The following is a 72,089-nucleotide window of genomic DNA, read 5'->3' as shown; positions in this document are numbered from 1 at the left end:
TTCCAATCCTACTTAACCCCCCCTCCTCCTCATCTTCCTCCCCCTGCCTCCCCCCTTCCTCCTGAGTATACTACCTAACCCCTCTGAACTTCAGTCAGAGTTACTGAAGACCCGCAGTACACTGGGGAGTCAGCTACACTGCTGAGAGAGAGACAGAGATAGACAGAGACTTAGCTGCCTGCTATTCTACCACTCTCTCCGGTAATAAGAAAAGTTTCTGTTCTTCTCTGTGTTACGGCACAGAGATAAAACCAGGGATCACTCGCACTCACAAGCAAGTCTGTGCACACTCACACTTACATAGGTGCACACACCATCGCACAAATGCGCACGGCAGAGATACACAAATCTAAGAAGACATGAAATGAAGACATGACAAACTTCCGCTCTCACACACAAACGTGTCAACCTCATCTGACTCTTCCCCTCAACACTCGTACGGACAAAGAGAACCGAGAGACGGGAGGAGAGAAAAAGAAACAAGTTTCATCTGTAAATGGTTCGAAAACCTGATTCGAATTAGAGGGCGATTTCCACAAAGGTCAATGTATTCAGCTGATATCCTAAGAGGGAGGAAATTTAATACCCCTTTTTGGTTGAATTAATTAATTATAATATTAGGCTAGCTCCAGGGGCCCTTTTCTTCAGTGATTAAGTGAGCACATATCTTTAAAAGACTGGGTTGGTCTCTGGGGCCCTGGGCTTCTGAACCTTGGGGTGAAACAGAGAGAGATGTATTATACATGAGAGGACGGAGGAACACAGACCAGTCTGCTCACCTCCACTCCCAAGACGTAACCGTGTTACTTATTTAGACCTTCAATGGTTTGTCTTTGCAGAGTGCGGCTCCTCTGTTGTCCCTCTGGTTCTGTCAGAGTTCAGCTCAGCACGGCTTCAGTTGAGACCTCTCAGGAAACAGGCTGGTCCTCTCCTGTACATCTCCCTGCATTTGTTTCTGCAACTGTGCAACAAGTAATCACAAAAATCTAACTGAAAAAATACAAACATTCATGGGAATACCATTCAGCACCAACATGTATTCTAGTTTCAGAAGTGAAAGAACCCATTTTTCCGCACGATTCCTTTCAGACTGTTCAATTATTGATGCATTCACCTGTACGCAGCATGTTAATGTTGCAGGTCATCCCGGTGATGCTAAGATTAAATACATACTGCTGGCTATATCTTTTATTTAAAATAGTACCGCTCTGTATGTATCATGTAGCTTTTATATTTCTCTGGTGCCTGCATAGACGTTATGTATAAAACATGCTATACATGAAATCTGATCAATCTTTTTTTCTAATGTTGTTATACACAAGTAAAACACTGATGTTGCTGCAGCATAGTATAAATAGTGTAAAAGGTTCTAAACAAAAATTGACTGATTTGATTTTCTTATCTTTACCTCTGCCCCTGTCCAAGGGGGCGGATCCAGGATTTATTTTCACTTTCTGTCACATTGCAAGGTGGCAAGGGCATTTTTCAAGCTTTTCATCATTTCCCTAGGGAATAATTCATGGATCTTAATGAAAGAATCAGACACATTTAGAGAACTGGCATAAATGAGTGTGTGGAATTTGGTTGATTGAAATAAAGGGGACTGTTGGTCCTTGGCCGAGGTACACACTCAACTGAGCGCCATTCTAGTTTAAATTGTTGATCCTGTCAACTCCTTATAAAACTTACACCCTTAAGGTAAATACATTACATTATATCACTTTACCACCCTTTAAATAAAGTGCCCTCATATGTGTGGCTCCCTGAGCATGTGCATACCCCTGTGCTGACCAGCAAGGAACCAATAGAAGAGACCAAACAGATGAAACATAAAGTGACTCTTGCTGTGTTGTGTTGTGTTGCAAAGAGGACTCACATGCTCGCATCCTCCCTACTCAGCATGCACACATCACACACACACACACACACACACACACACACACACACACACACACAACCGTAGGCATCCTGCACCCACTGCCTGACCCCACTAAACATTCAGGTACAATTAATTATTCCTTCCTGATCTAACGAACGCAATGCACTGATTGGACACCCTCAGGGTGCGAGGGCACTATTTTAAAAACACTTTCTGGTCATACATTTTAATCACTTCAACTGTATTGATAAATTATTAATTAGGTGACTTTAAGTGATGCCAGGTGGGCATAATTTCAGAAGGAGTAGTAAAATGCTTTTGGGGGTGAAGTGCTGTGATGTGAGAGAAGGAGCTTGTTATTTTTCTCTTAAAGCAGCTGTTTTATTTAAATTCGATTCCTCACAAAGTGTTCAACAGTCTACGGGGCTTATTTGGTCAGGCAGAGAGGATCTGCCATTTTGCAAAAATTAAGGCCATTTTTCATTCTTTGTTTTGTTCCAGCTGTAGGGCTCTGCTAGTAGTAGTAGTGGTAGTGGTAGCGGTCGTCTTCACTGAATCAGTTTGTGCTCCTCTATTTGGTTAGTGTTGCCTCAATCCTCAAGGGGTTTTAGTGCATATTTTTTAGGGGTTAAAATACAACTCATCAGCATTTTCAGCTCATGTATGTGAAGTTTTGGAGGAACAAATACGGCTATATTTTCAAGCCACAAAAGGCCCTCTCTCTCACCATGTTTTTCTGGGGTCACATCCAGCATAAATTCCTCAACCCGATATCTCTAATATTAGGTTAACGTTCAAAAACTGAGAGTGAATATGTACATGACTCCTGCCCGCACCCCAGCAGGTTCAGAGTAAAAGTACAGTATGTTTTAAGTGTGGGGATCCAGTGCGTCAATGCCACTGTCTGTTCCGCATGTGCCATTCTGTTCTATAGGTTAACCTGCCGAACAAGACCCGAGCGGGAACAGCACAAATTACAAATTACCTCCCTTATTAGGCCTGACCCCAAATTTCCTCTCATGAATATTCATTATGGTGGCGCTCGGTGCGCCGAGAAATGAATTTGCCCTCGCCTCAGAGTGGACTGTGAATAAGGAATGATTAATGGAATTCAGCGTGGTATGAATCCATCATTCCTGGGATGGAGGCTGGCCTGGTAATAAGGATCCAATTAGAGCCACAGTGGGTGGGACACAGCAGGAGCCATGGCAAGACAGACTCTATAATACCTACTCACTAACAAACACACTCTTTTTACATTGGTGATCTGCAAATTCCATTACAAGAAACTGAGTTTAAATGTACAAAATGTACAACATAACTTTTAACTTCTCTTTCACTCGGCAGGAGGGTTTAGGTGGAACCGAACAGCCACTGCTCTGCTTCTTTCTCCCAGGGTGCACCTCTCCTCTCAGCAGGGCTGCTGCAGCTCTGCTGGAACCTCCACCTTCCCTAGTTAATTTCATGTTCCGGTGCGTCCTGAGACAGCTCATCCTGCTGCCAAATATTTGTGTTGGGGAGACCAGCTAATCTGGAACTGGGTGCATGCTCTTATCCACGTGTGTGCACACACACACACTCACGTGTAGGGTTATCAGTGCACGGGTTGGATTTGGTGTGTCGGAGTGTGTATCTGTGTATGTGAATGTATGTGGAGCTGCTGATACCAGTGTGCATCTTCCACACTCTTGACCAGTGTATGAACCATTTGGGCGAGTTAAAGCAGATCAGCAGTGCAGCCATGTTTACTGCTGAGGTGCAGCTGCTGTGTTTACAGATGATTAGAAGAGTGACGAGATGAAGGGATGAAGTTATTGAAAAAGGAGATTCTGAGTTCCTGCATGTCTAGCTATGAAAAACTGGTAGAGTTGGCCCTCACTAACTTTGGGTTTGTGTAAGAGGACTGTGTAAATTTAATTTATTGTTCTGCTAAGTCCATCTTAATTGAAAATAACCCATGTTTCACCTGAGGCCAATGTAAATTCCACTTCCTGGCACATCTTTATTGTCCGTTCATCTATTTCCCCGTGTCCCCTCTCCTCTCGTCGGCTTTAATGAGGTGTTCTGCTCCTCTTCCTCATAAACTAAAACCTTTTAGATGAATTACATCTCCTTAAGATTCATCTCCAGCACCGTGGCTTCTTTTCCCCTTTTATGATTGTATTTAATCCGCATCCCATCTTTGTTTAGAACAAATAGCCCCCCACCCCCTATATGACACCTCGTGGAGAGCAGGCGGGAGGAAGAGGAATGTTTGGGCGAAGGTGGTGAGACATGGAGATGTGCCAGCGTGGTTCATCCTCTCTCTGATGATATCCTTGATAAGACTTTTAGCTAATTACTGACTACTGCCTGTGAATGCAGCCTCAGTGAAGAGCGAGCCAATGAACCTGCCTCCTAGCTCAATAGAGAGGCAGCACAGAAAAAGAAAGGGGACGCGGCTGTTGAAAGAGCGACAGATTAACATTTGTTCTTTTACATGCCTCCCTCTGCCACACACACAATAACTTTGCTTATACTAATTAACAATTAGCAAAGACTGGTTGGCTAATTGTGTTATTGCTCCTAATCAAGAGGCTAATTACCAGAATGTCAATTTAGATTTAATTACTAAGTGCTTTGTTAATTCCCACAGAGCATAAGTTACCCTTTCTCTCTCTCTTTCTCTCTCCTGCTCCCTCTCTTTCTCCCCTTCGCCGCCTCTCTTTCCCTCCTTCCCCCTTTCTTCAGCCCCTCATTCCATGTTGAACCTTTCTGAGGTCCTGCGTTGGGACTGGAGGGGGGGAGTGGGTAAATACGGAGATAAATGAGGCAAGGTGTTTGAGCAGGGGGAGCGGGAGGCAGCGGCATTAATGAACAGCTTTTACCACCAGGCCTCCAATTAGCCAACTCTCCTCCGCCAACATCATAGAGAGGGGAGATCCACTAAGATCCAACCCCCCCTCCAACCCTCCACACCCTGCCATCATCAGCTCTCCACAGCCCTTCACAGCTGTCCCTGCATGGCTCTCCTCTGACGTCTGTGGCTCTGAACTGACTTGGAATCAGCAGAGAAGACAAGAAAATTCTAAGAAATTACAAATGCATTCATTTACCATTTTGTACTTATGGCCCGATATTTTTTACATACAGCTACTATGTGTAAATCTGTTTGGAATTAATCAGTATGATTAATTATTATTAATAACATGATAGGCTTGTTGCACTGTAGAGAAACCTATATAATGTTTAGCAGCAATAACCATCATCATCCTCATCATCAATATCAGGTGAAATAAAAAAACAGCAACTTACAAAAACAAGAAAAAGGTCAAGATATTTTGTTGAAACACAAATCATAATCATTATTTATTGACAAAATGAAGCCAGCTTTTATATTTAATAACGCTAATAATGCTAATAATAATAATACAAATTATATCTACTGCCCTTCTTTCTATTTGATGTATCTTAACATTATAGTCTTTTCATTTTTGCCAATATCTTCCTTTTTTTCTTCCTCCTGAATAATTCTCTCTTCTGATGCACTAGGTGCTTCCTCACATCTCAGGGCCTCTAATATAGATTTAATGGCCATTGTCTCTCTGCCTGAGACAAAGCAGGCAAATCACAATACATCATACACACACACACACACACACACACACACACACACACACACACACAAACACACAGACACACACACACACAAACACACATACTTAATCACTTTCCCAATGTACTCTACATTTGTTCAGTCAAAGAAAGCCATTTATCTCTCTCTAAATTTGTTCAGCACCCTCACACACACACACACATACACACACACACACACACACACACACACACACACACACACACACAGAGAGAGTATTAAGTGACTGTGAACATCAATTGTTGCCTGTAACAAAATGTTTTAAACCCAGATCTGTTTGTGAGTGATGCATATCTAATGCCTGTCTGTTGATGCAGGCATCTTGTTCAGCCACTGTTTGGTGCTGTTGTCTTACTCTTATTCATCCTCTGGACCACTGCAGAGGATGGATGGGAGGTGAACACATGCATGCCTGTGCGCACACACAAACACACGCGTGCACATCGCTGTCTCAAAAAGAGCAAGCGCTTTCACTCTTTTCTCTAACTGCCTGGCTCCTCATACTCCTGCCAAAATACCATAAGACAGGGTATAATATATATAATTATACCCACTTACATTAGCCATTATGCCAGTGGAGCATTGCGCGCAGAATGACACACGACCTGTCAAGACTTCATTCACGCCATTAATAAGCGTCATTAGTGTCTGCTTTGAATACCCCTCTTGCACACTGCAGTCATTTCAACATGTCATAGATTTTAATTTGAGGGTAAAAATAGCTGTGAGGATATTATGCACTCTCCCAGCCAGTCTTTGTGGTCTTCTGATAGGGAGGAAGTTCACAGTGTGACCTTGGATTTTCTCTTTATTGGAATTAGAACCATTACTGTTCTTTAGTGCTGTGGGCCAGGGACTAGCACCGAGGCAGCCATGCTTCGTGTGCTTCGTTCTTTGTGGCGTCCATCAGCAGCATTCAAAATCAGAATTTGAAACAATTATTTTGTCAAAAATGACTTCGAGACAATTGACCCGCATCTTATGCAGCCTTAGACAGAAGGGGTTAACAGTCCCAATTAATACATGAACAGAATGCATCACACAATGATGGCCTGTTGAGAATTTTTAACTGCTCCCACTATAATATGAGTATCTCATAAAAGAGGGATTTGTGATGTAATAGTTCGTTTCACTGATAAATAACAGTGAATTGATTAAAGGACAAAAAGATGAAATAATCTGTTGTTTGTTCTTGCAACACAAATTTAACACACAATGTTGTTCTATATAAATGCATAGTTAGCCTCAAATTGAAACAGAAGTTATCTCAGAGCATTTTTCATATAGCAGCTCTAGATCATAAAACATATAACATTATTTACAAAGACCCAGATTTATTTACAAAGACCGGGAGCTCCACCATGGGCAAAGAGAAAGTTTCTCTTAAGTGGCAGAAACCTTGGGCACAATCGGGCTGAGGGTGGACGGCCATCAGCGTCAACTGGTTGAGCTTAGAGAAGGAGGAGAGAGCATGGGCTTGAGACAGTGAATAATGTGTCTGCAGGGGTTTGCACAGTTTTCCTCGTAGTATTTCAAAGGGATAGTTCACTGAAAAGTGTTTGAGTCTACAAAACACCTCTGGAGTCTCAGGGGTAGACAGCGTTGCAGCAGAATCCAATACAATGGAAGTCAATGGTGACCGCTTCTTCAGACGTAATAACTGCTCGTGTGGTGTCATCCAAGTGTCTGCAAGCCCCAACATTCATATTAGACTCAAAACAGCATTATGTTCCAGTGTTTTAGCCTAAATGTCCACTGATAGCCTCATCGGAGGCCCGTTCACGTACGCACAGGCACACTCGAACACCGCACACACTCTCACTCTCTGCTAGCAGACCTGAGGCACCAGGTCGCCCCCAGGTGCTAGTTTGTCCACGCTGTTAATGAAATCCTGCAAACTTGGTCTGATAATGATTACGATCATCTCCCCTCATTTCCCTCTGTCTTACAGGGATTAAATCACATATTCGGCTATGATCGAATGAAGATTAATTATCATCCCCACATGGAACTCATTCCCTCGCTTGAACATATGAAGACCCTTACTGATCACTATAACTGGACATATTGCTATTGATGTGTGACCAAAGTGCGGAGATGCCTGGGGCGCTATCGCCAGCTACAGGTGAAGGTGGAGGGAAGCAGAGTGGGACGTCCGGGCAGCAGGACAGAGGGACACAGGGGAGAGGAGAGGAGAGCGGAGCTTAAGGTGGAGAATGACCTCTCCACCTCGGCCAATCACAGCCCTGGGAGTGCCACTGGCAAAATCTCAGTGTCTCAAGTGAGTCATAAATTGATTTTCATACCAAGAGCTTAAAAGTGGTGTTTTCCTACAAATATAAATCTTACATCATTTGTATGAAATAAAAAACATTTAAAACAGTAGCTGCTATGTTCTCTTCTGTGTGATTGTTACGTAATCATGTTTATTGATATTGAATCTCTGATTCTGTAGCGGTGAGCGTTGAGATGGTGCCCGAGGGCAGGCCCACAGAGAACTGAAGTTCACTGTGGCTGAGATGAAGAAGAGGCTTCCATCAGGCAAACGCAGTCGCAGCAAAGCTGCTAGTCAGCACAGACCTGATCGAGTCTTGATGACGTACCAGATCCACACCAGGTACACACAGCAACACTTCTCCTGGTGTTTCCATTCCTTTCTCAATAAACAATCTGTTGTGTTGAGACCTTTGACAGCTGTCAGGAAGCAGCTGCTTCTTGCATCACCGATTGAGATGTGACTAGAAATGGAAATTTCTTGAAAATGCCAAAACATAGAGAGCAGAATGGAATTTCTTCCCTTCTCTGTCAGTTGTTCCTTTGAGCTGTGCTATGTAGTTAAACCTTCATTAACCCTTGACACATGGTGAATGGCATTGGAAGCTAGAATGGCACTCAGTAGATCGAATACCTCCGCCAAGTCCCAACAAATCCCTAATTAAATCATATTTTAATTAACTAGATCCGGATTTTGTAACATTTTATAATAACGTTCAGTCATAAGTCATTTATAAGCCTTTAGTTAATGATGAAGTAATCTTTTACAAAACATTTATATCAATTTTTAGATGACGGATAAACCCAGCAGTTTTTTACATTAGTGAGATATTACCCGGTTTGCATTTTGTGTGCCAAGCTAAGCTAATTGCATGATTGGTCTACCAGCATAATACTTTACAAATCAGACTCTATTAAAAGATGCAAGAAAAGACATCTCCTAAATAGTGAAGCCAAAATGTCTTGTCTTGCCTCCTCCATGTAAGCAGACTGGACATGGGCCACACAAAAAAATTAAATTAGACGTCAAACAAGTTTTTTTCCAGAGATTGGTTTGGGTCATTTTAGTCAGCTCTTATCACACTGATGTAATGTGACGTCACGGAGCACATTTCTCCAGTACGTCTGTTTATGATTAGTTATTTGATGCTTTGAAAACAGGGACAAAACATCAAAGATTGACAGCTGGGATATACTTGAAAATCTTATAAGATAAAATATTGTGAATAATGTCAAATTTCATCATTATTGTGCACGTTTATTTCTCTACCATCTTCTCTTACAATATATTCCACTGTTTCATTAGTTGTAGGGTGGAAATTGTCCTTGTGCACAAGGCCTCAGATATGTCGACAGAGTCATCTTCTGTAATATCAAGTCAAAAACTGCCCTTTTAACCCAATTTGAGTTAACTCAGTTAACTGAAGTTTAATACAGGCCTATGCTGTATCTTTAAAAAAATCCATATTCACCTGAGGCAGGATGAGAAAAATGCTTATTCGGTTCTTCGTGCCCTCCTTTCAGTGCTGATTAAGTGTTTGGAGCGAGTGTCTTTTTGTGTGCACCCATCCATGCAGCTGTCGCAGAATGTGGTCTTGTTAAAATGTGTCCCATGTGTGCAAAACTTCGGCTGCAGGAAACAGAGACACGAGGGAGTCTCCCACAGGTACGATACGTGATGAGTGTGTGTTTCTGCGTGTGTGTGTGTGTGTGTGTGTGGGTGGGTGGGTGTGTGTGTGTCTCTGTGTGACTGTCCCACAGGTACAGGGAGTGTTTGAGCCTCCTGACAGGCTGTGTCTTTGATCGTTTGGTGAGTTGTTCCTTGTTTGCCGCGACTGTGTGCTACTGCTGTAGGGGCTAATTAACCAATGAAAACACTTAATCACTAGAGCCTGCTGTCAACTGTACACCTTAGTTTGCTTTCAGGAATCTTTAAAAAGGAGGAGGCGGAGGAGCACATGTGGGATTTTGTTTTGCATAGGAGAGAAGTTAAAAGAAGTGTTTTATTCTTTGAATAGTAGTTATCTATGTGCGCAAATAATTACAATTACAATGATCATTTTTCCAATTAACCACAACGTATTTTTACTTTCTTCCGAAACAGTGAGAGGGAAGAGGGATACTATAAAAGGATGAGAGACAGATTGGATAGGACAGTCATTAATCCTGATCAGTGACCCATCACAGCTCCCTCCTGAAAGAGAAAGAGGACAAGGTAGGGGAGGAGAGAAGAAAGGAGATGATGGGGAAGGAGGACTGACACCACATGAACCTCTCCTCCATGCAAAGAGCCAATTAAAGCCAGGAGAAGGTTCCCCTGTTGTCCCAGCTGGCTCCAACAAGGTGGCCCCTTCTCCTCTAACCCTCCCCTGCACTCACCTACCATCAGCAAACTGCCCGTCTGGCCTCTGTGCTGTCACTGCTGCTTACCTCTGGCCTCTGATAAACAAGCATTATGTAACATACACAAACTGAGTGTGTGTGCGTGTGTGTGTGTGTGTGTGTGTGTAGGAGTGATTATGATGACCTGCAAGTGGCCTCTAAAGTTTACTTTTTATTCACCAATACCCTGTAATTAAAGAAACATTGTCGAGCACAGAGCAGAGTATTTTCACCCTGGATTTAACCACGCTGTTCAACTCCACGAGGACCTGTGCAGGAGTGTGTGTATGTGTATGTGTATGTGTATGTGTGTGTGTGTGTGTGTGTGTGTGTGTGTGTGTGTGTGTGTGTGTGTGTGTGTGTGTGTGTGTGTGTGTGTGTGTGTGTGTGTGTGTGTGTGTGTGTGTGTGTTTGTATGCGTGTGAGTATGTTTGTGTATGTGTGTGTCTATGGCACCAGGTATAACTCATGTTATGGGGACCTACATCTGTTAACAGAATCACTTTATGGAGACATGTCTTTTCAATGTTTAAGGTTAGACTTAGTCTCCAGGAAATTAATGTAAGTCAATATCCTCTGAAGTCATGGAAACATAACTGTGTGTGTGCATGCATGCATGCATGTGTGTGTGTAAGTGCGTGCACTTGCATGTCTGTGTTTTAATTGGTTTGTAACGTCAGAGTACCTGCAGTGTGATCTTGTCACTGTTTCTTCATGCAGATCTCTTTGCCCTTTGCAGGTCTCTCTGACCTCCCATACTGAGGGTGTCATTCTCTACAGAGTGATTTATTTGTCTGATTTATAATGTGATAAATTGTGCGAAGAAATTGTGGGAAGAATGTTGCATATAAAAAGCAATTTTCTCATTCGATATATATATATATATATATATATATAAAAATTGGTAAATATATATATATATATATACATAAGTATCTGAGGTGAGATACTGTCAGGATTAAATGGTTCCTCTATTTATTTAAAGTGTGTTTTCATGTTAAACTGTTGTAAAGTGTAATGTGTTTATGTGTTTAATTAATTCCAAGGCTTTGAGGTCCTTCAGTTCATAACTACTGCCTGGTTGGTTTATATAAAAATTGATAGTATATTATTTTAATATAGGCCTTAAAGGTACATTTCATTAAACTAAATGGATTAATTTACATAAAGGATGATGCAAACACAAAGCAACAAATTCACCAGTGGAAACTTTGATCTAAAACGCACATGTATTCGGGAATTCAAATCACCTTAATTGATAATGATGGGTCGGAAATAATGAATTAAAAGAAGAAACACACATTTCAATTCATTCTTCCTAAAAATATTAAAAAACCATGGAGTTTTTCAGTAAATTCAGTCAAATTTTCATTATTGATTTTACACCTTCAAGTATTAAAATGGCCATCGGACTATTAATGAAAGATCTAACCCCCCACAATGCCACACCTGGCAGCAAACATAAGGCAGGCGCTGAATGTAGTCTGCATTTTGGGAAGACGGACTCAACGTCCACACAGAGAGCAACAATTATACTGACCTACAGCTACAACTGTGCACAATGTCTACATCATACAGTCTCCACATTTGGATGAAAAGTTCCCTGTATTTTGTGTGAATATATATATATACTATGAGTTATGCATGTTGATAACAACATTGTCCTGTGAGTCCATTATCAAGCCCGAATGCTTGTTATTTGCTTGTTTCACATTCCACAACAGGAATAGTTTCTCTTTTCTTTACTGTCTGAGTATTTGTGTGCATTTTGCTATTTTCTAAATGATGAATTTCAACATATGGTCTGTAACATTAAATGTACATTTCTTCTGGCCCCGTGAGGTTGACCCATTTGAAAACCTCCCTCTGGTTGTGTGAATTGTGTGAATCACGATTGAGAACTAAAGATATTTTCAGGCATCCGTGACTAATAACATCAACCAGACCCCGTTTCACTCCAGTTATCAAGTAAGTGAGAGAAGAGATTATAGCATAACATTGATTTTAACAACATGATAGAAATATAACCATAATTGAAAAGAAAAAATACTAGTGATGTATTCACTAGTGTGTTTCATCTAAAGTGTACAAAGTGTTGTTTTCTTTACCCTAAAATGGGCCCTTTATATTTAAATACTTTATACGTCTGGAGGGGCCCTCTCTATGGAGGCCGCCATGTTTTTTACAGTAGCCAAAACTGGACAAACTACACATCTTTTGAGTTTTTATGACAACTGACGGCTACCACAGGTTCTCTTTCATGTTTGGAAGGAGAGGGTGAGATGAGGGGTGTTCAACTGCAACATGCAACTTCACCACTAGATGTCACTAAATTCTATACACCTTTAATTGTGTCCCGCAAATTGACCGCGCTCAATATACTTAAATAATGGAATCTCATCAGATTACGTTAACATTATGAAAGCTACACAAACTGAAATCCATAGAATAGTGAGGCCCTGAAACTGGGGCTAACTAACTGAAAGAAGCTTTTATTACTATTATTAATTTGATAGGTGAAACGTCATCCAAACTTCAAGCTGTGCTAATATACTGCTACTGTCCCCAAATGATTACACTATTGATTTTTGCATTTAAACCTCTCACCTTCAACTTCCATCTGCCATCAGAACTGCATTTATTCCAAAGTGAGCCTTGGAAGTAAAGAAAAGAGGGAAGTGGTTGATGGGATTTGAGAAGAGAAGCAGGGAACCCATTTAGGAAGGCAGACAGATAAGAACAGATGGTGAAGAGGAGAGGACTAAGTAGAGAACTAATAGACGGTGTGGGAAAGTGATGAGAAATGAGTTGCAGGCTAAATACCCCCACTGCCCCATTTCCCCTCGCTCTCGTTCTCTCCTTCAGCTCTCCTCTGAGCATGTGTGACTGACAGGGATGTTAAGTGCCGTTTGACACCAAAGACGGAGGTGACTATGTGAAGGTAGCTATCTGACTGAGAGTTTTTTCCCCCTAGTGTGTATGTGTGCGTGCATGTGTCAGGACGGGGTTGTGTAATGAATTAGAGACGTGGGTCCGATTAAAATGACTGGTAATTTCTCCGGGGAGATGAGGGCCCCGGAGGAGCATGAATCAAACGACTGCCGGGATGACTCACCAGCGCCACCTCCTCATACCCTCAGACGGAGACAAGGGATGGGCAGAGAGGGCCGGAGAAACAGACTGGACAGTGGTCTGAAAAGAGAGAGAAAGGTGCAGAGGGAGGGAGGCACAGTTGATGGGGGCAAGAGCATTCAGGGACAAGCGAGTGATAAGAGTAAGAGAAGGGGGGGATTGGGTGGTGCAGGATATGTGCTGTCCAGAGAAGAAAGGGGGGAACTGAAAGAGGGCTATTAGCGTTTATGAAGTAATATAGAGGGATAGAGACGACAAGATGATGGGGATGGAAAAAAGGGGTGAGGTGGGTGAAAAGGAAAAGGTCTCAAGCATCACTAGTTTCAATCTGTTCTCAGCGTTCCCACCCCTGTCTCTGGCCTCATTGCAGGTGACAGCAGCATGGCTAAATTACCTCCTGCTGGCACTCAAATTAAACAGGGCATATAGCGAGAGTGAGAGATGGTGAGGCAGAAGGGCGACAGAGGGGGAGAGAGAGAGAGAGAGAGAGAGGGGGGATGCTTATGAAAAGAGTGTCTGTGGTCACATTAATGCAATTTCTCTCTCCCGATCCCTCCGTTCCCTCGGACCAGCCCTGGATAATGAGCTGGCGAACACTCTCCCTCCCACCCCCACTGGGCCTACCTGCTATGCACAAAAGGCTCTGAACGCTATTTTTGGAGCCCCTCTTCTCATTTATTTCCTTGATTTGGAGATGATAATAATCATTGTGGCTTGAGGTGCCATATTCAAATTAACTGCCATTGCTCTGGTGCTATCGGCGCCGCATCATCCTGCCTGCGAAAAAGTGTCCCCCCCCCCCCCCCCCCCCCCCCACACACACTCACCTCCTCTGTCTGCTCCCACCGTTCCTTCCTTTGCCTCCCTGCGCCTCACCTCTCCTCTCAATACAAAGAGCATTGAAGCAGCGCCGCCTGATATGTTTCCTTGTTGAGCTTATTCAAATCAGGTGTTTGAAAACTAACCTTGTTTGCATTGTAATGTCGTGTGGCAGAGCATCCGCAATTGACAATTTGCTGATACAGGCCTGTAAGTGGGCCGGTTGCTGCGGCGCTGCGGATGTGAAATGAATTAGATTTCCCGCCTGTAGTTATTCAGTTCAGAGTGTAACATGATAGCTTACATGAGTGGGTTTGAATGGAGGTCTAACTAAATAAATTTGATTTGAAAAGGGTGTGTTTGGCAGATTGTGCCACACACCAGGTGCTGCCGCGGATAAAGCAAGCAGTTTATTGTACGTAATAGGATGCAAGGATCTTTACATATACATGAATTCTATTAGGCACTGGGAGGGAAGCACAAAAGACGGCAGCGCTCACTGAGAGGAGGTGAGGGAGCTGCTCACATTCATCAGTCTGAAAAAGAGATTTGTATACGTGAGTCTGTGTGTGTTCTTTAAAAAAAAAAAAAAAAGGCCATCATGCTGTCACTCTCACTTTGCACTTTTTTAGGAACAGAGAAAATAAAGTGAAACAAAAACACCTGGGGGATACCTGTCACTGCAGAGGATTCTCTTCATACACACACAGCTCCATGAGGACATGTGTGTGTGTGAGTGTGTGTCTGTGTGTGTACAGGCAGTGCTGTCAAGTCTACCTGTGTGTTGGTTTAACCTAGGGCTGGTTTTAAAACCTTATAGCTGATATATCAAAACTTTTTTTTGTCGAAATATTTGTGCAGCACCAGTGGAGTCTTATAATTTTTGAAACGGCTGAAGTTTTCAGAAGAAGTACGTGAGGCTCCTCCAAACTGTGACACTTCCATATGTGAGCATCTGTGTGTTATACGTGCCTCGGCTTGCAGCAGCTGCTGTGGGTGACCCGCGATGGTCTGGGCTGTTATGGCCGACTTGTTTTCTGGTCCAGCTGAGCTCTTAATTACATGATTGAGCTTGTTATGGCCTAATTAAAACAGTAAAACACAGGGCAGAGAGGGAGAGAGAGTGAGGAGGGAGAGAATGAAAGAGTGAGGAGAGAGAGGGTTAGACAAGCGGCACTCAGATCTCCCCCCACATCCCATCTCCCTCCCCTGTTATTAAACTGTTAACCCACAAGGTCCCTATCTCTTCCCTGCGTGCCCCTGGCTATTTGGAATGGGCCACGAACTGCAGCCATAATCAGCAGGCCTACATTTCAATAACACATTTTATCATTTAACCTCTAGTTATGCACATCAAGGTGGCAGAGCGGGTTCCATTTGGGGAATTGAGGATGTGGGTGTGTGTGTGTGTGTGGGGGGGGGAGAAATTTGTGTCGATAAGAAAATTAAACACAAAAACAAAATTACCAGCGAGTTATTACAAGGGCCCGAGGACAGAAGTGAGAAAATAAGTTCACCAAGTTTGTGTCAGAAACTGAGACACGAGTGGGTGGGGAGGAGGGGGACAGTGACTGAGGGAAGGAAGGCGAAGAACAATGTTTTTGTTGTTTGGTTTTTTTAAGAGTATACTTTTGGGTCAATTAACAATAAAGATCAATTGATATCTCCTTATCCTTTCTTCTGTGATTTTTCGCCGGCGGTAATGAGATAAATATTTATGAAGGCTGAAAGTCCCCTGCCTCTCCTCCTTGTGTCAAATGCTGCAGCGTGATCAAAGACTCAGCCTCCAAAAAAAAAAAAACACACGACACACTAAAAGCATCAAGGCTCCACTGGCATTGTTTTCCTACTGTCCCACTGCTCAAACAGAAAACTGAACATCAACCCCCCCCCTTACATCACCAGCACTCTTCTCCTCCCCATACCCTCCATGAGAGAAAAAAAAAATCCCAGATAGGTTTGGGACCAGTGCACTGTCGCTTTAAGATAAAATATTCTATCTTCCACATCATAATTATCTCCTTAAGGTAGAAATATTAGCATATCCACCAATCTTATTATCTGAGAAATTGGCTCATTAAGTCGGCTGGCTCCCCTTGCGCCCACCTTGTTCTCCATTGTCCATACTTCATCAGTGAGGGAGGCTGCTGAGGGGCATTCTGACTGACAGGAGGCACATACACAAGCAGACACTCGGAGCAGGCCTCTGTGGGGACCGGGGCCCGGGCCAGCGCGGGGCTGATGGGACAGTGCTCTTATACGAGGGAAGAAAGAAGAAGGGAGGGAGGAAGGCATCCTCACACGCTGCTGAAGTCACATCTCAGAACAAGCTCTCCCTTGAGACAGAGAGAGAGAGAGAGAGAGAGAGAAAGAGAGAGAGAGACAGAGACAGAGACTGAGATGTGCTGTGACCTAGTACAGCTTCAATGGCTCAAGAGTGTCTGCTCTTTTCAGGTGGTAATTTGGCGGAAACTGATCAACACTGCTTGCAGCAAGATAAAAGTTGCTGCTCGGGTTTGACCTTCCTGAGTTGTGCTTCATGGCGGCGGAGGGAGTCTGCCTGTGTGACCCTGCCTGGAGATGAAGGCTAAAACCCTGGACAGAGACAGTGTTCAAAGCCCAATTTATGGTCTTAAAGAGCAAAGCATACATTTGCTTAGTAATCAGAAAGACAGGCTTTCCAAATTACATTTCCCGTGCTATTAGATATTAATGAGATGCCGTGGAATAGCCCTGGCCTCTAATCTGCAGGATTTAATCCCTGGAATGAAACCTGACACCCGTGGAGGCTAATGAAATCATCCTTTTAATCCAGGGAAATGTCCCCCATAAGCCTTCAGCATTAGAGCACCACGGGGTGTATGTGTGCACCGTGCGGCGGACAACACGGGGCAGGAGCCGGTTCAGGAGGTGGCACAGGACTGGAAGTAAGGACGCAGCTCTATGGAAGAAGAACATTTAAAACATCAGAGACAAACAGATGGAGGAAAGAATGGAGCATGTGAAAAGGCTGGAAGTTGCAAAATTATAGTGTAGCTATCGTGTGTGATTAAAGATGAACCAATCTTTTTGACATTTCTCCAGAACAGAGTGCTGGCTGCACACAATACAGGAGCTCCCTCTCCCTCCCTCTCCTTCTTTATCCCTCTCTTTCTCTCTGTCTCTCTCTCTTTGGCTGTGTGGGATTGAGTTGTTAATTAGAATCGTGGCAGGGCTGAATGAATTCAGACCTTCTTCCCTCTGTAATGGTGCTGCAGACCCCAAGCTGTGGGCTTTAATTCTCCTCTCATCAGCCTGATGGAAAATCACCTCGCTGGCATTCAGCTCTGCCACTCATTAACCAAGTCAAGAAAAGGTGATCGGAACAATGGACAATTTTATTATATTTATATTCTTGTCTTTTTTTTCCTCCTTTGAAGGCATGCATATGTGATAAAACATTCAGTATCCAAAATGTGTCCAAGTGTGTCCCAAAAGAAGGTATAACATTTGAAAAACATTCGAATCGGTTGGAATCCCACTGTTTTTCAGAGCAAAGTTTAAATTAGTAAAGAAGAGATATTAAAAGAATTGAGTTCAGCAGTGTGTCTTTACTCTATGTGTGTGTGTGTCCAGGTGCCTAAATACTGACAAAGGTGTGGCTGCTCGGCTTGTGTCTATTAACAGACCATGTGTGTGGCACGAGGGTCAAGTTGCGATATGCTTAACAGCCAATTTACAAAGGTCAGGTGAGAGGGATCAAACGGGTGGGAAGATCACACCTCGCACTCCTAAATGAGAAACAATCATCCCTCCAAAGGTCACCCAGACACAACCAAGGATTAGAATAATAGAGCAGGCCTGGTGCACCTCCTTTGCCTTCTCCATCCTCCTCCTCACCACAGGGGGTGATACGGAGGAAACTGAACAAGACACTCTATCTTCATTTGTTCCAGGTGGATGCTCTGTCCACATAGTTGAGCATTTGTGTGTCTGTTTTTCCAATATTAATATCAGAAACGTACTGATTAATAAACCCAGATGGGCACAAATCAGTATTAATTGTTATTATAACTATTGAGTTGAATTTTTTTTTATCAGAAATTGGTAATTGGATTATTCCAATTGTCCTAAGCAATCATCATTTTTAACCACTGATTTTTTGTTAATGTGAACTTAACATTATTTTACCATATAATAGATCAATTAAATGAATGACATTTTACCCAAGTACACAAAATAGATGAGCCTCTGCTTTTTATATTTCTAAATTACTATTTTCTACTATCATCAGAACTACAAAAAAAGGTTATGGTCCATCAAAAGATAATACAACTTTTCTTATTTGGCCCGTCAAATTTGTGAAAATATACACATATGGTAGCAGAAGAAACACAAGCATACAGTTGAAGACAATATATGTCCATCACGCTTGTTTAATATATCTGACAATCAAATTTAAAATATAAAAAAGCTGAGGGGTATTTTTTATATTTTTTTACGTTTAAAAAAAAAAAAATCCTCCTGTGTGATTTAATTAAAAATCAAATGAACTTAATCTGTTAAAAAAGGTTGACATTGTGACAAACTGTTGGTGTCATTGGAGGAAGATGGGAGCGTTCAGCAGCAGCAGCATCATCCAACCTGCAGAGAGGTGCCGACATGCAGCGAAGAAACAACAGGGGGCAGTGTTGGGTCATACTGCACAGCCAACTCTCTGACCACCCCTCTCTCCTCCTCTGTCTGGCCACAGTCCAGTCCCAGCACCTCTCAGGATTAATTACACTTTTTCAATTAATGTTCTAATGAGAGCTACTGGTGCAGAAGTCTGATAAGGCAGTTAGGCAGTGAAGGAGAGACAGACACACACACACACACACAGCAGAGACAGACACACACACACACACACACACACACACACACACACACACACACAGCAGAGACAGACGGAGAGAGATGTACTAACTGCGATGACTGATGGGACACAGCACACGCTGATGGAGTTGATAAAGTTTGAGATGGAAGCAGGGATCAGACTGGACACAACTGCACAAACACACACATTTTCAAACACTCAAACATATAAATGGGATAATATACAAATAGAATTAAACATTGTGATGAGGATTATGACTTTGGTGTCACAAACCCACACATCTGCAAACTGGGTTTCCATGGTAATGAGCTCAACTGGTGCAGAAGACCCCCACCACCTCCACACACACACACACACACAAACTTTGCCGGCACGCACCAGGGGACCTGTCAAGTATAAATTAGTGCCGTTGATGTGTCACAAGATGCCCCCGAAGGTCATTAATTGGTCAGTGATTGGAGGTTGGCATGTCATTTATGTGAAGATAATTTGCATAAGGCACCAGAGTATGTTCCCTCAAAAGCATTTGAACGATTCTATATGTTAAAGCCCACACTTACTGAGGCTTCTTCTTCTTCTTCTTCTTCTTCTTCTTCTTCTTCTTCTTCTTCTTCTTCTTCTTCTTCTTCTTCTTCTTCTTCTCCTATACTCCCATCTTCTTCTGCTATTCCCATTGAGAGAGCCGTGGCTCAGACAGGCTGCAGCTTTACTTTTCAGTAGAGCGTGCACACGGCAAAACAGAGCGTCTCATAAGAATGTGCATTGCCTTTTTTATCTTCGCTGTTGAAATCGTCATAAATTCACTCATTTTGTCTGATTGTAATGGCTCAAGGCTGTATATCCCAAAGCAATCAACTATATTGTAATTATCTATTGTTGAAAATAATATTTATCCAAATGCACCAATGCAAAAGTCTGTAGAGCTTTGCAGTCTCGTAAATGTTTGATATGGACAATGTGATTTTGAATCTGCATGGCTTTCCTGTCCAATACAATACTTTCATATTACCATTTTAAAATAAGTTATAGACAGTATAAGAACATTTTTGAAAGGGCTTAAATGAAAATCAATGGAGATCTAATGAATCTTAAAGGGAGGGCCATTGTTCAAGAACCTGGATCAGATTGAAGGTCAAGGGAAAAAAACAGAAAGAAGAGAGAAGAAGAAAATCCCCGACTTTTTTCAATGACATCTTTCTGAGTGTGTGTGGAGGCTGCCTGTTCTTAGAGGACAAAGAAGAAGATAGTGTGTGTGTCTGTGTGTGTGTGTGTGTGTGTGTGGGTAACAGACAGCGAGATAGAGGGAGCGAGAAAAGCGAGTGAGCAAGAAGACACAGTTTTTAATTTAAAAATAAAACACAGAATGTGATTTTTCCTCTCACTAATCAGAGCAAACCATTACATTACATTTTACACTTTTAAAGATAATAAGAATTAACAGTGCCTTGTCTGTATATGCATTAGTCCGTATGTGCATTAGTTAGGAGTTTGTTAAATTAGAATACCATTTTCTCTCATGTACTTACACAGTCCTCACCAAAGGAGAGTATGAAAGTATGAGAGTGTGAGAGATTGCTTTTCTCTCACTGCTGCCCCCCCCCCCCCGCTACACACACACACACACACAGACACACTTATTCGCTCACTTTCTTTCTCCCTCTATTTCATTCTCTTCCTCTCTTTTCAATCTCTCTCTCCGTCTCATTGCCCCATAACCACAGAGAGATGAGTTCAAGCCACCATTAAAGCGTTAAAAATTTAAATATAAAAAAAAAATCTTAACGCTCTTTTTAATTAAAAAGGATCCTAATAATCCACATCATATTATACGTCGCAGATTCATCGGTCAATTTAATAACAGTGAGGCTTTTGGATCTTAATATCTCTGCTACCAGGTTTCCTTCATAACTGAGAGCCCGTGTTAATTACAGCAGAGCCTAATGGTGGGGAATATTCAGGGCCTCTCCATGTTTTGATAAATGGCTTTCCACTAAGATTTATTCCTAATTATCTCATTTGTCTTTCTCCATTACTTTTTATAGCTTAAATTTATGAAGTCATTAAGACGTTAGTGGGCCTGATAATGATTAGGAGAAGGAATTGTATGAAAGTGAATTATATGAAAATGATTATGGCTAAAGGAGTGTTTAAAATGAGGGCTGCGGAAGCCTGGATGGGTGTGTGTGTCTGTGTGTGCGTGTGTGTGTGTGTGTGTGTGTGTGTGTGTGTGTGTGTGTGTGTGTGTGTGTGTGTGTGTGGATGAGGTACATGGCTTTGTTTGAAAGTGGTGCACGCCAACCCCCCCGCCCCCTCCGTCCCAGCTGATGTTACCACCTTACACCACTGGAAATAAGCCTGATGAAACACCTTTGTCAGTCTCTTCATCCCTCTGTGTCTCGGCTCCCTGCTGCTGGCCATCAGCTCATATTCCTGATCCATCTATCTGTCTGGAGTGACTATGTTAACACAGGGCGCGCGCACACACACACAGACACACACAGACACACACAGACGGGCACAATAAGTTTTTTTAGCACTGCATTTGGCTTTTGTTTAATTTCGTTTGCCTTGGAAGATAATGAAACATATAAATACAGAGGCCCAAGTGTGCGTTTGGGGTTTTTGCTGTTAAGACCACTTTATAGTGTGAGTGCTCCCTGGCTTCGTCACTGCGGTCTAATCTGTTTGATGAAGGCTTTCAGCCCTGGCACATGGGAAGTAGCAGTCCCCTCCCTCGGACACCAGACACACTCTTTGGTCTATACGGATAAAATGCATGACAGGTGCCACTCCAAGCCTAAAACACACACTTATTGGCAAACATGCTGCGCTGTACTACTGTCAGTCCGGCCCTTCCTCTTCTCTCAGCGGTCTACTCCTCCACCCCTCAGCACCGCTTCTTCTCCCCCCTCCACCCTGCCAGGCTGTGTGCCAGAGATCATAAGAAGGAGTGCAAGCCCTTGCTTAATGAATTAATTATTTGATTATTTAATCACCCAGATGAAGAGCGTCTTTAACACTGGCGTTAATTAGCCAACATCTGGGCCTGTTGGTGGGCCAGCCACACAGAAACACAGGGAGGAATACCAGCACACACTCTATCTCTCACTCTCGGTTTGGTGTCACCATCAGTCTCTCCGCTGGCCTCCTGCCAGCTGTGTTCTCACTGTAAAAAGTGAGTAAACTGACCTTTTGTCTGTAAATAACTTCTCATATATTCAAAATAATTTACACAAGCCTTTCTTACAGCTTTGTTTTGATTTAAAAATGTTTTATTTGACAGACATATTACAGACAACACAGACAGGATATGATAAACAAGATAAAACATAAGAATAAAACATTTAAACATCATACTAAAATAATAGTACTCTGTAAATGTTTTGTATTTATATAGCACTTTTCTAGCTCTTAAACGTTACGTTTTTACCATGCAACCATTAACATATACATTCATACAGGGCATCTACAATGCACAGCCATTAGGAGCAATTTGGGATTCAATATCTTGCTCAAAGACCCTTCGGCATGCAGAGACTGGGGGAGACTGTAATTGAACCACTGACCCTCTGGTTAGTGGACGAAACACTCTACCTTATGAACCACACAGAGTGAAATAAAAGGGACCAAGCTCCACTAATCAGTACTTAAAATACATAATAAATAGCGAATTATATTTTTTGTCTCTCCTCATCATATGTTCTCCCATCTTTCTTTGCCTCACCCTCATGCAGTGCTGCCTCTTGCCATTAGGAGGAGCAATGTCTTCTCTTTTGACCTTGTGAGACTCGCTCCTGGATTTTACTTCCTACCAGATGTGCCACACAGCTGTCCACAATATGCTTACTGATAGACACTACCAATTATATAGACAAATTCAACATGGATTCCAATCAGTAGATTTCACACGTAAATCAAACCTGAAGGTCATGTATGTATTCTTATCTCTTTCTTTTTCCTATCTGCTGTGTGTGTGTGTGTGTGTGTGTGATTGTGTAGACACACAGATGGAGAAAGGGATGTTCTGATGAAAGAGAGCAGACAGTGAAGGAGGGATGAAGGAGGAGTAAGTGAACATTTCTTTCTTGACTCTCTAGTCTGATTAAGACCACTTCAGTCTGCTGGTGTGAAGTACCACCAGCAACTACCTTCAGTGGTTGAGGGACTACTGGAGAGGTGTGTGTGTGTGTGTGTGTGTGTGTGTGTGTATGTGTGTGAGTGTGTGTGTGTGTGTGTGTGTGTGTGTGTGTGTGTGAGAGAGAGAGAGACAGAGAGCTTGCGCGTGTATGGTGAGTGGTGATGGGGGGTAGAAGGAGGGATTCCCTTTAATTGCAATCATTCTGGCAGCACTGCAGGGATCTACATGGCATGCATACAGTTAGAGAGGAGAGGAGAGGAGAGGAGAGGGAACATACTTTTTAGGCCTATTTGCATTCCTTAAATCAATACCATGGCAGCACAAAGACTTAAGGATGCTCCAAAAAACATGTTTTTTTCTTTTTTTAATGTACAGTGTTTGCTGGGTTTTGTGGGCTCTGACTTAATTGCATGAGTTTCTGTTGTTCATCGGTTCTTTGTTGATGGCAGCATCCTGATTTGTGTGTGTGTGTGTGTGTGTGTGTGTGTGTACATGTTTGTATGTATGCTTTCTGTGTTGTGCAGAGGTTAATTGAGACACACAGCTCATCTCTGCCCCGATGAGGGTCAGAGCACAGAGGCAGATCCGCATTGCATTAATCTAACTCCAATTTATGCTGCCACACACTGTCAGTCGTACCCCTGCCCCCCAATATGACACACACTCACACACACACACACACAGTTGTATGCACTCACACGTACCCATTAATTTAGCCCCAATTTGTGTTGTCTCCAGCTGCTGTGATGCATGGCCCTTAACAGTCACAAACGCACACAGCAACAACACTTCTCCTCTCTAACAAACACCCACAAAGGCAACAGCAGCTCTTGGAGAACTGATGGTATTTACATTTGAAGTCAGTGCTGTGTGATCTGCAAGGTTAAGTGTAAAATCAACCTCTCTTCTATAGAAGGGAAAACATAAATCTCCAAACATCTACCTTAACAGCAGGCAATTTTCCCAGCAACACACACAATTTCTTTATCAGTGTGGCTTCTATTATTCCTGCATAAGTTCCTTGCAGAACACTGGCCTGACAGAAGCTTAAACCCTGCAGCACCCAGAGAAGGAAAGGCAAATTAACCAGCTTCAGTCTAACACTGAGGGACCATTAAAGTCGAAACGCCTGATCTCCCTGGCCGGTTTTTCCTCTCGATCCTCTCCCTCGTTCCTCTCTCGTTTCCTCACTCTCCAGCTGGAAAGGTTAACCGTGAGAGGCTCTCAGAGACACTCCAGCAGACACACAAGTGATCTTTCCTTTAATTGGCTTTTCCACTGCCTCTCCTTCTCTCTTCTTGCTCGCAGGTCAGCAGCGTCCACTGCAGGGCCCCGACAGAGGAAACACGTACACACACACACACACACACACACACACACACACATAAACGTATGCACACACAGGACAACGCAAAGGCAGTCAGGCTGATCTGAGGACTTGATGCACTGAGCAAGGTGTGTGCGTGTGCGTGTGTGTGTCTCTGTGTGTGTGTGTGTGTGTATGTGCACCTTTAAATATCTCCATCCCACCAGTCAATCTGTCGTTAGTAGTACAGGAGTAGCTGCGCTGTGTAATTGAGCTATATGGCTCTCGGGCCTTCATGATGTTCTCATCCATGAAGCAGCTGACACTGCGGCTCTGCTCCTCACTGTCACACACAGGGCACGCAGGAAATTCATAAGGAGAACACTGACAAGCGTGCAGCCATTATCAGCCAAGGCACAGGCCAGTTTATTTTTTCAGCAGGGATACCTACAACCTCTTATTACATCCAAAAGGAGAATTTCAGAAAATGTTTAAGAGGTAAAAATCGAGGTCAGCTATGGAGTTTCAGGTAGGGAAGTAGAGCGGGTTGTCCACTAACCAGAATGTCTGTGGTTCAAACCCAGTCTCCCCCATTCCACATACCGAAGTGTCCTTGGCCAAATTACTGAACCCCAAATTGCCCTTGATGAGTGATGTATAAGTGTTGCACATAGCTACACTGTATAAATGTGCGTGTGAATGGGTGAACAGCCAAACTGTACTGTAAAGTGCTTTGAGTGGTCATCAAGTCTAGAAAAGCTCTACATAAAAACAGACAATTTACCATTCCAACCTTTGGCTTTGTCTGAGTGATAAGAGGGATGTACATGTTGGCACAGTGAATGCTTTTGTTTCAGTCGGATTTGAAGCTACACTAAACTACTGCCATCGCAAACAGAGCAAAGTTACCCGATCCTCTCACTTCTCATCACATCTGGAAGAAATACTTAATTGTGTTCCTCTAAACTCTGGCAGCTAGCAGATCTAGATAGGAGAAAAGGAATCACAGTGTGAAATGAGCTACACGCTACGCTGACTTATCCGTGGTAGCTCCGAATGAGAGCAAGATGACCAGACAAGGTCCGCTCAGACGATTGCACCCTGGACTCAGTTACGGCGATCACGCCGGGCCTCGCCACAGCCATTATCTGCGGGGTGCTTGGTGTGAGAGGACATCATTACCAGCTGTCTGCAGAGCCGCCTCCTGGCCCTCTCTCTGCCAACACCATCCAATGTAAAGGCCCAGTCCAGAGGACAAGTAGAGCAAGGCCGGCCAACTGAGATCAGGCTCATTCCCACCTGCCACAGTCACAGATTTGACACAGAGATAGCTGCTGGTGGCTTTCTAGCCTCCATTAGGCTGATAATGGAGAAAGGCTCGTGACTCATCAAGTCAGGAGTTCAGATGTTCATCTCGGTTGCAGGACCTGTGAGATACATGCAATCACAGCAGTGTTGAGAGAGTATCAGTGTGGTGTACTGGGCAGATCAGACCTGACTGTGAAGTTGGATGTTGTCGAGGATATAGCTTTGAGATTAATATCTGTGAGGTTTTTGGAGTTATTTAGTCATAAATGAAATTAACATGTCTCATGCATTATCCCAAAATGTACACATTGACATCTATCCAAATGTATTTTGCTTCATATATTTATTTGCTCTTTTCTTCTTTTTATGATTTTTGTTTTAACGATATTTTCAACTTTTTCCTTCTGCGGCCTTGGAGCAGGTACACAGTAGAACGTTTCGGGCATTTATGTTTTGTTACCCGAAAATCTATTCATAAAGATTTGTTTCAAATTTATAAAATGTAGACTTAATGATAACAATAGAATTCAAGTGAAGGCATCATCAAAGCTCTGACAGTGCATCATGAGGGGGAGCAATATCTGAAATTCATAGGAATCCATCACAGAGGTATTTCATCACTAATGTTGACCTCATGGAGGCATAAGTAGTAGATTCAAACAATTCTATAGGTGCCACAGTTTACGCAGAGCGGACAATTATATATCAAATATCCATGCACAGGTCCTGATTCAGTAAGATGCACCATTGAGTCATTCCTTAATTACTGTTACCTCTATAGCTTTGAGCATGGCCACACATCATTTACTTTATTATGAAAAATGGTTCCTTTTTCAAGAACATTGTGTTCTTCAAAAAATATTGAGAAAATTAAAATGCAGTGGTGTTTCTGATGGACTCTGCCTCTGGATCCGTCCCCCTAGGAAGGGGATCAATGAGGATTATCTTAATTTATTACTAATTTATAAGCCATATTATTGTATCTAACGTTACCAAACACAACCAGAGAAATGCAAGGGAATATTTTTTGAATGATTTGTATGAACTGAGCCTAATGGAGGTCATTATTTAAACAGCACGCAGGAAACTGTTGCAGTAAAATAAAGTAATGGTTAATTTTGTTGAACTGGAAGCACAGCTTCCCCCCATCCTACACTCGATGGGTTAAGGAAATTCTACACAACTTAAAACTGGAGAAGTTAAGATTCTCCCTCAAGGGCTCTCTGGGGAAATTTGGCCAAATTTGGAACCCCTTGCTGTCCATTATAGACTCATTAGATATTACACCTGAGGAGTCGGATATCTGAGTTCTGCTGACGTACCACTAAACTTTACATTCCCAGAATGTTAGCTTTTCTTTAATTTACTCTCTTTGTTTTTTGTTTTGTCCCTAATCTTTATTTTTGTTTCTTTTTCTCTTTTCTCTTTTCTCTTTTCTCTTTTCTCTTTTTTCTTTTCTTTTCCCTTTACCTAGAGGCAGATAGGGGTGGGACCTCCTACAGGAAAAGGAGGTGTGGGTGGGTATGCGGGAGGAGGGCTAACGTAAAATGTAAAAAATTTGAAAAATGTGAGCATTGTAAAATATCTATTTCATGTTCTTACTTTGTATCTCTGTTGCTCAATAAAGAAATTTAAAAAAAAAAATAAATAAAAAAAAATAAAGTAATGGTTTGTTGTCCAGTTTCTTTTTCACGGTTGAATGAAAACATGTATGAGAGGTTTGTGATCTTGCCTTTGAAAACAATGTTTGTGATTGTGGTGTTTCTGACGGACTATGTTTGAAAGACGTCCTTTCCCTCGAGGTGGACGTGCGACAGCAGGTGGGCAGCTACACAAGATCAACAGGCGCTGAGAGGAAATGGTCTTTGAGGTTGTCATGGTAATGAGAGCGTTATGATCCAAACAGTCTCTGGGCTATTACCCCAACCCACACTGCTGCCCGTCTCCTGACCCCCCCCCCCCCCCCCCCACCTCTCCTCACACTCACCACTGTATTTCTTGCATCAAGGTGAACTTGAATTTCCGCCATCTGACTGTGCCACCACGCCGTGACCGTGTCACTCTCTTCTTTTAGTTACAGACACAGACACACACAGACAATAGTCCAAGGTACAGGAAATAAGTGTTTGTGTGGACGAGGCGCCCCTTCCCAGAGGACGAGGCCCCCTTCCCAGAGGTTGAGGCCCCCCTTCCCAGAGGACCACCAACCCCCTAATTCAGGCTCTATGTGTGTTTCTTGATTTAACCTTTTTTAACAGTAATTTTCACACTTGAGTCAATAACCATGTCCTTTTTCAGAAGTCTTCACACGCATAAGCTCTGGTGTGAAATTCACAATAAACTCCAAAACACTGGAACCACATATTTCACCAAAAAGGGAGATAGATAAAAAATGCTCTCACCTATAAAACTAATTTCTCCCTCAATGCGCAATTAACTAAAAACCGTTCTGCGAATAATCTGTTTTATTTCAAGCACAGAGTTTCTTTTGTGTGTTAAAATGCTGCATTTTTCTATTCACAGTATTAATTCATAATTATTGTTGGTGATGGGCACTGAGAGAGGTGTACATGGACAGTGTTGCTTGAATATCTTTTGTATCAATGCAATGTTAAAGTACAGTTTGGTTCTGATAGTCTACTGATATGTGCTTAAAGACGATTGGAAAAAAAACAACGTAAACTTGCCTCAGTAACATAAACTTTTGAAATAGTTGTATGGGAAAGTCTCCTCCTCTTCAACTCATCCTTTTGTCACTCACTCTCCTCTCTATGCTTTCACTGGCTGTGGAAATCAATGTTTTGTGGGTTAGTTTTACTTCAACACACACTTTTACCTTGTTTTTCTGTGTGTGACCCAAAAAAGTGTGTTCACATCCTGAGTTTTTCAACTGGCAGCACAGAGCTCCAGTTCTGCAGGAGGACACTGGTGAAGTCGATAGAACTGTGTGTATCAAAGCCAAACAGAAACGTAGAAGAAAGTAGAGAGGCTGTTTAGACCTGTGAGATGGCGACTTGTTACCTATGCATTTATCTGTGCATGTGTGTGTGTGTGTGTAGGTGTGTGTGTGTGTGTGCCTGTGCACACGCTCACATGCACAAGGACAAGGCTCTGGTCTGTGCTCCCTGTTTGCTTAAGGTGGCATGAGTCAGCTTGCCTCAAAAACAGGAGTCTGTTTTCGTGTGGCCTGCCAACAGTCTGTCTGACATTTAGCGTTCTCTCTCACACTCTCGCATGCAGAAACACACACACACGCTTAGATGCAAGTCAACACCACTCGACAGAGCCAAATGGCCTCTTATTGGCAATCCATTGACCCTGTGTTCACTTTTCAGCTGAGTTCATGTTTCCACCAAAAGTCATAACAAGTAAATAAATTCTGCTCTGATTCACACTTAATCACATGGAAGTATGGCTGGAATAAAAAAAGAAAAGTCAGTTGTGATGGTGAAGCTTGTTGAACAGGATGAGGGCACGTTTGGTTCCTCATGCGATATGCATTATGGGGGTCTGGGATCAGGGATAGCAGGATCGGATGTGTTTGAGGGGTGTGAGGCTCCTTGTCTCCTCCTCCTCCTCTGCGCCCCTCAGAGCCACGTCGCTGCAGTTACGAGCAGCCGCGAGGGTTTGGATCGAGGCCAGAAGTTGCATAAACGTACCCTTTAACCAGCGGGGTGCCATGCCTCTCCTCCCCTTCTCTGTCTCTCTCTTCTCTTCAGCTTTTATCACCTTAGCTCTTAATCTTCCAGACAGCCAGTACCAGCCGTTCCTTTTTATCTGTTCACTTTCTTCACTCAGCGGGATGGAGCATGTTCCTCTCTCAGTTTCAGTTAAAAAGAATATCTCTCTAATTCATCGTATCATCATACAGTATTGTATTTTATAACAACAATGGCAGATAAAAGAAAATAAATCAACAATCTATTGTGTTACAGACCATCTGCGTATTGCCCAAAGCCAGAGCCTTTGGCTTCATTATTGTCCAAATACTATGAAACTACATCAGTGAGCAACACTGATATGTTTTTGTTACTCTGCATATGACCTGGATCCTAGTCACTATCACTCCAAATATGCCAAAATTAATCCACGACACAAAATAGTCCCCAACAAATACTCTATATACTCCTCATCATAGTAATATTGAATAATACCTACAGTGCCCAGCTCTAACTGTTTCTGTTTTTTTAAACGAAACTATTAAATTTTCACAATCTTTTAAAGGTTTATGTCCCCATTTGAAATAAATGGGCTGGGAGCTGAGTGCCGGCTCCAAAGGAAGTTGGAAAGTAATGACGGATGAATAACACATTATTGGATTTTTCATGGGAGTTGTTACTTGGTACAAATATTCAGGAATGCTTGGCTATATATTAATTTTTCAGTGAAACATTTGCTTTATGTATTAGATTAATTGGATGAACTAATTGTTCTTTGGAATTATTTGACTCATTAAAGAAAACTTACACTTAACTTTACCTGATACAACGATTAGATCCACATCTCACTGCAAGCTGTTGAAAACTGAGAGCTGCACAAACTGGAGCTGTGGGGGAAATCCAAAATGTTGCCCATGATCACAGCCCTCTCGATGAAAGGATGAGCCTATCTCTATTGGAAATAGGCAACAACCTTTTGTTATTTTAAACCATCAACATGTCTTCTTTCATTTCTGCATAAGCTCGACAGTTTTTCCTGCAGCATTTTACCCCCTCATGATGTACAGTAAACATCTATAATGGTTCTGAAGCAACTTCCTCTCGTTTGCAGTATATGTCATGATGCCATTTGGCTGCAGACGATCACCAAGCTTTTTGGTAGAATGTGAAAACAAGCGGAGCGAATTAGCACTGATTAATTACATTAAATGATGATGTCAGTTGCATGAGTTTTACTGTTTTTACAAGGCCCTTCGATGAGTCATCAGGCCCAAAAAAGACGTAATGCAGCAGCCAAAAAGAGAGAATAGTGCTAGCTAAATGGAGAGCCAACGTTTAGGCAGTGCTTTATTGTCATTTTGCCAGGGTATCAGGCATCTCCCACCCACACAGATGAAAGCTGTGCAACTCTTAAGTGGCAGTGGCTGCTCTGTATGCACCTCCCCTGTCTGACTGTTTGTGTGTGTGTGTGTGTGTTTGCTAACATGGCATTCATTATGTATTCAGTCAGGAGTTATATCTTTCCCATCTTTCAATTTCTCCCTTTTTATTGTTCGCCTTTCTCTCCCTTTATGCTGAATTCACAAGCAGCTGGGATGGATAAAGCATTTTAATGATCCCTAACTGATTTCTGCATTTGCTTTAAACTCGCCTTCAAGTGGGAGCGGGGCTAAAGTTACAACTGTGGTTGAAATTTGCACGAGTGGTTGTGGCCGCTGGAGCTGGAATGGCTTTTTACCCTAAATCCTTCAGTTCACCTCTGCCATGCACTCCGGAGTCTTAGTCATAGTATTTGTTAACTGTTCAAATGTGGAACATTGGTATTGGTTTTGCCATCACACACTGATACAGAAGCAAATAAAGCTTGAGCATTGAAGGCCGTAACTACAGGGAAATGACCAAAACTGGCCCCAGATCAGCATCTCCGATTGATCAGGTAATGCCCACTGCACCACAGGTATGCACGGCGATTAAACCAAATGACTTTCCTGTGTCTCAGAGTGAGATCTCTCAGGTGATTCATCAGCGATTCATTATCTAACGGATGCTCTCGCAGACAGAGGGATCCAGCTCACTAGATTAATCTATCTGTCATCATCTCATAAGGAAGATATATGGTCGTTGTTCAGTACAGCAGGGAAGAAGTAAAGGGGCGGGTTTGTATCAGGACTGGACGTAGACATTTGTAATGAGAACATCACTCTGAGCACGGGTTAGGAAGTCGGGGTCGATTGTGATTCTGTCCCGTGTGGAGGCGTTCAGCACAAATCCTCCCTTTCACGTCAGCGTTACTGCGGCAGTGCTTCAGCTGCTGCAGAAAGCTCTCCCTTGTCTCGTCTTTCTCACGCTTACCGATGTCAAAACACATATCAGATGCTCCGGGATACTTTTTAAAAGCTCACACAAGCTAATTGTCATCTATCCTCCACCCAGGCTGTGTTCCAACCACTCTCTCTGCTTCGTCCTACTGCTGCTGCTGCTTCCGTGAGACCAAATCAAACGTCTACTACCTGCCAACTCTTTGTGTGCATGTGTTTGCATGAATATGTATGTGTGTGTGTGTGTGTGTGTGTGTGTGTGTGTGTGTGTGTGTGTGTGTGTGTGTATTGCATAGAAGTCCACTGGCTTGTGGTTCTCCCAGTAGTCCTGCAGCGGCAGTAACTCGATACAGTACACACACATTTTTGTTGCTGATCCAAGCTTGTCTGCCTGCCACGATTTTTGGTTCGGTTCAACTTGTTGTAAAACACTGCAGCGCTGTGTTAAAGAGGAGAACATGTAATCAGCATCTAATGAACGCAGTGTGCCATTTCATAAAAGATGGTTATGTTCCCCTTAGTGAAGTAGATTTGTTGCTCTGGACTTTGCCCCGTGAATGAGTGTTTTATTGGCACTAAATCATATTATAATGCAGGTTTTTTTTTCTCAATGTTTCAGAGGAGTGGAGCTGAAAATATTATCTGGACACCAGTTAATCTCTCCATTACAAAAAGTAGAGTAGTATATAATGATGCCAAAGTAACCTTTGTGATAATGCCTCTCTCTCTAATGTGTTCTAATATTTCTCTTTCTTTGTCGCTTCGTCCCCTCTCACTCTCGTGTAGGAACAAAAATATGTATTTTTCCGGACTACAACACCAGTTCTCTGTCATTTGCAGCCGGATGTTCGATTATTTTTTTTCATTTCTTATCCAGAGTTATTTACTGGTGTTTTGTCTGTCTGTGTTTCAGAAATTTGTTTTGATTCTGACTTGTCATGGGACCAAGTGATCATGTTTCTAAACCACATTAGAACCCCTTAAATCTGATTTAACGGCCTTGTTGTTTGACATGCTTCTTTCAGAGTTGATAACCAGTATACCTAATAGGAGTTCCAGACTTCAGCTCAGACTACTTTTGTATTTTTTTAATGGCAAATAAAGTTATGGCCCATTTTCCACCCAAAAATCTTATAAAAGTATCTGCGGCTGAGTCCCACACATACTGTATGCATGTGAGCCAAACGTTGACAGTTACTGTGACAGTGAAGGAGCTGAGGAACCAGTCTTAATAAATCTGGGTGTCAAACCTAAGCTGCATATATGATGTCCTAATAACAAAAATGTCAAAACACATATATCAATGAAAAGTTAACCAGCTTTCAAAGAACTCCATGAGCATAACTCTGCGGCTGCATGACCCACGAAACACCAGTAGACCGAATGGCATCTCTCAGAGGGAAGAAGATGCCAATTTAGATTAGACAATAGAGTGTATATAAAGATACAGGGTGCACTTCCTCCCACTATCCAGAAATAAAGCTAGAATATCCCGGTTACGAATGCCCCACCATCTTAGACTTTTGGAGCCAGAACCTGGGGGGGCGGGGCCACGGGAAGTGACATCCCACAATACATGTGATTGACCAATCACAAATGTCAGTCTAGCTGTCAATCATGACATTTCACCCCAACATCAAATAACTAACTAAAACCAATCTTACCGGGCAAAGGAACACTTTGACATTAGTGTGATAAGAACTACCTAAGGTGACGTAAGCCATCTTTGAGAAAAGAAAGAAATTTGATGTGTACGTTGACTATTTAGTCCCATCCACTAACATGTAAGATGCACTTTCAAGATATGTACTGCAGCCAGCCTCATGGGGGTATATGAGACGTTTCCCTCTTGGGGAGCAGTCATGTCGTCCATCTTTATATTATCACCCCTCTCTGCAGATGGCTTTTTGTTGCTGAATCTCCGATGCTTGAAATTGCTTTTAGAAAGGAAAAAACATTTGTGACTGAATTCATTAGCAGAGCTTGCAATTATGCCTATTTGCAATAATGTAATATTTAAAAATGTTGTGACCAAACTATTTCATCTGTTATTTTGTGTGTTATGAGCTAACCTTGACAAGACCTTTTCATGTGCATAATACAACAAATATGATGAGTGTGAACAGTCACCTAATAAATGTCTTAATATGGTGTTTTGTTTGCATGACTCCAAATTCGTTTTAATGAATTTTATTGAGTGCAAATTAGTAAATCTAAAGATACTTTGAATCATAACGCTTTGCATATAATCTATTGTTTACTTATGCTTCCTTATCTATTATACTGTGAGGAACTTTAAACTTTAAAATGTGTAACTCAATATTTGTTTTTTTTCAAATGGTCAGTGAAGCAAATTTTTGTGTGAATAATCTATTTTGCTTTGTTCATATCTGGATGATGAATTGGATGGAAGGTAATTTAGGACAGGCATATATAAGCGTCATGCTTCTTCTTGTGCCTGGCTTTCAGTCACTTTTTAAATACAATGTTGATATGTTCTATGTATAAGGTTTTAATTTCTGAACAAAGAGGTACTCGACTCTAAATCTGAAGGCCATTGTCTGATGACGCTGTGGATGAAAGAAAGACTGAGGTGGGATCATCAGGTTTGCAGCAGCACGTAGTGTTCTTTTCTCTGTGGCAGAACGGTCACAAAATGTGTTGCCACAGCACCGATGAAAGGCTCGGATTTGAATGGATCACAAAGGATGCAAAATTGTTGACATTGTAACGAAGGTCCCTGAGTAACACTTCAACAATCACCACTGTGGATGTAGCCACACACGAAGGTGACACGCTTGTCCTCTCCTACAATAGACACATCAGAGAAGTATCAGGCATATTGTAGGACTTCTGTGTGTTGTGGCGTTCCTTTGACCCACTATTAATAATAAAATGGAGTGTTTCCTTTTCTTGGTGTCTGTGTGAGTTCAGTGGAGGAGGGGAGAGCCGTGTTTGGTGGGAGCCAAGGGCGAGTGGCTTGTCATGTCAGGGGTATTAATTTATGATTTCCATCCCAGCTTATGACCTCATCACCTCCATTAGAATGCAGCCTTTGTAATTTCATGGTTAATATTCAATAGCCACTTGTCCCCTGTGCCTGCTTTGTGCATGTTCTGGAGGGTATGTCTGTGTGTATCAATTTTTGATTTGTCGAGTTTGTGCATGTGTGTGTGTTTGTGTGTGTGTCCAGGCAAAAGGAAATGAGGGTCGATTGCAGCATGGCTTCCTGCAAAACAGTTGCAGATGTCCAGAGATGTCCTCTGTGCTACTGCTCCCACTGAGGAGCTTGAAGTGCCTCTCTCTCTAACCTGAGTCATCTGAATCCCCCCAGCCCCCCCCCCAGCCCCCTGTCTCACTCACATGGACACACACGTCAAGACACATGCATGCACATACACACACATACAGTAGCTGACCCCATCACTGACACTTGCCTTGGGGCCCAGATCTGATCTTCTTATCAATGAACTCTACACAGAGTCGAGAAGAAGCAAAGGCTGGCCAACATTTCCTACACACATGCCAATCACATACACACACTGAGGACAGGATTTGTTTTCAACAGACAGAGCTGCTATGAAGATGAAGTGCAGGAAGAAAATGAAGAGAAAGGGAGCGAAGATTAAAGCACCAGCAGAAGAAGAAAATCTGTAAAAGTCCCCTTTACTTCTCTGCACATTGATGTATTGGCATGAACACACATTCCCATTGAACGACTTTGGCAAACCATAAAAAAAAAAAAAACACATTAAAGGGCTCTGTTCTGCATGAGCCCAGTTGTTGCACTGTTTTCTCTCTTTGCCCGTTTTTCTCTCTGCTCCTCTCAGCTCAGAGACAACTGAAGTGAATGGGGTTCACCGAGGGCAAAACTGCAGATCTTAAGTTGGTTATGACAGGATATTAATGAAGACATTTTACACATGGTCATCTTTGTTAAATACTGCACATGTTGGACAAACACACTAAAATCGACTTTTTGCAATATTTGATCCACATCCACGTTTAATTTAATGGTTCCCAACGTTTTTGCCTGACACATCCGAGCCCTTTGCAATGAGCTCCATTCCTCCGTCCATGCCACATTTACAAATGTGTTTGTTTGATAGGATACTTGCTATATATTTATATGTATATTGTTATGATTTTTTTTTCATACAATTGAACTTGTCATTGTTTAGGTTGTTTTGGCCAAATTTGCATTTGTCATGTGTAACGTCACTAGGGCTAACTAGTGACATTATCAGTCGGAGACTGATGTGATGATTTAATACTGCTTTTCAGATACAATGTTATCGCCTTGTTGGTAAATACAGTGGAAACACTAACCTTTACCATTAAAATCATTAAAGTTATGTAAGAGTGACAGTTTAGGTGGGGAGGTCAAATATAGTTAAAACTAAACCTTGAATTTTTGGAACTCTACCCTGTCAAGGTGATGAATAAGCAATTTTATGTTGTTATTAGATTAATTCCATTGGGCTGCTGCTGCATAGATAACTTTGTCAAACACTAGACTACTGTACAACAGGAGCATTTATGTAACCATAATGTAATAAGGCCATAATGTAATAAGCTTGGTGCCTGTGTCAAAATAAAGAAAGATGATACATGTAGCCTGGAGTTCACATTGTTTATTCAGTATTAAACAAAGAGATTTTAATGTGACTTCCAGGGCTGCAATTCAAATGAACATTACATTGGGGTAGTGTAAACAAAATGACATTATAGTGGACTACAGTCTAGTAACAATTCAGATGGGCTATAACTTTCAGATTACTGGCAGAGGTGGCCAGCCCTTTAAAATCCATAACCAAGGTTCATCTGTTAGTAAGATCAAAAACAACAACCTATAAAGTCAATGGTTAGAAGCTTCGGTGGTCAAGGCAATTCTAAGACAAATACTGATAATACTGAGAATGGAAATCAATGAAAATAAGCCTGTGTTTTCTTCCAGTTTTATGGATATAGTTGAGATGATGACCTGTGTGGTACAAACACAACATCAAAGTCAAATCTCCACATCAAACATAGAATGATCTAAGTGCAAGACCAGTGTTCGTCTGGGGAAAGCGTCGTCCATCTCCAGACCAACCAATCTGTGTCTTATACCTCCTGACTGCCACGGTTTTCTCTTCTCAGGACAAATATAAAGAAATATTGAATGGCTTAGTTGTAAAAAAATATTCATACACCATTAAATCAAATTCAAATGAGAGGTTCACTGTTTATCAAATCAGTCCTTATTAAAAATGCTGTTCCACATAATGTTGCACAGCACAACTGATCTTAAGAATTGACAAACTTACCGGTCTACTGCAAATTCTCACTGCACCTCACAGTCTGAAAGAGTCTGAAACCCTTAAAAAATGGTTCGAGCTACTTTTGGAAAATAAAAAACCTCATTGGACACGTTTAAATGATCTGCTGATAAAATGAGAGTTGCGAAGCCACACTTTCCATGACAGGTAGGTTTTTTGACTTAATTTTTCTAGCTACAGCAGTAATTTAAGCATAATAAGATCAATTCAGTATTAAAGAAACCGAGATTCAGACCTCAGATAATCCTGTCTTTGAGCTTCCTATTTATGAAAAGTGGATTTCTGAAGGTCTCAAAATTGCACCTTTGGACTGAGTTGGAGTCCAGTGAGAAGCTGCAGCAAACTGAAACCTGAGCTGCAGAGCGAGGTTGTGGTTATGCACAGTCATAAATGATAGGAAACAACATGTCAATCGAGTTGGGTTAAAAACAGTGACGCTATTGTCTTGGAAGTAAAAATGAGCCGGTGGGAATCATTATCATAATATGTATTTATATCTTCCTGCTTGTTTAACCAAGTAACTTGCACGATAAAAAAGTGAACTCTTTTATTCAGCACGCTGTTCCATTGTCAACAGCCGAGCAGTTATGCTATCATTAGCTTGCGGTCTCTGTAGCAACAGAATGTACCATAGACTGTATATGTATGGACGACATGACAGCGTTCCAAAAAATGAAGCCAAAACATCTAGATTGCCCCCTGGTGGCTGGCTGCATTATCGGTCATAAACCATGCCCCCTCCATGTTAACAGAAGGACATGGGCAAAACTAAAAAATGTTCCAAAGACGGTTTCTGTCAATGCAGGCATAATTCTTAAATCCATATTCATTTTACCGATAACCATGACGTTAGTCAATGCTAAATGTTATTAATGGTATTATTAAACATGAAGACAAACCCACGCCCTTATCCGGGATATTCTGGCTTCACTTTTTTAAAGTGGTAGGAAGTGGAGATGCATCGTCGATCTTTATTACAGTCTATGGTAAGGAAATGCGCATACTAAAATTCAATAGTATGTAACTGGTTTTATTATTTGTAATGTAATCAAAATGTTTAAAACAAACTCCTTTAGTTTAGGAAGCCATTTTTTGGCTGGATTTTTTGTTTCCAACTCAAATGGATTAACCTTTCCCAGATACTCATCACTATGCAGTCCTATTCTTCTTGTGACAAGGTTGGTCTGGTGACAGAAGACATGACCCTAGATCAAGCATCGTTATCAGAAAATCTTGTATCGCAAACAAAGTGACATTGTCATATTTTCTATACACAACAGTTTAATATCCAGTTCTCCCTTCATAAATCCTCTCTCTGTTCGGTAATGTATTGCATTGTTTTCCAGGGCTTTCCAGGATTTTGCCTCAATTGAGTTTAAACATGTCCCAAAATATGAAACACATCCAATCTGATACAAACAGACACAAGGAGTCATATTATCTTCTCAATGCGTTCGCTGAATTCCCAAAACTTGCATATTCTGCTTCTGCGTTATCAGGTTAATTACAGCCATAGTGTATTATCATCAACAGTGTTAGATTTCAGCCCTTAAAATAGGGTTTAATCAACCGCAGCCATACTAGCACAGAAAAAAACCTTCTATGTACAAGTAATTATAAGTCTAGAATCTAAGGTCCAGTAAGAGGAAAAACTCTTTGGTATTTCCAAGCAAAAAAAAAGATTGCACAATCAGTATTTGATCAGAGAGGAGAGAGATTTGTATCAAGTCATTTTAAAAAGCACGACAGATCTAGGTGACATCTCAAGAGGTATTGGGTTGGAGAAGGAATGTGTCTGAGCATATGAGAGTGCGGGCCTGTTATCAAAAGTGTACCATTCATACGACGAGCATATGGATCTGACTTAGCATAATGCTGTGAGATTTTTACTCAAGGAATTAAATTAGATGTTGAGCAACGTCTGCTTTCCAGAGAGCCCGGCAAAACCCGATAACACAGAAATGTGATTTTCACATTAGAGGAGAAATGCAAATATCTTAACTAAAATCTACAAAACAAGGATTAATAAAGATTTGGTAAAGCCGGAGGAATCGACTTGAAAATTCAGGCCTTCAGCTAAGCCAAGGCCATTTGTTCACATAGCAAGAATGACAAAGGAAAATCCAATGTATTTAAAAAAAAAATGAGATGATGCCTTCCAATTCCATTTCTTTACCAGTTCTAAATCAGAATAGGAGGAATTCACTGAAGTTTAAGCCTCTCAGAATAAAAAGGTGAAAGTAAACAAGATGTGAGACATTAAACGAGGAGAGACTTTTGATTAAGAACTCTCTCCCTTCACATGTTAGAGCAGAGAAGACGTCCACTGCGGATGCTATCAACCAACAATCACGAACCCATGTCCCGGCTGATGCATAACACTCTCATGATTCTTCTCTATAAAAAAAAGTACTTTAAATGAGATGCATATTGACAAAAATATCTGTCTGTAATATTGCCACAAGCCACCGTTAATGTCTTCTCAATTTTGTACATTGCAACACTGATGAAAACAGCGGCTAATCCCACATCTGCCGCTTTGTCCGTGTGTTGCAAAGTCCACTGTAAGCAATCAAAGTGAGGGACTTTAACCTTGCCAAGGACAGGAGGACACACTGCATTACTACTGAGATCTGAGGGGCCATTTTCCCATTACGCTGCTGCTCTTATCTATAGAAACATTAAAATCCAGTTAAATGGAGCCATTTTCTCATTTGCATTTGAAGGTCATTTTTCATGCTTAGAGAACTCTAGTCATTCAGATGGCACAAGGGGCTCCATTGTAATAATAGCTTGTTCAGTGAGGGTCCAGAGGCTGCACAGCCTGGCAACCTCACATGGACCACAGCTGGAACTCACTCTGCACATGCGCCCAGCTGTGCAGTAAATGGACGGACCACAAAAGACAAGGCTGGGGAAGCTACCATCCCATCGTTTGATCAATAAAGGAAGGAAGAGTTCACAAGTGACTGCTGTAAGCATTTCACTTGGCAAACCCTGTCAAAAGTATTGGATGTATTGTGGAGCCAACTAGACCAGCCAATAGTGTGAGTCACAGATCTCAGGCAACAATGATGTGGGTGGGTGTAAAGCTTCTCAGCTTTGGGGCCAGGTCGAAACTGTTCCTGGGCTTGTAGGATTGAATAGCAAGCATCTACTTTGCCCCCTGTGGTGGCGGCGGGGTCCTCAGGAGGAGAAGCAAAGGCTGCAGCACTCCATACAGATCTCCAGGCAGTCTGCAGACTCACAGCAGGCGTCAATGATGCCACAGTCCATGTCACAGGGCAGGTCGCAGTCGCCACACTCCTCTGACGCGCAACAACAGCAGAAGCACGACTCGTCCCCGGCACAGGAGCCACAGGTGGCACAGTTCAGCACGATGTTGCACAGAGCTAGGAACTCACAGAAGAGGCAGGCCAGGATGCAATGAACACAGCAGTCTGGAGGGGGGGAACACACAGAAACACATAACTAAGCAACATTTTAAGAATCACAGAATATAACCGTCAGTGTGATTAGTCAGAAAGATACCCAATGTGCCAGGGAAGTGTGTTGATGTTTTTCATCTGAGTTTGTTTGTTAGTTAGCCGGATTATGAAAAACTACTCGACCCATTTCCATGACACTTTGTGGAGGGGTGGGACAAAACCCCAGGGAGATCCCATTAGAATTTGGTCTAGATCCAGATCAGGGGGCGGATTCGGGAATATATTTTCACTTTCTGTAACATTGTGTGATGAAAATTATTTGGTTTTCAACTGATTAGTATAATTGATGGATTTTGGTGAAGCAATTTGGTGCGGATCCAATAAGAATCTGGATCTAGTGAGTTAAAATGTGGTTGTCCCCTAATTCGGATTCAATTCTAAATTTTAACGAGAAAACATTTTTCTTCAGTGTCAGGCCAAAGAATAAGAGCAGCCACTAGCACACTGACGTATTTGCTTTAAATTTTAACTCACTGCTTAACCACAAAACCTTTTCCCTCTTCTTTTTTTGTAAAGCTTTTGCAATAACTAAAACAACAATTTTTTCACCATTCAATAGTTTCCTTCAGTTGACATTGACATTGAACTCAAGCGCGCTGTTTCTATCCTGCTTACTTGTCAAGACACAAAAGTTGACACAAAGCTGGTAGACAGCACAGGGCTGCTCATCACCACTGACTTAAGGAATATTAAAAAGCGAAGCTGTTTTCAAGCCTGATTAATTTCCATTTATTAAAATTGTCTTTCAGTCTTTTAACTTCTAAGAATTGTGCTCATTTTATATATTGAGTGACATAAACATTTCCCCTGAAATAACATTTTTGCCCATATCACCCAGCCCTAATTTGGGGTCAAAGAAAATGTGCCAGGGGAGAGTAGATATTCTTCTCTGATTCAACAAGTAGAAAAACAAAATGCTTCCCTCTCCCCCTGCCCCTCTGTCAGTGTGTGTATCTCACCATCCTGTCCCTCTGTGGGAATCTGGGAGCTGTTGCTCTTGGAGCTGCTCTTGCTCCTCTTGCTGCTCTGGGAGGTGATGGACGGGTTGGACTGCAATTTCTTGGTGTGTCTGGGTCCCGCTGAAGAGGAGGAGGAGGTGGAGGAGCCGCCTTTTGGGAGCGAGCCCAGCTTAGGATGCTCATGAGTGCTCCTGACCCCGTTGGACTGGAGGCCATGCTTGTGCGTGTGATGCGGACAGTGCGTGTGAGGGGAGTGGGGGTGTGAGTGCTGCCTGGTCCCGTTTCGTAGGTGGCTGCTGGGCTGCGTCCGACATGGCTGGGTGTGCTGGATGGGCGTGGATCTGGCTGCTGGTTGAGCTGGGAAGGGACAAAATGACGTTAATTTATTACAAGCTGAAGACAATTTACAGTATATATTTCACTTGAGTCAGGGGTGTTGATGTTGGATGTTCCTCTTATTGAACTTCAATGAAACTAAATAGCCTCCACCCCTAACATAATATTTATTGTAGTATTTTGTTACTATTTTATTCCCGTTTGTCTTCATTATTTATTAATCTGATAATATTGCAGGTAACAATTTTTTTTTTAATCTGAAAAACAATTTAAAAACCTTACGACACAACCACAGAAAAGAAGTCATCTGAGACCAGTCAATATAAGATTTTACTTGATAAATGATTAAGAATAGGGTTGGGGTTGTTTTCTGTTTATTTAATTGACTAGTGCAGTGCTCCTTGTAAAAATGTCTGTTCGGAATGCTAGCCTGTGGAAATGCTGGTTGCAGTTTTCTTTCTGAAACTATAAATGTAACCTGCAGTATTTGAACCATGGCAAGTGAAGACCTGCTGCAGGACTCAGTCCACAGAACCCTGAACTGCAACTCCACTGCAGCACAGAGAGCTGTTCACCTGTTTGTTCAAAGTTCAGTGAAGATTGACTCATTACCCAGAACCTCGAACTGGAAAATCAGTTTTTGTTTTCATAAACTATTGTCTCGAATGCCCTGTTGTCATCAACAGGTTAGGATGATGAGTCCAAGCTGCCTCTTGTTGCCTGTTTATTCAAAGTGTATTAATGTTGAACCTCTCTTGTGTCTTGGGCTCTTAACATTACACAAACAAGATGTTAAGGTGATTCGATTAATTGTTCTCGAGATAGGTGAGCCACATATAGACAAACAGAGATTTCTTAAATCATGAGATAGACTTCTACAGTAATTTTATATTTTCCTTTGTAGCTCTTGAGCAGATTTCAATGGTTTAAGAGGCTCTCAGGTCGAGCTTGAAACTGATTTTTAACAGACAACCTGGGGTGTGGAGTTCAAAAAGACACAGAAATTGACCTGGCTGGGAGGATCTAACAACAGACATCACAAGTTGCACTGAGGAAACTGTACGTTCCACTGTTTATGGAACCTGATCCGAACTTAACATAATTCACAGTCAGGATATCTCACAGACAGAGAAAGAGATATGATGTTTTAAAACGTAAATATATAAACCGGATTTAAATATTCGTATTGTATGTGCGAACAGGTCCACCAACCTGTGTGCATTATGCATCTGAGCAGTGTGTAGCCCTAAGACACACGGGACGCCTCCCTCCGTGTGTGTGCATACTTGTGCTGAAGCAGCTTCATGGAGAGGGAGGCCCTGGGAAATTGAGTCCAATTACAAAGCCCACCCTACAGGCAATAGCTCATGGGAAGAGCTATGTATTTACAGAGCTGACCCCTGATCCGACTTGTCTAGACTCTTACACAACTAGAAAGAGGCAGTAGGGGGGAAAAGACGGGATAAATGAAGCGTGTGAGGCACGAAGAGAGGAGTTGTGTCTCTTGGAAAACTCATCATTAGAACCTGATTTTTTGTAAAAATTATCACTTCTGGTACTATATACAACATACAGCGTCTACGAACACAAAAACTTGCACAGATTTTAGTCTTGGCTCTGTATACAGCTTTGTGTATTTTACCTCCAAGTGATATCAAGTGTTAACTATTCTGCAAGAGAGGAGGAGACTGAAAAACACACCTTCACTGCCAAAGCAAACACATGCCCCGAGAAGAAGAAGAAAATGGAAGCTGGGGTTTTATATATCATGGTAGTATTTAATGCCATCCTATTGAGGCCCTTAATATTTTCTTGACCTTTAAGCATATGTGTGGTGGGACTGAACAGAGGGCAACAGAAAACCACAGAGAATCAAAGCAGAAACTCACACACACACACACACACACACACACACACACACACACACACACACACACACACACACACACACACACACACACACACACATACACACACACACACACACATACCTGCACATTGAAACACACACACGCAGAGTGTGGTCCTGCAGCTCCAGCTAAGAAAGACGACTGGCAATAAAAGCCGCTAGTTCGATAACCGTTCGGAGACAGATAACCCAACCCGGCTTGTTTTGATTGGCCGACGGCTGCGGTCCCACAACCAATCCAGTGTTATTAAAGCTTCTTTCATTCAGCGTTTTCTAACTTTGCTCCAGATGTTTGGCAGGCTGCACGGCCAGTGAGTGTGTGTGTGTGTGTGTGTGTGTGTGTGTGTGTGTGTGTGTGTATGTGTGTGTGTATTAGTGCATGAGTGTGTAGGTGTGCATGCATTTGCAGGACGTAGTGAGAAGGAGCCATACTTTGTACTCTTTTAACTATGTCAAAAGTCAATACCTGCTGCTATCCAGTGTTTTGTCTATTTCTCTTCCTCTATTCCTCCCTTTCCATATCCTCCCTCATTGTGTCCTCCCTTTCTGTCTCTTTCTGGTCTCTCTCTTTCAGCCTTTTGCACGATAGTGTATTTTAGCACCAGGATGTAGGTCAGTAGAGAAGAAGGGGATTAGAGGGGAGGGATGCTGTGAACAGTTTTTCACTATTCCTTCTACTTTTGTATTGTCCTGCAGGGGATTGAGAAATGCATACTCTGTGTGTGTGTGTGTGTGTGTGTGTGTGTGTGTGTGTGTGTGTGTGTGTGTGTGTGTGTGTGTATGTCTGTGTGTGTGTTTGTGTGTGTGTGTGTGTGTGGGTGGGTGTGTGTGTGGTACATATAGTACATAGGCAGATTTGGCAGGCAGACAAACAGAAAGAGAGAGAGAGAGAGACGGGCAGTCAGGACTGTCTCCAAACAGAGCTTGAGGTTAGGCCCACTCACACGCACAAATATATGCAAGCAAGAACACGTGCAGACACACACTCGTGCACACGCAGACAAAATACAAGGTCCCTTTGTCTGAGATGAAGAAAAGTCAGGGAGAAAAATGGAGTGTGAAAGAGCCAGAAGAACAAACTTGAATAAAATGGTTTGCTGCTTGTACAGTTTTGGACCATGAGGATGCATGGGTGTGACTCACAAACACAATGATTCAGCAGTGGGAACCAGTTAAAAATAACAGCAAATAAAGAGCCAAATGACTGTGGGATTATCATGATGAGACTTGGAAACCGCAGAGCGTGCACGTGTGGTGCTAACATTGTATAGGCCACTGGGGGTCCTGCGACCTCCCGTACAATGCGTGTGTGTGCATCAGTTGAATACAGCAGCACACCCCCACCCTTCCACTCACACACCCTCCACCTCTCCCTCCTCGCCTGGCGTCTCTCTGCTACCCTGTACTTACACACCTCCCTCCCAGACCAGAGAACTGCTGTTCATCTCTCTCTCTCTCTACTTATCCTCCTGCTGGAATGAGTCACCAGAACGACTGAGCAGTGTCTGTCTCTAATCCAGCTGCTTTATCCCACCGTCTCCTCTGGCGCAGTTTGTCTGTCTTTGTAGGTCAAAGTGTTGAAGGTGCTGAACTACAGACACGAGAGGGAAGGCGTGAACTTTCAGCCAAGTAGCGCTGCCATCAGACGAAATGTGTTTGTGTTTTATTACATTTATAACACAGAGAGAAAAGATGTACAGACGGAGGGATGATATATGCACCCACACCCACATCTGCCTCCAGATGCAGAAATATGCATAAACGCTTTAGTGCATTATCAGCGCAACAGAACAGAAGCAAAGTCTTGGTGTATTTTCTGCAACCTATGAATATTGTGAACGCAAACTGTACATTTAGCTTATGGTGTAAATATACAACAATAACAACATAATGTACTTGTTGTGTATAAAGATGTAAGAAAAGAATAATGGGAGCTTGAGCACAGCATAGTTCAGTTTCACAACATTTGTGCTACATCTCAAAATCTTTTCTGAAAACATTTCTGAAGCATCTATAATTCAACCCAGATCTGCAGAAGCATCTCAACCACGGCCTCCCTTCCTTCTGCTCTGCATAGTTCGGGTTGTTTTTCACTGCGGCCCACACCTAAGTGTGAGCCACTGTGAAATGGTGAAATAATATATTGCTGGAGCAAACTTTATCTTAAACCGTTTTCTATAAGACTTTTGGCTGCTGTGGAGACCTCCAGGACTGGAGTGTTAATGAGGTTTGTTTAGCTGCACCCACTCACTCACTGAAAAGGACTGATGCTTCAAAATGAGGTGTTAGCCAAAACAAAAGTCAGACTCAGTGCTGGGCCAAAATTAAATGTTTGTTCTACTCTCAATGAAATAACAATTATTTTGAGTTTGGGTGCACATAAAAAGACGTTTATTGTCTCCCATCATTCAATAATCTGCCCCTCCAGAGACACCTATCACAACTTTCAGTTATAAAGTCCACTTAATTGTTTTTTATTAAAACATTGCTCATAAATGTTGTTCCCTGCACCAAGCAGTCTACAGGACGGATTGCCATGGAACTGGGTGAAAGGATGCCGTGTGGTTTGGTGTGGATCCAGGATTTTTTTTTCACTTGCTTCAAAACTGCAAGATGGGTGGTTTTCAACATTTTGACTGATATTTATGAGTGTGATCTAGTGGATTAAAATGTGGTTTATAAGGAGACTGATGGTCATTGGAAGAGGGATGAGTTCTATGTGTCATTCTACCTGATAAAGCACCTGGTATTTTGCTCACAGATAACAACGTGGGACAATGAACTTCTGTTGCCTCACACATGTTTTTTACCTTTGTACCTTACACCAAAAATCCTTACGCATTGTATCTGCAAATTCAAAATCGTCTTTTTGTTTTGTGGATAAAACTGTTCATTTCGATGAACTAGTAGTGGGTGTGACTCACAGAACAGGCATCACATCCCATCACGATTACTTCCTTCAGGCAACAGACATATTAAAAAGCGGCAAGAGACAGGTCTGATTTCATTGTCATTAATATTGTGGTTCAAGGACTCAGAGATTCAGTTGTTGGAACTTGTGTTTGGCCCTAAGGGTGTAGAACACTGCACTTCAACCAAAGTGAAGAACTGAAGTCTCAGTCGAGTATTGGAGGACATTTTTAATCCATCAATCAATAACCAAAAGTATCTTCAAATAGCAAATGTATTGAGTATTGTGATTAACATTAAGTCGGACGTGTTTGTGAGATACTAGTTTAAAGTCTCACATCTACAACAGGCTTACCTCTGGATTATAGAATGACTCTCTCTGAGCAGTGCTCTTATATTTTAGGTGAAAGATCTAATAATTATCCAAATATGTTATTGTTTCATTTTTTTATTTAGTCAAAAGCTCAGCAATAGACAAACCAACCACCATATTTATATCCCATAATAAAGGGTATATTTAAACACTTGAATATCAGTTGCTAACACAATCTTACATCAGATTTATAGCAATTATTAAGATATTCTCAACCACCTGCAGAGTGCTTCCATGCAATAGTAAAGCTGATCCCATCAGCACTCTAAGATTTTTAGACTGTTTTGAGAGTTGACTGATGAATTCGTGCCTGCACATGTTTGCAGCAGAGTCTTTTCTAAATCAGGGGAAAACACAGATGTGCGCAGGTATTAATCTGTTGAATTTTGTTTTTAAATTGCAGAGGACATTTATTAGGGCCCGAGCAATGACAGGCTCTGACAGACAGTATTTTATAGTTGGTACTTTCAAGGGTTGAGCAATCCTGGCTATTATTCTTTTATTTTTTTCAGGCAAATTAATTGGCTTTTTGTTATTATACATTTTTTCCACTTCTCCTGCGCAGAAGCGGACCGCTTAATTTTATTTAATTTAATTTAATTTTTTAGGGTCCGAGCACTGACAGGCACTGACAGACAGTGAGGCCTTATTGAAATTGTAAGGATTATTATTATTATTATATATTATAAATTATTCTTACCAACATTTGCAGAAAATTTGTTGTAGTTCTTTTCTATTTCCTATTCTTTTAAATGTAATTTTAACATGTTCTTATGTTACTTCAAATGTGTTATTTTTTTTAGTAGTAGTAGTATCACTGATTTTATTATTATTATTATGCAGAGCATGTGAGATACCAAAAAAAAAACATGTGAAGTTGAACATAGCACAGCTGTGTGGGCTATTCACGACACAAAGGTAAACAACAAACACGGCGTCGCACTTTAACGGTGTGCTGCAGTTGACTGATCTGGATGATTTTATCACCCCCTCTCAGGTTGTGGAACTTGTTATAACATGTTGTAACATTTTATAACATTATACTAATTCCTGCATAATATGACATGAGCTGATGCAAAAGTACAACAACTTTCCCAATACCCCGATGCTTTGGAAAGACATTTCTAAGGTTCTTACTGTGGTTTTCTGGCGTTCAGAAATACAGTTGATTCACTTCAGTCCAGCTTTTGGAAAAACACTTAATTCACTTCTCTTTGCTATATTTGAATTCAACTTCATTGTGCTGAGTAGATGAAATAAAAGAGGAAATAAAGTGCAAGAAGAACATGACACACAGCAACACTGATCCTTAACCTGAGATATCAACCAACCACCTCATGGCCCCTGACAAATGGCCTTTCAAACACTCTGCTCTGTGTTAACGTTATAGCAAATGTATAGGGTGTGTATCTCTCTCCCAGAAGAGCAAGAGAAAGACCAAAGACTGGGTGAGATTGAAGGGGAGGAGCGAGGCAGAGCAACAGAGGGGGAAAACACTTTCCGCACAGCGACTGTTCTCTAATTAAAGGCAATGTCACGGTCCTGTTAGATTTCCCACCAACAACACATTGCACACTCCTCCCCTTTGATGACAAGATAATAACAAACAGCTCCTCGCAGCGGTTCCCTGACTCTTTCATGCCCTCGTTCCCACATGCCGAGCGGGGACGTAGACTATTTGTTGGATGTTGATCTCATTTAGTGAAAAAATATCTCAAACTAAAAACAAAATCTGAAAATAGAAATGTCATGAATTCTACTGTGCTCCTGTCAGTGATGGATAACGTTTGGCCTTGTTTCCTCATGAGTCCAGAATGAGTGCAAGCAGTTAAACATCTGGGAACGTGTGTATCCCGCTGTGGCGATGACGTCAGAGGCAGCAGTGTGGGCATGACATCACACAGAGAGTTTGTGTGTGTGGGTCCTAACAGTCAGTCACATATGTTAACAGCTCCCTCTGCACATTGTTATCAGACAGCTTGTCACAGGCCCGAGGGCCAGACGCATACTGTGGCACTGATGTCAGAGCATACGGACTGAGCGTGTTCCGGCATTCGCTTCTGTTTCCTCACGCTCTCACTCACAAACACTCCCACAGACAGATTCGCAGGTGTCACCGAGTCGTGACCTCACCGCAGACTTGAGTCAAAGCTACTTAGTAATGAATCTTCGTGCTCGGTATGAAGCCAGATAAACAGGTGATGATTTATCGCTGACAGACTGTATTCAAACTGCATCCAGGCTCTTATGAGTTGCTAAAGAGACGCACAGACCAACTCGCGCTGTCAAAAACCAAGTAGAGGCATCAGACGTCAAATGTATAATTATGCCGACACACAGGCGTACGCTGTGCTCACCTGAGAAAGGGATCAAGTTTAGAACGTGTTTGGTTTGTGGTTCAAATCCTGTGAACACATGTGCGATTGTGTAAGTTGTGGAGGGAGGAAGCTATGGATGAAGGGAGGAGGCACATGAAGGCAAATGGGAGGCCAGTGCAGACTGGTGTGCATGACGGTACATTTTGTCCAAGCCGACTGTCGTTGCATAACCCTCGCTGCGCAGCATATGGAGCCACTGGGTCTCAAGGATTTTTATTGGGATGTAAAATGAGTAGGAGAGAAACAGGCGGTGAGAAAAACTCAAACCTCAGCGTCAGTCCTCCAGCCTGAATTATATATAGATACACATAAGACACAACAGCAGACTGTACAGATAGAGGCAGAGACATAACAGACAATTCACACACCTACTCAGCTGAAACCCGCTGCTTTCACCTACTTATCCGTTTCCTGACTGAACTGCTGGTTTCTGTGTTACCACAAACTAGCTATTATGATGAAGCAGGTCTGTGTGTTTGTGCATGTCACCCATGGCTGGCCCTGGATTCCAGGAAAAACCCTTGTTGCTTTTCAAACACATGCTCAAATGTCAGCTTGCTCAACCTTCTTCTCACCCCTTAAGTTGACTTCCTCCCCTGACGTATCGCTCATTCACTCATACACCATCCCTCCGTTTCGTCCCCTCACAGGAAGGACAGATTTAGACCAATTTGGAGCATTTAAAGTTTTTACGGTGCTTTTAGGTTTGTGGCAAAGCATCGAGACAACACAGCAGGAGTTTTGTGGGTGTTATTATTGTGGGGCTTGTTCTCCTGAGTGAAAAAAATGACACAGTAGAGCTAAATTTAAATATTAGGTAGAGATTCTACCTATTTCGAACCTGGGTAAAAGCAAGAAAAATATACGTGATGGAGTAATGACACAGTACTTGTGTAACCTCTGGCTTTGACTCAGCAGGCTGGAGCGATTGCACATCCAGGAGACTGAAACAGTCTCTCTCTCTGTCTGACACATCGCCACTAGACTGGTGATATAAGGGAGGGGAAAGGGTGGCGGCGGTTGGAGACATAAATCTTGATTGAGAAATTTAAGCTTGTGATGCTCCTTACCAGTAAACTGAGTAGGAGTGGTGCCGGTACACCCAGTATGTTGGTGTTATTATAGCACACACAATATGAGACATGTTTTTCTCCCCAGTACAATGGCCAACCAGCAGCAGTGAGACCCGTTGTTAGGGTGGGTGGTCAGAAAGTAGTTTCCCAGATGGAATAAGTTCTGACATCAGACGGTGAACGCGTGGAAGCAGAAACTCTGCATGGGTTCTGTTACAGAGTTAAGAAAATCTCATGCAACTTTAACGTAACATGTGACATTTCAGCCACTAGGTGTCTCACAATCAGGACAACAACTAAGTTTGATGATGTCTTGAGGCAACCACCAGTGCATCACCACCATTACCGATAAAAATCTACGTGACGGAAATCACGTTCACTAATGATGTAATGTGTAAAAATGTTATTTATATTCAGCAGCAGATGTTGCTGAATAACGGCCGGACCAAAAGATCTGAGTGAGCAGCGTGATGCAACAATTTAGGTTTTTCTTATAGTTTCTAGTCAAAAAATCTAAAGATCTTCAGTTTTGTTGAATATTATTAAGCAACCGCATTTTAGACCGGCGAAAGAAACAAGCCACCAGCTGGCCTACAGCTGACATCGGGACTTGAGCTCTCTAGTCTTTGTTTAGTTGATTGATACACTTTTTTATCGATTCATTTTTTGGCGAGCGGGCGCGGTTGCATTTTTATCCCGCACATGCTGGGACGTCCAGTGAACCTTAACTATCTAAAGAAGATCGATTAATGGAAGCAGACTCCACAGAGCCAGTTATACCCACCTGTGTCAGACAGACGGACAGAGAAGCAGAAAAGAGGTGGAGAAGAGGAGGAGAGATGTTTCATTCCAGGGAAGGTGATGTGGGCGCGGACCCGCTTGTGCTCAGAAATCAGAGAATTAACCTACTTTGCTGAAACTGTAGATATTTCTGTCCTTGTGTACAATCACCTGACCCATTTCTTCAGGGTGTGCAAATGTATTTGTTGAAGGTCGGGACAATGTGACTCATCAGATCAGTGATCAGTAATGGAAATAAAACTCTCACCTGCTTTCTGCATGTGTGTCGACCTGTGTGTGTGTGTGTGTGTGTGTGTGAGAGAGAGAGAGGGAGGGCTATTTACTCACATGTGATACTCTTGCTGGGTGTCGTAAGCTCCGAGTGTGGGAGGCTGCTGTTACAATTGTCTCCATCCTTGCCTAGCAACCGTTCTGGGGTGCCATTTAACCTCAATATGAGGGGTTCAGTATAAATGTGGGCCACATCTGTAAAACAAACACAAGCACGTCAAGGTTAATTAGCATCAGAACAGTTGCGTGTGAAACCACAATGATTTATATTAATGCAAACTTTATTTTGAAAGTCACTCGGGCTCCCAGTTGTCTTTCTTATTATCAGGCATCGGCAGCAAGCTGGTTTCCCACTCACAGTAAACTCTGCTATTCCCATGTCATTTCCCATCCACCACCACTTAATTCATTTAAATAGAGTAGTTCTGCTGACTTCAACAAAGCAGAAGATTTTGTCTGTATGCGTTGGTGTGTGCTCTGTCCTGAACTCGCATCTGGAAGCAGTTAAACCCAACCCCTTGGGACTGTTTAGGGGTCCATGTGTATGCTTGTGAAACCTGAAAACCGGCGCGCATGTATGTGAATGTGCGTTCAAAATGAGAACCTACACGTAATATGCATACAGTAAATACATGTCTGGGTGTTTTATGTGTCCCTCTAATGAAGCTGTTATACACACACATGCATACATACACACATATACACACGCACAATACACAGAGCCCTTCAAAGCTGGGCAGGCCTGGGCCTCTGAGAGGTGCAGACTCATTCCTGGGCAAATAGGAGCCAGCTGGGTTTGATAAACACACACACACACACACACACACACAAACCACCTCCTGCGCATGGACTCAACACTTCCCGGCTATGTTTATTTACTCTATCTACTTGCGCTCACTTCTCTATCTGTCCTCTCTTTCCTGTCCCCTTGCCTCTCACACTCGTCGTCTCCAGTTCACGTTGGCTTTTACAAATAAATCCCTTCAGATATTTGGCACAAGATGAATCCTCCCGCTTTTACAGCTAAACATATATAATGTCACTGCAAAGGTATTTGAGCTGTTGGAGTTGAATGAATAAGTGAGCAGAGTGCATTGAACAAAGTGAAAGCAAATAAGAAATTAACAACAAGAAGGATTTCAAGAGAGGAGCCAAGTAGAGTTAGTAGAATCTAGATATCTGCTCCTGATATTGTGTTTGTCCAAGTACAACTACTGTGCTGCATTGGTCTGATATTTAAACATCTTGCTTTATTCATAGACACATGGTACGTATGGAGGTTCAGGCACAAACACAGACTCATTGGCACCACTAATGAAAGTTAATTGTCAGTTGATGCTAAATCAAAATGATCTAAACTCTGAGCAGCTTGATTATCTAAGGTGGTCTAACCTTGATGAGAAGGAACAGTGACTAGCTTTACACGGACAGCAATATTCCTACTATGAACCTCATACTGAAATAGACATTATTTTGATTGAGTTAACATATGTTACTAATAGAACAAGCCATTGATATTCCTGTGACAGGAATACAATTACAGATATGACGTTAAGCAGTTTTTAACTCACACAAATGTTGATGCCAGAAAACGCTTTGAAAACTCCAATAGGATGTCACAGTGGGATTATGACGTTTACATCTCTTCACAATGCAACTGAGGTCAGAACATAATAATCAGATACAAAAATTACTAGTGCTGTCAGTTAAACGCGTTATAAAAAAAAATTCTCGCGAGATTAACGCAGAGCTGCCAACTCTCACGGTTTCGCCGTGTGACACACGCTTTTATGCATGTTGGTGGTTGACTAAGTCACAATAATTTCTTTTTAAATCATCATATCAGGCCGTCATGAAGTACCAGGAGCGGGCGAATGTGTGTGTGTGTGTGTGTGTCGCTCAGAGAGACACAGTGAGATCAGAGCTCGTTCACGTGAAGAAGCCGGTCAGTGACTAACTGACTGCTTCTTAACTATGGAAACAGTGAAAACACCGAGTTTCTCTGGTCTCAGCTGCTCAGAGATCAGCGCCTCAGCTTCTTGGTCAGAGCAGAAGCTGCAGGTGGTTTCTACCGAGCTTCAGTTTCTGTGTTTGCCTCCAGTCTGACCTGCTCTCGCTTTTTGTTTTAATATTTCGCCAACCAAAATACATATTTTTAGGCTATTAGGCTGCAGCCTAATTTATTTATTTCAAAATAGGGTACTTCTTATTTCATACATTTTCCACAAATATGGGGAGGACTCAAATGGCCCTATAAAGTTCTGTGTTTAATTTATTTGAAAGTAGGCCGACACTTGCCTGTGTATTTTGTTTGTTTGTTATTTTGTTGCTTGTCTGTTTGAGTAGCTGGCTGAAAGCAAAGAAGTAGTAGGCTTACCTTTTATTGGTAACCTAACTGTTACGGTTCATTGTTTCTGAAATAAGAGGCCTGACTGCTATGTTCACAGCAAACTTGAAAAAAAAGAAAATATTAAGCCATGGTTTAACTGCACTATAGGAGTTGAGTGAGTCCTTGTTTACCTGAAATGTGCACTTTATAATTTTATTTTGTACCGCCCTGTTTGGCAATGTTGTTTTTCAATAAAATAAAACATTTGCATAAAGCAAGCCAATCCAGTTTTCCATGTTGATAGAGCATTTAACGCGATTAAATATTTGAATCATTTGACAGCACTAAAAATTACATATTGTAATATTGGTGTCCATGTTAACATAAATACTCAGTGTTGCTAGGATTTGTATCTGTTTATTGAGTGGGCTATTTGTGTTTGACTTTAGTTGCCTTACCAGAGTTTGTGCGTGTGTGTGTTTGCAGACATTTTTGTGTGTAGTAGGACTTTTAGTGTGTAAGCTTCAGTAGATGTAAACAGGACTTGAAGGGATGGGAAGTGCTTCCTGGTTCTCTGTTTTATTAGACTGTGGTATACAAAACCCACACTCACATACCTGCACATAAACACACACGCCATAAACACATACAGTGCCTTGCATAAGTATTCACCCCCCTTGGACTTTTTCCCATTATGTACTGTTACTAACTGGAATTCAAATAGACTTAAATAAACTTTTTCCCGTTTGATCAACAAAACATGCATAGTACTTTGGAGGTGCAAAATAAATTTTATTGTGACACAAACAATAATGAGAACAAAAAAGTTGACATCTGTTGGGTGCGTAAGTATTCACCCCCCTGTGTCAATACTTGGTAGAACCCCCTTTCGCTGCAATTACAGCTGCAAGTCTTTTGGGGTATGTCTCTACCAGCTTTGCACATCTAGAGATGGAAAGGTTTGTCCATTCTTCTTGGCAAAAAAGATGAAGCTCAGTCAGATTGGATGGAGACCGTCTGTGAACCGCAATCTTCAAGTCTTGCCATAGATTCTCTATTGGATTGAGGTCTGGGCTTTGACTGGGCCATTTTAAGACATTAACATTCTTTAATCCAAACCATTCCTTTGTAGCTCTGGCTGTATGTTTAGGGTCATTGTCCTGCTGGAAGATGAACCTCCGCCCCGGTCTCAAGTCTTTTGCAGACTGCATCAGATTTTCTTCAAGGATTTCCCTGTATTTGGCTCCATCCATCTTTCCCTCTATTCTGACCAGTTTCCCTGTACCTGCTGAAGAGAAGCATCCCCACAGCATGATGCTACCACCACCATGTTTCACTGTTGGGATGGTGTGCTCAGGGTGATGGGCAGTGTTGGGTTTTCGCCACACATAGCGTTTTGCATTGAGGCCAAAAAGTTCAATTTTGGTCTCATCTGACCAGAGCACCTTCTTCCACATGTTTGCTGTGTCTCCCACATGGCTTCTGGCAAACTCCAAACGGGATTTTTTATGGATCCCTTTCAACAATGGCTTTCTTCTTGCCACTCTTCCATAAAGGCCAGATTTGTGGAGTAGACGACTAATAGTTGTCCTGTGGACAGATTCTCCCACCTCAGCTGTGGATCTCTGCAACTCCTCCAGAGTAACCATGGGCCTCCTGGTTGCTTCTCTGATTCATTTTCTCCTTGTCCGACTCTTCAGTTTGGGTGGACGGCCTCCTCTTGGTAGGTTTGCGGTTGTGCCATATTCTTTCCATTTTCTTATGATGGATTTTATGGTGCTCAGAGAAATGTTCAAAGCTCTGGATATTTTTTTATAACCTAACCCTGCTTCATATTTCTCCACAACTTTATCCCTGACCTGTTTGGTGAGCTCCTTGGTCTTCATGATGCTGTTTGTTCAGTAATGATCTCCAACAAACTCTGAGTCCGTCACAGAACAGGTGTATTTATACTGAGATTAAATTGCAGACGGGTGGACCCTATTTACTAATTATGTGACTTGCAAATGTGACTTGTGAATGCAATTGGTCGCACCAGATCTTTGTTAGGGGTTTCACAGTAAAGGGGGTGAATACATATGCACTCAACACTTTTCAGATTTTTATTTGTAAATAATTGTGAAATCCATGTAATATTTCCCCCCACTTCCAAATGATGCACTATTTTGTGTTGGTCCATTACATAAACTCACGATGAAATACATTTTAATCTGTGGTTATACCATGACAAAATGTAGAAAAGTCCAAAGGGGGTGAATACTTATGCAAGGCACTGTATACTCCAGTGCTGGCTTTCTACATCTAGTACCAGCTCTCTCTCTCTCTCTCTCTCTCTCTCTCTCTCTCTCTCTCTCTCTCTCTCTCTCTCTCTCTCTCTCTCTCTCTCTCTCTCTCTCTCTCTCTCTCTCTCTCTCTCTCTCTCTCTCTCTCTCTCTCTCTCTCTCTCTCTCTCTCTCTCCCACACACACACAAAGACACACACTCCTGCATGTGGAAGCCATTTCTACAGCCCATGTTGTATCCATTAGTCTCAATCAGCCTGCTTCAGATATGAAAGCCACTCGTAAGAATTGTTGCCCTCAATCCTGCCAAATGTCTACTTTGGAGATATATATGTGTGTGTGTGTATTATAGACCACGTATGTCAGTGTACATGCCTGTCTATTATTATGTATTCACCCATCCATTCTTATTTGAGTTTCCTATAACTGTTTTGGACAACACTCTTTGACAGGCTTTCAAAGCAAATCCAAGTAAAAAGACTTAATAGGAGGTATACTATAAATAATTACATCCATACCCTAATGCAAACATTCATTCAGGCAGCTAAAATGTTGTCGGGTATTTGTAAACATCCATTAAAATAATTTGTTTGTTATTCCTAAAATCAGGTAATTAATAATCAGATTACACATGATGATCACTCATTTGCCTCCATTGTTCTATGCAGCTGTTATCAATTCTATCAAAAAATACATTCCTCCAAGTGCTGGTGGGCAACAGTTGACTCCAATGATTTCAGACATTTGGCAGCTTTTTGAAAAATATTGAGATCAGTTAAACAGAAAAAAGCCCTTTAGGTGGCATCCGCTGGTTGCACTCATCCCTGTTGCTGTTTTGTTCTCGTGCACTGGAAGTTGCATTTGGGGGCAATTATGTCATTATCAAAGCCACACTAAAGTCCAGCGTAGGCAAACTTCGGGAAAGGAAAGGACTGTGTAAAGTCCCCATGACTTCACAGCAACCATTTCAAGAAGAATCCATTACGTCAAAATCGGAGAAATAAAACATTCTCGGAAAAGTTAAAGACATTATAACTGCTCTTATTGGACAAATGGCACACATGCAGATATGAAGCAAATACGCACACGAAGTCTCTGAATATCATATGCATGTTCATTCATCTGGTCAGCTGAACCCCTGCACACTGCTGCACAGTAGTCTGTTATGAATTCTCATTTAAAGGTCTGCTACCAGTGAGCACCATGGGTTAAAAGTAGGTCCTGTGAGTCAGTAAAAGCTCCCCCTCTGTAAACGTTCAAAACCACGATTGTTGGAGCTAAACACATCCCCACAAAACCCCTGGTGCCATCCAAGCAGGCCTTCAACCAACTGTGCGTTGGCATCAGCATCAAACCGCCAAACCGCTCGACCTCAGAGCCATTTCTGAGATCTGAGAGAGATGAGCCTCTAATTCAAATCAGACCAGAGCAATCAAGAGCCGCTGAGGAGATCTGGCTGCTTGTTTACATGTGTGGGTGAGTGTGTGTATTGGGTTGTGCATGCTTGACTGTGTCTGAGTGTGTGTTCATGTATGAGCGCGTTCTTGTGCGTGTGTAATTTAGTGCATGTACACGTGTCAGTGGGCCTAAAGGGGGCGAGCCAGAGGAATTTTATTCTCCTAGTAAACAAACAACCATTAAAGCAAAAACATATGAATCGCATAGGGGAATGGTTAGTCCAAACAAAAATAAACACACACACATGCACACAAACATCCAGGTTATATGAGCAGGCAAATCATGTGACACATCCTGAATCACCTAAAGGGGAGTGCAGCCTGCTGTTCCTCTGGGTATGGTGTCTGAGTTTTACCTGCTGCTCTTCCTCAGGCATGTTTCTGCACCTCTGCTAATCCTCCTTTAAAAGCACAGACTTCTAGTGTTTATAGGAAAGGAAGTGTGTTTAGTGTGTACATCCCTTTGGCATAGCCGTACAGTACATGGACAGTTTTCAATATTTTACAGGCTAAAAGCGTAACTGATTAGTTGTTATAACATTGATGAATAATACAAACCATCACTGCAGTTGCCGCTCTACTTGAAAGCACACTATTCAGACACACAATGGCTGCAAATATTCACACCCTGCTGCCTTATCTCTAAAAACATAAAGATAAGCGCTGAGAGAGATTTGGAAAAAAGACACAATGAGATGAGGTGAGGAGCAGAATAATGTTCAGCACAGCGCTTACTGGAGACTACGCTGTATAGTAGCTCTCTGGCCAGCAGTAATGACTGGAACTGATTGAAACCACACATAAGCAGCACAGAGGGTCCAATCGGGACCAAGGATAATCCAAAGTAAAGAGAACACAGCTACAGCGGTGGTGTGGTTTATATCTGTGTCTTGCAACAAATGTACGCAAAAGCACGAAGAAAAGAAGAAGCAGTTGTTTAGCTGCAATCCAGCCAAATGTTAAAGCCACACACACACATACACACACACACACACACACACACACATAGTACAGAGGGGCTTTGAGAGTGCAGTATTGGAATATGTCCAAAATTAGAGATTATAGCTGCTGAGAGAATGATGCAGTGTAAGCTCATTAAAGACAAAAACTGTCTGCTGTTGAACAGGCTTAAGGGGAATTTAATTGTGTTACTTTGTCTCTGAAATTCCTCTGTTCCCTGGGAAAATACGTCTGCTTTGCTAACAGAGTGCTATACTGCTGCATCTAGCACATGTAGCCTGAAACGACCAGGTTCCTTAAACATGGACACGAACACACTGTGCACTGTTCAACATGTGGTAATAAGGAGAACCAGCCATCAACAGTGGAGGATAAACAACAGTCCGTCAGATTCACATTCAGTAGGAGTGTGGCAAAATTTACACTGACATGAATAAACCCATCCAGACCGCGATCTTGAGCTACACTGACAAATGTTGACAGTGTTTGAAACACTGCAGCCGGCTGATATTATAAGCAGATATCAGGTTATAACAAAAACAATATTGGAATCAGAGTGTATGTTTGAAGATATCCAAAACAATGCACAGATAATGTCTTCACTATCATATCCTCTACATGATGACCTCAAGCAGTATGCTAGGAGTGAGCGAGACATGAACTCACTGATCCACACCACCAGAATCTACAGCAGCTACATCGGAATATCATTTGGACTAGACAAGTGCGGTCCGATGGTATCGAAGAAGGAGGGTGTAAGATGCAGACTGGGACAGCGCACACTGAGACCAAGTGGCGTGGATTGTGTACAGGAACATCTGTGCAGAGTATGAAGTAGAGGTACACAAGTCCTGATGGGACATACCACCGAAAGTGATTGACAACAACCGAGCTTAGATCCTGTGGGTCTTTAGATTCCAGATGAACAAGCACCTGCAGGCTAACCAACCGGACATAGTGGTGGTGGACAAGGAACAGAAGCTGGCAGGAGTGATAGGTGTGGCATCCCATCATAAAGTAATATCAGGAGTAAGGAGCATGAGAAGATTGAGAAGCAACAGGGCCTGGAAGAACAGCCTGCAAAAAATGTAGAAAGTGAAATGCAATGTGATCCCTGTGGTAGTGGGAGCATTAGTGGATCCACACTCCCTAAACTGGGAGAGTGGATCCAGGAGATCCCAGGTCCAACATCTGAAGCCTCTGTCCAGAAGAGTGCAGTCCTAGGAACAGCTAAGATACTGCTCAGAAACTCCAAACTCCCAGGCCTCTGGTAGAGGACATGCCAACCCATGCAGGGTGCGAGGGGGGGATTTATATATATTATATACCGGGTATGACTAGCCAATATATACCACTTCTATATTCTTTTCTATATATCTGTCAACAGTTGGTGATGTTGGGATTGGAGATTTGGTGAGAGAGGGAAAAGAGCAGCGACAGCTGTGGCAACAGTTATTTAAATGTTTGCGAGGTGGTAAGGAAAAAAAATGTATCACAGAATGCCTCAAACTGCTCCAAGTTTATTTCAATTCCTGTGAGAAACCAAAATAGACACAAGCCTTAACAAACCACTGGGACGAAAAAGTGACAAGTAGGCAAATATCTGCATGTATGCTCAAAATAAGAGAGGGAGAGAGAGAGAGAGAGAGAGAGAGAAAGAGAGAGAGAGAGAGAGAGAGAGAGAGAGAGAGAGAGCGAGAGAGAGAGAGAGAGAGAGAGAGAGAGAGAGAGAGAGAGCACAATGATGAACACACCCAATGCTATTTGACATCTAAACCTCCAAAAACGATATGAAATATCTCAATTCTATTATTCCGTCAAATCCCGGATTCTTTCTTCACAACAAATCAGAGAGACATTTTAAATAAACTTAATGTTTAAGGACATTTTTGGAGACTTGGTTTGGGGAAGACAATTTCCTGGCTATGGGTCCCTTTCTAGACTTTGTGCAAGGCCTAATATCTAATGTTAAACAGCTCTTACACACATTAAGAACAAAACAGGAGATTGACTGGGTCAGATACCTTCTCAACTACTGGAAATACTCCTGAGGAGAGCTAGCAGCAGGCAGGATATGACACAAAGTATGCATCTCAGTGCTTTGTTTTGAAGAGATTGAAGATTGTTGATGAAGATCATGCTAAACTAAACTAATAAGTCATTGTATCTACAGAAAGATTCCAACACACCAATATATTTTTAAGAGTAAGAAATAGACACGGACTGCCCTTTACTTTGTCAAACACGGAAATCACATAGATCCATGTTGCTCTCTTGACTATCCAACTTGGGTGAGACATTTTGCTTGGAAAATTAAACGTTAATTCGCTGCTGTTGTCTACATTGCTACATGTGGTTATCTCTCTGGCTTGAAAGTGACAGTCACCAACTACAGCCTTTACCTCCTACATCTGCAACACATACTTGGAAAACGTAAAATGCCTATTACTAGGGATGCACCGATATGGAAATTCTTGGCCGATATCAATATTTAAAACAACAATCTAGCCGATAGCCGATACCGATATTTGTTTATATTGTTTCTGTTTTTATTCATTCACCATTTTGTGCCGGGAATAATGAAATCATTATTTAAAGCACTATTTTAAATTATTTCAGCCCTTTTTTCAGTCTTATCTTTTAATGAGCACAAATTCAATCAGATTTATGAAACAATCTTTAGTTTAACTAAACTTTATTTAATATAACCTTCTGTTACAGAAGACCTCCAGCTAAATAGCATGTGCACTTCCTTGGTGCCAGATGCGTGCGCCCTCCCTGCCGCTGCGGAGCGCTCTACCGGGTTGCTGCGGAGCGCTCTACCGGGTTGCTGCGGAGCGCTCTACCGGGTTGCTGCGGAGCGCTCGACCGGGTTGCTGAGGAGCGCTCTACCGGGTTGCTGCGGAGCGCTCTACCGGGTTGCTGCGGAGCGCTCTACCGGGTTGCTGAGGAGCGCTCTACCGGGTTGCTGCGGAGCGCTCTACCGGGTTGCTGAGGAGCGCTCTACCGGGTTGCTGCGGAGCGCTCTACCGGGTTGCTGCGGAGCGCTGTACCGGGTTGCTGAGGAGCGCTCTACCGGGTTGCTGCGGAGCGCTCGACCGGGTTGCTGAGGAGCGCTCTACCGGGTTGCTGCGGAGCGCTCTACCGGGTTGCTGCGGAGCGCTCTACCGGGTTGCTGCGGAGCGCTCGACCGGGTTGCTGAGGAGCGCTCTACCGGGTTGCTGCGGAGCGCTCTACCGGGTTGCTGCGGAGCGCTCGACCGGGTTGCTGAGGAGCGCTCTACCGGGTTGCTGCGGAGCGCTCTACCGGGTTGCTGCGGAGCGCTCTACCGGGTTGCTGCGGGGGCGCTCTACCGGGTTGCTGCGGAGCGCTCTACCGGGTTGCTGCGGAGCGCTCTACCGGGTTGCTGCGGAGCGCTCTACCGGGTTGCTGCGGAGCGCTCTACCGGGTTGCTGCGGAGCGCTCTACCGGTTGTTGTGGACCCGTTTCGTTTGGTTTGCAGAAAACATACGAATGAACATCGGAAAATGAAATCGATGAAAGTCAAGTTTATTACCGATACGCCGATAATAGTAAACGAGGCGAATATCGGCCGCTACCGATACATCGGTGCACCCCTACCTATTACGAAAAAAAACGAGACCATATCAAATTGTTATTTTGATTAAGTAACTAATGGTAGTTCAATATACAAAGATTAACAGAAAGAGAGATGAACAGAAACAAGAAAGAGGAAAAAAATGAATAGAGTGAGAGAGCTAGCTGCCAGTGGTGACAGACGCTGGAGAGTCAAGCTAGCATGTGGTGTAAATGGCTCATGTATAACCAGACAGCCACAATGCATCTTAATGTCTGACTGAGAGCAACACTCACATCAGCAAGACAGGCATACATCTGTCAGGACACACACACACACACACACACACACACACACACACACACACACACACACCACACACAGACACACACACACACAAACACTCACACACACATACACACACAGACACACACACAGACAAACACAGACACACACACACCACCATTCAAGGGCCTTGTAATGACTAGGGGAGCAGAGGTGCTGTCAGAGGCCTCTGTGACACACACTCTATGAACAGCCTGGCAGAGCACACCATGAGCTGTGTAGGAACCAGCATGACGCATCAAAATAACAAATCTCTAATTTTGTTGATGAATGTGAAAAACTTTAATTTCCCCGCTCCTGGCAGCCAGTACTACAGCTCTATGTGACCTGAAAATGTGATTCATGGGACAGATATATCATTCTCTATTGGCCGATTAGGGTCAAATGAAGCAACCTATGATTAGGGTTGGTAGCGACTTGACCGGTGCCTCATTTCGGTGCCTTAGGTGTGCATTTAAAGAGTTGCCCTGCTTGCAGGCAACATAAACATCATTACATGTGCTTGGTTAACATTACAATTACCTCTGGTGGCAGAACACTCTCTAGCATTACGCAACATTAAGCTACAGTTAGCAAGTAGTGTGGCTGTATTTCATGTGAAAGGATTCCAACAAGCGGGACGAGGTTCTGTGTAAAGGGAAGAACAGGACAAACTTAGTGATGCGCCTGCGAAGCATTTGAGAGCAGCGCGATACTGGCTCTGTATACTTAGGTCAAGTATAATTTAAACTGTTAACAGTTAATACTTTTAATTTGGTATTGATGTAGCACTGGAATTGGAAAATGATACCCAACTGTGGAAATGATCAGAGTTGGTCTTAAAAAGTGAGACACAAATGCATATTTGGTAAGAGCTGAGCAGCTTTGAGAAAAAAAGCTGTTCTGATAAAAACATCCATGCACAAACTCAGGTAGATCTATGTGCCTGCTGTGTTGTCTGAACGTCCTGCCCTCTGTGGGCAGAAGGATGGATGGGGGGTGAAACAGAGCGCTGAAAGCAGGGCCTTGTTGCCCTCCTCTCCACTCTGACTCACCTACTTACCCTCAGCCTTCACACACACACACACACACACACACAGACACACAGATACACAAACAACATTAGACCAGTCAACCACCAGACAAGCAGTCTAACTTTAGTGAGAGAAGCCACAGTTATACTTTGGGCGAGAGGAAAGCTCAGACTCAAAACTTCTGTTTATTAACTGTAAAACTCTTCACTGAGGTGTTATCAGTAAATCTGATGCTGTACTTACAAATCATGATAAACCACAACGATGCAGGGAAGATAGATGTGCGTGTGTGATTTCTGTGTTTGTGCACATTCGATACAGCCATCATAATAGATTGGGTCGAGACGTGCCTCTAAAAAACAAAATAAAAGAACTGCATCAACCATCGAAGGGTTTTGTGGCAGGTTCCCATGGCAACAAGACTCTTAAATCTCTGCACACTTCCTTAACAGGGTAACCACACCTAGCCTAATTACCCCATAGGACCTGCACTCTGATACTACAGCTGTATTTCTCACTGAGGCTTTAGGGAGCTTGTAGCATTTGGGCTGTTCCTGGATGAGTCATTTAGGCACAGACAGTGCTGCCCCAAGTTCGTCCACATTCTCCTGTTCCCACCCCCGATGTCAGTCAACCCTCACCATGACTAATCACACAAAGGAAAAGGTCATAGGTTCATTCCCAAATCCCCAAGAGTCCCATTCCGGCCTTAAAGCGTTCCACAGCGCTGAATTGGTCATCTTCCCTCTGATCATCCAGGAGGCGTGTCCCCCACGCAGGCCAATTCCCGATCACCTCAATAAATAACTGCTGCGTCTGTCAGCTAGAGGGTCTCTGCCATTATGAATCATAGCATCTACTGGAAACAAGAGGGATTCTAGGATGTAGTAGTAGTCAAGATCACAGCCCCTGAGCTGAACATTTATGATTTACAATCGGCATTTGCTGTTTTGGGCTGATTTTCAATTTTGCATGAACAGATCTCATAGCTCAGACAGACAGTGAAGTGCTTCTGCATACAGCTATACATTCACACACCTACTGGCCAACGTCTTACTATAATGAGCTTCACAAGCAAGAAAGAGCATAGACTGACTCTTTCTCAGCATTAATCCACTAGCATTGACTTTTCATAACAAATGGCTTCATCTGTTATTAACTACTTTCTGTCTCTTTATGAGCCAACCTCATTTATAGCACACAGACCCACACACACACAGAGAGCGGAAAAGGGGGTTTAATAGAACTTGGTGTTTGTGATTATAAACCTATTGAGGGCACGTTCAGACCCATCACACAACTGTTTTGTAGATTCTCTTGTTCTTTCTCTAAAACACACAAACACAAGCAGCTACACACCAGAGTGAGACATGTGTTTTTCTGCTGGTTCCTGTGAACCTGTTTCTTACCTTCACCTTGAAAGGGATTTGGCTCTGGGCAGCTGTTCGCCCTCTCTGTGTTGGAGGCTGTGTGTGAATCTGGTTGCGGAGCTGGTCGAGCGGGATCCCCATCATCAGGCGTCTCTGGGGAGATGGGGGGTGCACTCCGCTCCTCATCCATGGACGTCAGCCTGGCTCTTATGGGAGGAGGTGGAGGGGCCAAGGAGTGAGCCTGGACCATGGAGAGAGGGGAGGTAGACACATTTTTTTTTTGAAAAATGAACAAGCATGGGTCACGTGAAAGATTTCTTAAATCGAGCAACTTGCCAACAGGCTGTGCTTCATGAGCAGAGGAGCAGTCAATCAGGACTTGATCCAGCATGAATCCCTTTCAGCTATTTCAAAAACCAGTAGAGGAAGAAGAGGACGAGCGTGCTGCTTGTATTGAAACGGTGTTAACACAACGGAAACATCTAATCATAACCTCCTTTTTCAATAGTGTTTGAACTCTTTTAACTTGTATTTTGAAAATAATAACAATAATGGGTGTATTTATTTATATAACTTCTAAAAGATTCAAGAGGCTTTAATGGAGCGAATAGAGACGAATGATTCAATCAACAGTAAAACATGAACTACAAATACACAGTATCAGTTATAAGGAGGAAAAAGTCAAACAATAATTCATTAATACAACAACCAAAAGAATAAACTGATCAAACACAATAGTTCTGGAGCTAAGTGAAATTTGTTTTAGGAATTTTCAGATCTCAGAGTTGCTCACAAGAAAATACACATAGGGTGTGTGAATCTTAATATCTTTGTTAAAGAGTGACATTAACTCATTGAAGCTCCTGCAACAAGCAGCCAGACTTTATATCTGTTATTGAAAAATATATGTAATTTCACAACTTAAATATACATTTATTTTATATTATATAAATACAGATCATAATTCAAGTAGTAAGAGGACGATTATTATTTTATCAAATACAAGAAAGAATGTGTAACTTTACTTTTATATTTGGCACATGACAACTTAAGAAACGGTTGCTAAGCGACAAACTTTAAGTCTATACTCTCTACGTTTTATTACCTGAGGTGAAACTTTAAATAGGTCTTGATCAGCCAATCAGACCCAAGCACCAGGAAACGTTCTTTAACTCATTAAAAAATAAGATAAGTTAAGTATATAGGATCACGTGCCAACGTGCGGTTGGCGCGCGCGCGTATACTGACTCCCAAAAGCAGCTCAGCTGGCCAGCTGTTTGCGCGCTCCCGTGGCTCGCTCCGCACTCCCTGCCACCCAAACAACCGACAGCCGAGGTTGTTATAAAATGAAATATTAATAGATAAAGAGTTACAGGGTTCGTGCTGCTTCAAACCTCCTCAGGCTCTAACAGCTGCAGTGAGTCTAGTTCTACAGACTTTAGAGACAGTGAAAAGTTAGAAGAAGTTTCTGGGAAAGAGAAGACTTCTCGCCGCGCACTGACAAAACTCTGCCAACAACTCTGAGCTCCAAAATACTTGTACTCGTGCCAATCTTTTAGAAACAGTACGGCCTTCCTCAGAAACGAAGCCAGCGGTGAGATGCTCCAACACACTGAGAGTCGCTGTGATCACATAACGGGCGGACTGTGTTTACCTTGACTGCAGGTCTGCGCCCTGCTCCCCCCCAACGAGTCCCTGCACGCACAGACTGAGCTGCAGCCTGAGCTGACTTCTGCTCGGCTGGGTTTCATACTGCACAATAACTCAGTCTGATCCCAAAGACACACAATCACACACACACAATCACACACAGGGGACAACAAAGTGTTTACCTTCTCTCTGGCTGGGACAGTGAGCAGCCGATCTGAGACTAATTCATTCTCTGACCTCTCCTCTCGGACTCGCTCGTCCTCGGACACCTTCCCCCTCCACTCGTGTCACTTCACGCGCGCACCGAAGCACTCCTCGGCTCATGAAGGTGTCCCAGATCCCCCCCACAATTCAGTGCATTTTTGTCCAGCGGTGATAGTCGTTTCTCTCCGCCTCCAAGAAGTTTGTCTCCGCGGCTCGCCCCGTCCTCCAGCAGCAGACCAGATGTTGGGGAGGTTGTGTGTCAGCTCGCAGAAGAGAACTCGGTGTCTGCGCTGCAGCGTTGTGCTTCGTTTCTTCTCCAAAGTCCAACAACTGCACCCCCACAAACTTGTAGAAACTCTTAAAGTGAGCAGTGTTGGTCCTGGGCTCTCTCGCTCTCCCAGTGCTCTCACTCTACTCTCCTCACTCCCACTGCCTCAGACTCCGAGCTGCAGCTATTGGACAGGAAACTCCAGTCAGCAGTGATTGTGCTTCCTCCAGGCTACAAACCAACTGGGCTGAGCTATACGGTTATAGTATAAACCCATTAACCCGAACCAGACTCAGCATAAGCTATGGTCTTATCCAGGAACCATGTGTGTACCTTTATATATTTAACAATTTGGGAGGAGAATCAATGCAGTTTATTTTATACTAAGTCTATTGTCACTACTTTGGCACTATACAACGGTGTAATGCTGGAATCTGTTTCCTTTGCATCCATTCAGAACAGAAACAAGAACATGTGTACTGATAATACTCAGAAGAACACTGTGGCCCTGTAGTGCCACTCATGGGGCCTATGGACACCTGGAGGACACCACATGAGCAGTCTGGAGGCGTCTTATGGTTTTTTTCGGTTGTTTCTTTACGTTTGAGGAAGTGGTCGCCATTTGCTTTAATTGTATTGGATTTTTCTGCAACACTGTTTACCCCTGAAACTCCGAAAGTGTTTTGTGGACTCGAACACTTCACCCACCGCTCCACCGACATAGTGGTGAGTAGATAATATGTGAACTTTCATTTCTGGATGAACGATCCTTTCAATTCCGTTTGTTGTTGTGTTTTCTTGTTTGTCGTTGTGTTTTTGCACTTCAGGGCCGCCTATAGCCCCGTGGTGTAAAGTAATGAAATAAATCCCTATTACATCTTTAAACCCTGTGTTGTACCCACATGTATTGACCACGCTTTTTGTTCCTCCGAAACAAGTTCCCTGTTTTAGTTTACATGCTGTTGTGACTCACTGTGGGAACTTTCTCGATTCACTGGCTTGCATGAGGATTTATAAATGGGCCCATGAGTGCGAGAGGAAAGTAGGTCATTTTCTCAGCGATGACTCATGATTCACCCTCATGATAGTAATTGTGGACTCAGAAGAAATTACAATAAAGCCATCAGGGCACGTCCCCACCTTGTGCCTACACATGCCAATGATATTAGCTGGTTGTTTTTATAAAGAACAATTAAAATAGCTGCCGTCTCGTCAAAGATGTACTAAAACTAAACCTGGCATCTTACATCACAACATGTGTCTGTGTAGGCTCCATGTGTCTCATTCTGAAAGTGTGCATCGTGGCCAGTACCTTGTCATCAAGTACTGCAAGATGTTTTTTTATTTGATAAACGAATATCGACAAAGAATAAGATAATATCAAAATTGTGTTATTCAAAATCTGAGTAAAAACCCATAAATTGAATCCATCCATGAAAATAATCACAAAGGTTTGGTACTGTGCAGATTTCAGTCATTTGAACTTTAGAAGAAAGCGGATGACACTTCAGAGCTTCACACAGTAAAAGACTCTTAATAGTAGTTTTTAGCATCACAGGGTCAATATATTTACCTTTGACAGTTGTATCTAAATGATACTTTCAACCACTTTTACCTCTTTTAGAAATATCTATAAAATGTCTTCTCATAATGACGGTTATTTGACGTTATTTTATGAGCTTTAGATGTTAGAGGACATGGTGATTAGGTTTGGATTGTACTGGTCACACATGTTTTTCGAAAAGTAGATATACTACAAATACTAACATATCAAGAACAGAACAACTTACAGTATTTTTTAAATAAGATAATTTAGAATTGGATATCCAACCAAACCATCAACCTTCTCTTTGTCAAAACCACAACTTTAAACAACAACTTTTCCCAAACTCTGTAAAGTGTGATATCCAGAATAGTTTTTACTCATTGATATCAATAAATGGTTCCAGGGTCCCAGAGGAAAGATTCAAACACAGCACAGGACGGACAGGCCGGCCCAGTCCTCTCCTGCCGGGTGGACACGTGGAGGTGAGCAGCTGCAGAGGCTGTTTCCTGTGATTGATGTGTGAAGGCATGGCGGGGGTGTGAGGTAATTCACAGCAGCAAAGGGCTTTTCAGACACCCTTCATTTTTACTGACAACACGATAACCTCCTATTCAATTTGTGTGCCATCACTCATCTGAACGGACTTTGACACTGAAGCATTTGTTGGATCTGTGCTGTGTGTGGGGCCCGGTGTCAGTCTGGGCACCCGGGTCACAGTTTGTGTGGGCAACAGTGAGTGTTGTCGACGTATTGTTCCAGCTGGAGTTTCTTCCTTTTGTTTGAGAAAGAAGTCGAGACGTATTGAGTCTTTCTTCTGTGCTTTTACAGCAGATCAGACTCACTCCTTCTTCCAAATGATGTTGCAACAAAAATATTTCACAGAACTCAGACAAATCGTTTTCACTGCAAAAAAGGCCCTGTCAAGTTTCAGGCCTCACTGTTAAGATGTAATGAGGCGTTCACTCAGAACAAACACATTTGACAAAGAACTATGTGTATGTGCACATTATGATCATTTGCACGTTTAAAATACAAATTATTTCCTCAGTTTAAGATCATGTGGTTTGATACTAAAAAGTAAACGTTTTTAGAAGCAGTTGACTTTTTTTGCATTATTAAGACTTAACTAGGTCGTCTTTTTTCAGTCTTATTTCAAGATTTTCAATTTGAAGACGTCTTGACAAGTGAAATTCACTCACTGCACTGGCAGGAAATTATACAAGTGGAGCATTTTAACAAAACCACCATTAAAAGGAAGTTTGGTCACAAAACTAGCAAAGTCTCTTGGAGGCTGCAGGGGAGGTTTTTGACAGGATGCTCACAAATAATGTAAAGAAATTTAAAATTTAAATTCTATTTAGCCAATTCAAAGGTTTAAAATGTGCTAGTTGTTTGAATAAGAAAATTCTCATCTTTTATCTAATATCATACTTTAAAACTATGTAGAGTGTCAGTCAGTAGAGTGCATACTTGCGCTAAGGCCCAACATTCCTCTTAAATTCAATCAAGCTGAACCAAATTTCACACACACATTTGATTTTTTTAAATGAAGATCCATGAGATATTCTCTGTGAAAATGTTGAAAAATGCCCTCGCAATGTTAAAGAAAGAGAAATCTTACATAAAAACAAACAGACCAACAGACAAACAGACAAACAGACAAACAGACTTCACTTCCGTCTCTGACTTATTTACATAATTATTTTAAACCTGGTGATTCAAAGTTACTCAATGATAATTTAATCAAACCTTATTTAACGGTTGTTTCATGGACTTTAAACCCATTCGTCACAGAGGAGAAGATGTGCTGGTTGTTCGACTTCCTGTAGAGGTGAACAGGGACACTTTGGATCACCCAGGCCTGTTGCATCAGGCAGATGAATATGACAACATCCCTCAACATTCCTCACTTCCAAGAGTGCTATCAAATCAGCTTCCAATTATGGACCGGACACACAGACACACAGAGAGGTATTTGAGTGTAGACAGAAACCGCTGCAACAGCAGATTGTAATTTGTCCTTCATGCGAAATAAAACTGTTCTTTAAAGAAATAGTTCAAGATTTTAGGATTATGTCTCTTGCTTCTTTCTTTGTTCCTTCTAGCCTGGCTCGATTCAGAGGTAACAGAATCTGTCTACCCTTCACGTTTGTTAAATCTGTACAAAAACTTAATATTAAGAATGGCACTTCACTGTTGTACATAGGCTTTTGTGTCAGACTGTTTCTTAGCCAGGAGAACATGGCAGGCACCAACACAGATTTAGTTACTTTTTTAATAGTCCCAGGCTTTGTCCCACGCTTTTCGCTCCTTCTGTTAAGCTAAGCTAAGAGGCCAGCTACATAATTACTGCACAGCCAATAGACCGTCTCATCGAACTCTCTGCAATAAAGAAAATCAGCCAAGCTCACTCAATGTCAAAGCACCGCTTCAAGTGAATATGCATTGCAAATATGGGCTGTTGCATCAATATTTTACTACTTGAACAGTCAATGATATCACCATCCTCAGGAGGAGATGGCCAATGTTAGGCCTATATCAAAGAATACATATGTTTATGTTTCGGTGTGATGCTGATATTAAAGAGATGCAAATATTGAAAAGAAGTGCTGAATTGTGCATAGATGCTAGAAATATAATTACCCCTTTGTGGCCCCTTGGTAAGAAACAACAGAGATCCGCCACTGATCACAGTGCAATACAATACTCCCTCTTATGAAGCTGCTTAGTTGAGTGTCTGAGTCACAACTTAGATCATAAAGACAACATTTAAGCAAGAAGGGAAGTTATAATTTCTTCTTTGTACTGAACAAGTTGTCCTCACAGAGGAGATGATGCCATGTTTCACCATGGTGAAAGCAGTTCTGCCTTCCTCACAGCACGTAGACCTGTTCTTTGTTTGGCTTATGGGCTTCTGAGACTTCAGAGGCTTTCCAGTCCACCGAGATCCAGCAGAGGAAGAGCAGGTCGCCTTCTCGAGCTGGCCACAGCCGGACAACTGGGGTGAAGGCTGCTCCACTGTTCCAGGACTTCTGACCAGTCTGCACGGGATGCCACAACCCGGCAACAGAGTAGGAGGGGCAGACAGCAGAAATGTTAAGATTGAAAAAAATAGGGTAAGACTCCAGACAGAAGCAGAGGGGGAGAGAGAGAGAGAGAGAGAGAGAGAGAGAGAGAGAGAGAGAGAGAGAGAGAGAGAGAGAGAGAGAGAGAGAGAGAGAGCACAATGATGAACACACCCAATGCTATGAGGATGTCCTAAGAGTGTGGGTTTGTGTATAAATGTGTGTTCGCAAAGAGGTGAAACTGGAGCCACACGTACACAGAGCGTATATCTGCTGAGACGTCTCTGTATCATATAAAACTTTAATGTTAATTGTTTCAGTGGTTTTTAACACTCTGAGAGAGAGAGAGAGAGAGAGAGAGAGAGAGAGAGAGAGAGAGAGAGAGAGAGAGAGAGAGAGAGAGAGAGGGCAGGGTGAAAATGTGGTCCCAATCACTCACAAAGATGCTTTTGTTCTGTAGCTGGGGCCCTCTCTCTCTCTCTCTCTCTCTCTCTCTCTCTC

The 72,089-nt window shown here is 42.4% G+C and overlaps 1 protein-coding gene across 2 annotated transcripts; it reads right to left on the bottom strand.

Moving 5' to 3' along the window:
* Positions 1-37,928: 37,928 nt before the first annotated feature.
* On the bottom strand, positions 37,929-71,258 carry mdfi (MyoD family inhibitor). Of its 2 annotated transcripts, none has more exons than XM_053445525.1 (5): positions 71,167-71,258; positions 64,895-65,096; positions 51,580-51,717; positions 41,473-41,829; positions 37,929-40,465 (listed from the first exon to the last, which is right to left on the bottom strand). In XM_053445525.1, the coding sequence occupies exons 2-5, from the start codon at positions 65,043-65,045 to the stop codon at positions 40,212-40,214; spliced, it is 900 nt and encodes a 299-aa protein (XP_053301500.1). In that variant the 5' UTR covers positions 65,046-65,096; positions 71,167-71,258; the 3' UTR covers positions 37,929-40,211. The 2 variants fall into 2 exon arrangements, with proteins under 2 accessions (XP_053301500.1, XP_053301491.1); XM_053445516.1 differs by lacking the exon at positions 71,167-71,258 and adding an exon at positions 66,688-67,167.
* Positions 71,259-72,089: the final 831 nt, after the last annotated feature.

Source organism: Pleuronectes platessa, chromosome 2 (assembly GCF_947347685.1).
Source record: "Pleuronectes platessa chromosome 2, fPlePla1.1, whole genome shotgun sequence".
Lineage (NCBI taxonomy): Eukaryota > Metazoa > Chordata > Actinopteri > Pleuronectiformes > Pleuronectidae > Pleuronectes > Pleuronectes platessa.
The sequence above is the reverse complement of the archived record's forward strand: the minus strand, read 5'-3'. Positions and strand labels throughout refer to the sequence as shown.

Coding starts and splice junctions, on each gene's coding strand:
- mdfi (XM_053445525.1), bottom strand. CDS start 65,045: ATGGATGAGGAGCGGAGTGCACCCCCCATCTCCCCAGAGACGCCTGAT. Junction 51,718..64,894: donor AAATCCCTTTCAAGGTGAAG/GTAAGAAACAGG, acceptor TTTGTTTTACAG/ATGTGGCCCACATTTATACT. Junction 41,830..51,579: donor ACCCAGCAAGAGTATCACAT/GTGAGTAAATAG, acceptor GTCCCTTCCCAG/CTCAACCAGCAGCCAGATCC.